The sequence below is a fragment of the Hermetia illucens genome, chromosome 2, assembly GCF_905115235.1.
Source record: "Hermetia illucens chromosome 2, iHerIll2.2.curated.20191125, whole genome shotgun sequence".
In the NCBI taxonomy this organism is placed as follows: domain Eukaryota; kingdom Metazoa; phylum Arthropoda; class Insecta; order Diptera; family Stratiomyidae; genus Hermetia; species Hermetia illucens.
The window spans coordinates 79,825,341-79,886,288 of record NC_051850.1 but is presented as its reverse complement, the minus strand read 5'-3'; the positions used below and the strand labels follow the sequence as shown (position 1 = coordinate 79,886,288).

At 42.0% G+C, this 60,948-nt stretch overlaps 1 protein-coding gene across 4 annotated transcripts; it reads right to left on the bottom strand.

Moving 5' to 3' along the window:
* Nucleotides 1-13,681: 13,681 nt before the first annotated feature.
* Nucleotides 13,682-46,952, bottom strand: LOC119648960 (uncharacterized protein YER152C). 4 transcript variants are annotated; one of them, XM_038050879.1, is made up of 6 exons: nt 46,714-46,952; nt 15,806-15,924; nt 15,584-15,738; nt 15,374-15,520; nt 14,181-14,427; nt 13,682-14,122 (listed from the first exon to the last, which is right to left on the bottom strand). In XM_038050879.1, the coding sequence occupies exons 1-6, from the start codon at nt 46,879-46,881 to the stop codon at nt 13,702-13,704; spliced, it is 1,257 nt and encodes a 418-aa protein (XP_037906807.1). In that variant the 5' UTR covers nt 46,882-46,952; the 3' UTR covers nt 13,682-13,701. The 4 variants fall into 4 exon arrangements, with proteins under 4 accessions (XP_037906807.1, XP_037906808.1, XP_037906809.1 ...); XM_038050880.1 differs by lacking the exon at nt 46,714-46,952 and adding an exon at nt 31,329-31,411; XM_038050881.1 differs by lacking the exon at nt 46,714-46,952 and adding an exon at nt 30,881-31,006.
* Nucleotides 46,953-60,948: the final 13,996 nt, after the last annotated feature.

The window sequence follows — 60,948 nt, the reverse complement described above, 5'->3', positions numbered from 1 at the left end:
CCGAGCAGCAATTTTGGCAGTTTAAGCCTACCTCTTTAGAATGTTCTTAATCGGCTTACTTCCTACTTCTGAGAATATTGCCTTACAGCTTTTACTGCTTGTTCTTTTAAAATTGCTCCTGCCGAGGCGACTAAACCTCTAAAGGAACTACCATATAGCTGGTTGACACACAGACAGTATATTTATACTTTATCAGCGTTTGAAATGCAGCATTAGGTAGGATGGAGCCTCGCTTGCACGGAATTCAATCAATTCGCCTTGCTGTTTACTTCCACAGAAATACTTTCAATAAAAGTTTTCTCGATCGGATGATATTCTGTATGCTCAAATCTTAACAATTTCCCACAGTCTTCCAGTGGTATTACACGTAGGCATCGTATGAATCTATCATCCACCATTGTCGGTCTTACAATGTCAGATGAAAGCGATTCCTCCATTACCATATTTGCTAGATACATATGCATAATTCGGCAAGTCCTCACAGGACCGGTGGAAACTGTCTTCTGACGGGCCAAGATTGTGTAGGGCCGGGCTGGGGAGTAGGCTCATCCAACTGACGAAGATCTGCTTGTCTGCTGGTCATGTGTCAGCGGCAAGTAGATCTGGCGGGGGATGGACCGAAGCAACAGCCCAGGGATCATCCTCCCTGCACAGAAGAAGGTGTTAATAGGACGCCAAGCCAAGGTGGAACAGCATACGCCGAGAGCTGTGTGGCCAATGGGGAGCTTGGTTTTTAGAATGCGAACTCTGAATATTGAAGAAGTTTCAAATAAGACCCTTACCCTGGTCGGGCCAGCCAGGGTGGACATTCTTCCCGGATTCGTGGGACCAAAACATGGCCTCAATTCCAAAAATACAAGGGGGTGATGCGAAGCGCATCATCGGAAGAAGAGCTGTTGGCATCCAGCCAGGAGACAGCAGAGCAGAGCAAAACACTGGGTGCCAGCCGTAGCACCGCTGTGCGCATTGCCGTCAAACTGGATATAGCGAGTACCAGACATAGCACTCCTAACCCGAAATCCTCGACGTTGGGGGATCCCTCGAAAGTGAAAGCCGACAAGAACGTCGGTAGCCGGAAACCGACTAAGAAGCGCGAGTCCGCTGGTGTCCAGCTCAAGAGCCAGTACCAGAAGGCCATGCATATTCTCAGCAAGATTGCTAAGAATAAGGAGGCCGGTACTGTCAACTTGCAGGATGAAAAAGACCTCGCTAAATACCAGGCGATTTTTGAAGAATACAATAGCAAACGCCTGGCAGACGAGAAGAAGGCGAAGCCCATCGCTCTGAAACGCAATCGATTTCAAGACGAGGTCGAATAAGATCACAAGCGGAGCAAAGTGGGCAAACTAGCGCTGGAGATGTAAACCAATTTTAAGGCCAGGCTTTTGGAGATGGCCACGGGAATAATCTCCTACTTTGATTGCTTTCAGATAGTCCGTGGGTTCCACGTTATAGCTGGCGCGGACCAATTCTCTAGGGACTGTCTCGGTTCATGCGTCGCTAAGATCAGCGACGCCTGGGAGGGAGTAAAGCTCAGTGTCATTCCCTACAATGAGATTCCCAAGAGACTGGTCGCTCGCATCTGGTTGCCGAAGATAAGCATGGATAAGGACCAACTGCGTCTTCAAAACTCCAGGATTCCAATGGACGACTGGGCTGTTATCCCCCCCGAACGTGTATATTTACATGGCTCACGACCGATCAGCTCCGCCAGAAAAACTACAACATTTGACGAACACGATAGCAACAAAGAAGGACAACCTGTTGATAGGCTGCGACGCCAATGCAAGGCACACGCTTTAGGACAGCTCGAAAATCAACGAGAGAGGTGAGTCATTCTTTGATTTTATTATTACTTTAAACCTATCGGTGTGTAACGGGGCAGTACACCAACCTTCTATTTCCGCAACTCAGAGAACTGTGACTGTGACTGTAACTGACAATGGGATTTTTAGGGTGGAGGACTGGAGACTGTCTGACCAGAGATCCTTCTCAGGTCACAGTTGAAGAAAGTGACAGTGAAGAAAGGTTAGTCAAGTAATTAAGAACGAACTCTCCGGTACGCAAATTGGTAAGATTGGCACGACAGACGAACTGGAGTCGAAGGTCGGGGCTCTGGAAAAGACATTCATTATCGCCTTTAAGGTCTCGTGCCCTACTAAATACAGCAAAAAGGCACTGCCACCGTGGTGGAATGAAGATTTCTCTAGCCTCAGGAAACTGACCAGAGAAATCTTCAACATCTATTACAGACATAATTATTGGCAGCCATACAAGGACTGCCTGAAGAAGTAAAAGTCGGCCATCAGGACCACCAAGAGGCGGTCTTAGTCGGACTATTGTCAGAATATCGAAAGCACCAGTAAATCCGCGAGGCTCAGAAAGATTCTGTCCAAGGAACATAAAAAAGTCGGAAAGCTCCTGAACGGAATCTTCTAGTGAAACTTTGGAGCCAGCGATAAGGACTGTGAGTCAGAACCTTGCTTGGAGGGTTTGCAGCCACCCCAGCTGTGCGAGACTATCAAATCGGTAATTACCGAGGATAAGATCGGCTGGGCTATAAACAGGTTCTTTGCATAGAAATCTCCAGGCCCAGTTGGCATGATGCTAATCATGCTACAGAAGCAGCAGGAAAGGGTTGTGCCGTGGCTTCTTGAAATTTAGCGGAGTTACATCTCTTTAGGATGCGTACAACAGTCCTGGAGACACGCACGAGTCGTTTTTTATACCGAAGGTGGGCAGGCGCGGTCATGAGTCCGCGAAGGACTTTCGACCAATCAGCCTAACCTCTTTCGTGCTGAAGACCCTAGATTGCATCCTGGACATCCACTTAAGGACGATTATGAAGAGAACGCCTTTCTCTAAGTCGCAGCATACCTATCTCAAAGGAAAATCCGCACAAACCACCCTCCACGAGGTAATTGGCACAGTTAAGCGGTCGCTGCAGTACAAGTAGTATACCCTAGCTGCCTTCTTGGATATAGAGGGAGTTTTCAATAACGTTAATACCAACGCCATGAAGGAGGCTTGACCAGTATTGGATTGGAGGGTTATCTTACGCATTGGATTATATCCATGCTAGGTACCAGGATAATGCAGTCGGATCTAGGAGGCAACAGGTTGACCAGAGCTGTGAACAGAGGCAGGCCCCAGGGTGGCGCCATCTCTCCTGTGCTCTGGTTAATAGTAATGGACGATGTGGCCGTCCATTATGAGCGATATCATGGAAGGAGCGTTGCAAAAGGTGTCCCTGTGGGCCGCAAGATGCGAACAAGGCTACGTGAATTTCACCTACCACGGCTGAATGAACAAAGATTGGTTCTTTCCTCTAATGTAAAGTATCTGGGTGTAATCCTGGAACCAAAGCTGAATTGGAGGTTAAACATAGAACTGCCTGCAAGGGAACCTTTGAAAAGAAATGGGGTCTCCGGTCGAGGATAGTTCTTTGGATGTACTCCCCTGTAGTGGGTCCGATGTTAACGTACGACTCTATTGTAAGGTTGCAGGCTTTGAGCCAAAAACACAATAGGATGAAACTCAATAGGATTCAAAGGACCGCGTGTAGGTGCTACTCAATGTACTTCTGTATCTACTCCCCCTAGACCTCTACATTAAATACTTTGCGGCGTGCAGTGCTGTCCGACTACGTGAGTCCGGATGCTGGGCAGCGAAGTCCTACAACCACAGCAAACTCCTAGACGAAGTACCGCGCGAGGCTCAGCATACTCTACAATTCGCATTGCCGAAGTTGCGGAGAAGGAAGAGAAACCCTCATGCACTCTCTCTGCGATTGCCTAGCTCTACCTAGAATCAGGCTACGGACATTGGGTAAACCATTCTTTGGGGACCTCATAGAGATTTCTAGCAGCAGGATGGGAGAGCTGCTTTCCTTTGTGAATGCTACGGGCTGGCTCTGAAGATTCGAGCCGGCTAGACTCTGCCTTCCTGCTCTCATAACAGCAGTCACGGTCTTAGCAGTTTGTGCCATCAAAATGGCGCACCACAGCGCTAATTGGGCTCCTCGGAGCGGCTACTGATGCCTAGCTACTTACTCTTATCCAAATATCGAATTTCATCCAGTATCATTTAAAGTTCTTTGCTGAAACTTGTACCAGAATCAAAGGTTTACTTATCAAGTTTACCACTAACTTCACCAATTAATTCATTAATACTGCTAATTTTATTCATTATTGAGGTGTATTCTCCATGAATCTTTTCAGATGATGCGGTTTTTTCATCCGGGAGCCTTTCCATCATACAATGAATATCTCTTTCCATTGTTTTAACCTTCTCTATTAATATTGCACTATCAGTGGTTGGAATCTTGCTAAGAGATTCAGTGGATGGTGGCGGCAAGTGGCACCTGAAACAATAATGGATTCTAAATTGTCATACATTCTTCGTTTCCTTGCGATTTGACTTATAATCACATCAATGAAGTGTTTAATAGAGGGATATGTATAAGTTTTCAAAATAACTTTCTCTACAGCAGTGTCGGATTGTTTTATGTTTTGTATAAATTCAGTCGGAAGAGCCCCGTAAGAAACTTCAGCTATGAGGTTATCTGTTAAATCAGCCTCGCCGGCAAATCTTTTCGTGCTAATTTTTTGTTTTGGCAATGCTTCTTCTGTAATTCCCACATACCAGGTATGGTTTAGTTTACACAATTTTGGTAACATATTTCGAAAACGTGCGTGTATGTTAAGATTAGTGAAAGCACTCCCCAGGCAAATATTATCCCAACCCCCGCTCAGAAACCAAAGAAGCAGAAGATACCGGTGATTACCAGATATTCATTAAATGTTCCTGTTCTGCTAAAGTCCCTTAAGGCAAAAGGGATAAAGGCAACGTTCAAGAACACGAGGGCGGATAAGACCCTCATTTTCGCCGAATCCATCGAGGATCACGGCAAAATCTTCGCTCTCATCAAAGAGCAAGGCTTAAACACCACAACTAGCACCCCTCAATCCCTGAGGACGCAGTCCCTCATTATTCGAGGATTACAACGGGAAACCGATGCTGTAGAAATTCTGGCGGAGCTCAAAGCTGAGCATCCGCAGCTTAAAATCCGGTCTGTAGCCAACTTCCTGACAAATCAGGACAAAGCTCTACATAAAGAGAATCCTTCTCTCCCAATGAAGTCTCAATCGGGACTTTTTATAGTGACCTTCGAGCCCTTTCAAGAGCTCAACGACGCCTTCAGGGTGAAATACATTCTACACCAGAAGGTTACCTTAGAAAAAATAAGACCGTTGGGACAGATTCAATGTTTCAATTGTCAAAATTTTGGGCACGTTGCTCAAAATTGTACAATTGTACATCGGTGCGTTAAATGCACCACAAAACATCCGCGTGGCGACTGCCCACGCCCCTCAACGGAGGTGCCGCAATGCTGCAACTGCGGCAAAGTCGGACATCCCGCCAGCTTCCGTGGTTGCCCAGCATATAAAGATATGCTGGCCCGAAAAGAAGCTGCCAAAGTCCGCAAATCCAAAGAAGCACAGCAGACCAAACAGGCAGTAGCACGTCGCAAAGTTTGGCCAAACCAGGCATATCTTACGCTGAAGCCATGAAACAATCACTGCCCCGCGTGGCCCCTGCACCTCCACCTCCAACAAAGTCTCTCCCAAACCAGCCGGCTGCATTCCGTGAATTGGTTGGAGCCCTCACCTCAGCCAGCACGAATGAACAACGGCAATTCGCTGCCATTAAACTTATTTTTAATTTATGGAGTTAAGCATCGTTACTTTTAACTCCGCGTCCCTTGTATCTCACGCCAAACGTGCCACTGCCCAAGTGTTGATCGACTCTCTGAAAGCAGACATTTATTGCGTTTCGGAGACCCATCTTAAAAGCAGGCATAACGTGAACTTCACCGGATATAATACCATCCGGGACGATAACAACACCGGCTCTGCCCTATTAATCAAAAAAGATTATGAATTCGAGGAAGTCGCCATAGACAACCTGCTAACCTGTTCCGCCGCGGCGGCTTTCATTAAAACGGCTGGCAATAAACGGATTCTCATTGTCTCCGTTTATATTAGGTGCCAATCTAGAAATGAGGAACTGGGCCATGACTTAAAAGTCTTGAGCGATCTCCAGTTGAAATCTAATTACCTTGTCTTTGGAGGCGACTTCAACTCCAGGCACACTTACTGGGGCGACGCGGCCATTAACTGTAATGGGAAAACCCTGCTCAAATGGATCCACGACCCTTTCTCGCCTACCAATCTCGTGATGATCTTGCCGAATTCTCCGTCAAGGCCCAGTAGTCAATCTATATTAGACTACTTCCTTCTGTCTATGGAAATGAAGCAAAGCTTTCAGGTAATATCATGTGATACCTTACCAGGCACCCTCACCTTTTTCTCTGAAAAAGAGAGTAATGACCACAATTAGGTCTTTCGCCCACACTGACTGGGATAAATTCAGGGCTGAGTTAGCACCAAAACTCAACTTGAAAAAGCTCTCAAATAATCGCAATCTGTCGGACAAAGAAATTGACGAGGCTATTAACTTGGCGTCTGACGTTATTGACACTGCTACACGCAGAAACTCTAAGCTGATAAAAGTCGATGAGTTTGAATTCAATACTCTTCCACATGAGATAATGCTCCACTTGAAAGTTAGGCAGATTTGGAGGCGTAATCTTAAGCGCACATTTCACGAGTACGGGAATAAAATAAATGCGGAATATAAAGCATTACTCTCCCGGATTAACTGTCTCAGTACGCTAATCCATGGTATGGTGGCGACCTTCCGTAGCAAGAAATTGACCCGCAAACTTGCAGACATTAAGCCTGGAGCTAATATGTTCCAAAATATCAACAGGCTAACCGGGAAATACAAAGCCCGCAACTTTGTTCTAACCCAAAACAAAGTGCGAGTCTGCAGTGATGCTGAGAAAGCAAAAACACTTGGGGAATTCTTCGAGCGACAACTCAACGCAACACCTCCGAGCAACAGAACGACTCTCACTAAGACTGTTGATTCAACAGTCAGAGATTTCACTTCTAGGAACTGCTACAGAATCACGTCTTTTTCTGCCCAGAACCCTTCCAACAAGCCTACTGATTCGAGCAAATTTCTGAGTTTATCACAACTCACTGCTATTACCCATAACCTTAACGGTAAAAAGTCAGCAGGCCCAGATGGAATTACGAATTTTGTCTTAAAAAATCTTCCAGTAGCCTCCATTAAGTTCCTGCTTGCGGTTTTTAATAACTGCATTAATAATGGCTACTTCCCATCCACCTGGAAAATAGCCAAAATTATAGCCATTCGCAAAGGAGGTGTCTCTTGTGAACCTGGTAACTTCAGACCCGTTTCACTTCTATCTAACCTGGGGAAGCTTTTTGAGAGAGCATGGACCGTAGGGCTGGTCCAACACTGCAATTTTAACAACATTATTCCAGACCATCAGTTCGGTTTCCGTGCTAAACACGGAACACAGCACGCCCTGAGCTACATCCACGATACTGTGGCCAGCAGACTTAGCGTCAATAACAAACCCACGGTAGCTTGCGCTCTGGATTTACAAAAGGTCTTTGATTCCGTCTGGATAAACGGGCTAATCTATAAACTGATCAAATACGAATTCCCAATCCCGACTATCAGACTTGCTATCAGTTTCTTCGAGGATAGACATTTTTACGTCAGTGTCGGAAATGAGATTTCCGATCTCTTGCCGGTTACTTCTGGGGTGCCGCAGAGATCCATTTCTGGTCCTATTTTATACAATATTTTCACTGCTGATGTTCCCTCCCCTGAGGTCGGTACAGAGCTTATTCAGTATGCCGACGACACACTCGTCTACTCCTCTAATTTTCGCCCAGACAAGGCAGTTAGCGATATAGAGGATTACTTGGTTGACCGCTGCTACTACTACCAGAGCTGGGGTATTAAAATTAACTCAACCAAAACACAAGTCTGTATCTTCAGGAGGAAATCTACATACTCGGGATCTAGATCTATCCACAGGAAGGCTAAACGCCTGAAACTGGAAATCGGGAATACAATAGTAAGAGGGTCGAAATCGATCAAATATCTAGGAATCAATTTCAACGAATTCCTAAGATTTAACGACCATGTTAAACTCGCCATTGGAAAAGCAAATGGTGCATTGCGCAAGATCTACTTTCTTCTTCGCAAAAAAGTGGGTCTAAGTACCAAAACTAAGCTGATCCTATATAAGACTCTCATCAGGCCCATCATATGCTACGGAGCCCCTTCGTGGATCACTTGCTCTTCGAAAGCCATGGATAAATGCATGTCTTTCGAACGCCGTGTATTAAGACATTGCACTGGATTGTCTTACAATTGGAAGACTAAGAAGTGCGGCAGGAACGCCATAGTATACCGGCGAGCAAATATAGACCCCATTAGAGAATATATTCTCAACATTACGGAGCGGTTTTTCAATAAACTTGAAAACCATCCAAACCCAAAAATTAGAAAACTGCATGAGCAGGGCAAAACAATCCCACTAGCGACTTTCCTTAGGCCGTGCCAGATACTGAACCCTGACCTAAAATCAATAATCCTGTCCCTCTTCGACACACCTTGCCTGGTAGGCGTGAAAAGAGGCTAAGCACTATATAAATATTAAGTGCTATTGTATATAGTAGAATTAAGTATTTATGTAAGTAGAAATAAGGTAGATGTAAGTAAGTAAAACAAAACCTTCTCGCGTCATTAGTGCGGACGCAGTTTTGAAAATAGGTTAAGTAATGTTTTAATTAAATACAAAGCCAAGGAACGTTGTAAATTACAGTTTGTTTTTACACAATAAAGTTAATTACAGAGAAGATGGGGTAGGCCAAACAATGTATAGTCACCCATTGTAATAATTCTAAGCTAGCTAAGCTAATTCTAAGCTACTTTTAAGCAAAATGTACCAGATGTAAGAAACTAATTAGAAATAAATAAAATGAAATGAAAAAATGCGTGTGTGTTATCAGGTAAAAGAGCAATAAACTGTTGCTTAGTCGGGAAATATAAAAGTTATTGCTTCCTTTCCCAATCAAAATCCGGTACACTAGCGGCTCGCTCCCTTCTATGTACCTTTCAAACGTTCACTTTGTCTTGCAGTTTTTTTCACTGGAAATGATGTTTCACATTGGCCAGGATCTAAACGTGAAGGTTTTAATATAGTCTTCTTGATAGCTCCTTTTTTGCTTCCTTTGATACTCTTCTTCTTCCCTCTCCTCTAACTTCCCCATAGCTCTGGCAACTTCGCCGGGACTCATGTCCATAGGAACTGTTTATTGAGTTATACCATCATCAGCTGTTATTATCCTATAATCATCCGTGCCTGATTTACTTTGTACTAGTTTTCTGCATTTTCGGTTGCTGAATGTTTTTTTGCAATACTACTTGCTGATAAATATCGTTTAGCTACAGGTGAAAGAGATTTTCTGGGTGGCGTTATTTCTTCAGCCTCTGCCTTAAAATATTTATCTTCCGTCACCGTCCCTATCTGGTGATGTCTGGGTTGACAAATTTTCTTTAAAAATCAATCTTGTCTGGGTCTGATTGTTTCGAAGACCTGCTTTTTTGCCCAAACCTCTACTAGCTGCTTGAAAATCGACTTTTAGTTCTGGAACATGTGTACCTTGTCGCTTGATTATCTCGCACAATATATTCTTGTTGTCCTTTCATCGTCTCACTTTCGACACCATATCGGTCGGAAATCTAAGGATTTCGTTTATACCTTGAATTAAATCCACCAGCAAATAACTATGTGATATCTTTATATATTTTCACTAGCTCTCTACTATTGTCTGGATAAATCTGTTTTACAAAAGAAAGTGACTTTTGTCAAGCCGGTTTTTGAAAAGTACTAAGTATTTGCAATTAAGCGATGTGTCACGATAAAATTTGCCTTGATGAAGCACATTTTGTGTGACTAAAACAACTGAAAACTTACGATGAATTGATGATTTTGTGAAAAGCTCACACACCTGCCTTTAAAAAGCATTCAAAATCATGTCGTCTAATACAACTAGTGTCCGCTCATTTTTGACGCTGGCAAACTCATCTGGAATAGAATCCAAGTATTCAATGTCTGCAAACGATAAGTTTGAAAGTTGTATTAGAGATGTGTCGATTAGAAGATTTTCTATAAATGTTGTCTGTCCGCATCCTGGAGGACCGGCAAGCACCATTGCAAACGGATGAATATACTTTAACATAGTTCTTATCTCACGTGCAAAAACACTGGTACAATCAACAGGAAAATGAAATCCAAGGCGATATTTAACTCATTATGAAAATGAGTAGGAATCAGGTTATCAACGAGTTACATAAAGCGGCTCGGAGAAATTTTAGACGCCAGGGTGACGTTATTAAAGGTGACTTATGACAGGCAAATTTGGTTGATATAAGTGCATTTTTGACTGATAACCAAGGATTCAAATTTCTCCTTTCAGTCATCGAAGTGGCAAGAGAGACAATTCTAAACCAAAAACGTGTACCAAGAAGCTTGTAGGCAGATGATGACAAATAATTTTGTAATAAAACGTTTAAACAGTTGATGAAAAAATTCGAGATCAAACACTACTCTACTTACAGCTCCTTGAAAGCGTCAATTCTAGAAAGATTTAATCGTACCCTAAAACATTTTATTTGGAAAGAATTCAGTATGAACAGGAACTACCGTTGGATCAATTTGTCGGCAGATTAATAGAGAAATATAATATGACCAAACATCGTACCATTAAAATGAAGCCGGTAGATGTTGGCCCATAAAACGAAATCAAGTTAAATTTTGACGATAGAAAGACGCCAAAATTGTCAAAAAAGTGTTTTTTTTTACACAAATTTATAAGACTATGTTATGTGCTATTTCTGCCTATGCCCACATTTTAGATGTACAGTAGAAAAGATATATCAATAAGTGTATCCATATTGTTCATTCTATAGAATATTGAATGATGTATGTGTAAATAAGTATAATAAAATAAATATTTGAAATTTTTCAGCGAACTTTTCCATTTAAATTTAATCCCATTACCTAAGTCAGCAATGATAACCGCAGAATCTTCATCGGCTAAACCAATCGCCTCAAGTCTGCAGCGAAGCCTACCATCTAAGACCCGCGTCATAGCTTCCCGCTGTAATCCCCACAAACCACACTTCAACAAGGCAATCACCACAAACACCAATACCTAGAAAAAGCACTCCAAAAAGATCGATAGCCCCTATACAGGCACCCGAAATAACTTGACTCTCCCCAAAAAGCACTCGGAAAGGATCGCTATCTCATATACGCACTAAACCAGCTTAATAACCCGCAAAAGGCTCGCTCCAGAGACGGAGCGAGCGAGACAGCATGGAAGCTTAAAAGCTTTATCATGCTATATCACTCTAACACACAGAACCTATTGGGAGGGTATCCCACTTACTACTTAGAGTATCCTCTTGTCTTAGACCATTGTTGATGTTGAATGGTCTTCAGAGTGATCCTGCTGCTTTTATCTGGGCTCGCACATTGGTCACAGTCAGCCGAGTCAGTGTTATCAATTTCGTCTCTCATAGCCATGTACAGTTTCGCCCTGGTTATACCATCATAGGCGGCTTTAAAATCGGGTTTTTACATTGCTTGCCGCTCAGAGAAAGTCTATTCTGATTTGCCTGGAGTGAAACCTCTTTGGTATGGGCAAAGATGATCCGGGCGTATGGAGCTGCCGGGCCTAGCAAGATAGAGAAGAATATTTTATAAATGGTATTCAGCAACATGATACCTTTATAATTGCTTCACTGCGTGATATCGCCCTTTTTATGTATGGGACAGATAATGCCTCGTTGCCAGTTGTCAGGTATTGATACACTATCCCGCCTTGAATATGAGTCAATGACCCGCTTGATGTAATTGGTCGCCTCCATATTTAATCAATTCGGCTTTAATTCCATCTGCTCCTGGCGACCGATGAATTGCACGGACTGTTTCTTCCATGCTTGGTAGTGGCAGCATTTGTCCGTCGTCTTCAGTTGGCGTGACCTTGCAACTCGCCGATAATTTGGTTGACCAGTTCATCGAAATACTCAACCTATCGCTCCAATGTTTCTATTCTAACGAAAATTAGATTTCCCCCTTTGTCTCGGCTGACTTGATGGTAAAACTTCTGCTCCTGGTGCGGTTGCTTCCTATATTTTTCGAGTTCACAGATCTGTTGGTTCTCCCAGGCTTCCTTTTTGCGTCTGTGAAGTTGCTTCTTCGCTCGACGGAGTTCGTGATAGGACTCTGCACGTGCCCGCTTCCTTTGAGAATGCAACATTACTCGGTATGAAATATTTTTCCGTTCCGTTGCTTGCTTAAATTCATCGTCGAACCAATCGTTCCGACTTTTCTTGCACCTGGGGCCGAGTAAGTTTGTGGCCCTTCAGGTGGTTGTCAAGATGATTTGTTCATGCTTCATCTCCAGGGTATCTGTTGACTGCGGTTATCGCGGCATCCATTTATATGTGTTACGGTGGGCTTTTTTGCGGATAGCTTCAGTATTCACTATCACCCGATGGTCAGTTTGGTTGAAAGTGGTCCCATCTAGAGAGGCCCACGCTTTCCGCGCAAATCAGGAACTTCCAACAACCATCTCGTGCGGTACTGCTAACTGTATAATCTGCAGCCTGGTATTCTCATATAAGTTATTGGAGCCAACGAATCGCCTGAATACGGACTGCGTCCCTGTTTGACTGTTAAAATCACCAAGTATGATTTTGATATCATACTTGGGACAGATTTCAAAGGTCCGCTCAGCTGCCTCATAGAAGGTATCGTTCTCCGACTCTGCAGTCTTCTCTGTAGAAGCGTGAACGTTAATGATGTTTATATTTCTAAATTTACCTCGCAAACGAAGAGAGCATAGCCTTTCGCGTATGTTTTCAAAGCCGACAACAGCAGGTTTCAGTTTCTGCCTGACTAAGAAACCTACTCGGAGCGCTCATCTCCAGAAAACCGGTCCCTGTCCAACGCATCTCTTGCAGCGCTGTTACATAAGCCTTATATTGGAACAGGGTATCGGCTAGCTGCTGAGCAGCAATCGGTCTGTAGAGGGAGTGCACGTTCCATAAGAAAATGAGCAAATCGTTATTCCTTTTTCGTTGCCGGGTTCATCGTTGTAAAATCCATCCTGTCCGAGGCTTTTTCGGCCCTCTATACATTGCCTCTCACGAGCTACAAAAGACGAATAATCCTATGCAGACCAGCTCCTCCGTTGCTTCAAAACGCTTCTTCGCTACCCACAGGACAGAATTTGAACTCTGATAGATTCTCTAAAACCACCCTAAATCGTTGTTCATTAGGAAACGCTGTTTCATTAGTCCTCTATATTGTCGTCGTGGGCCTAGAACGAGCTTCAACCAATAGATGTGATGAACCAAATTCCAACGAGTCTACGTTCCAAATCATAAGAAGAAAGATATTTTGCCAATACCCTTTCTATGGTCATGTATGTGGATGGTTCTGCAATAGAACTACAAAACTAATCTTGCCTAATTTTCGATTATTTAGAGGGGGAAGGGAATGAATGCATTTATGGAATATTGATTAATCACAATCAACTATTTTGATGTTCATTTACAATAATAACAAATTACAAAAAATTAAAAGGATTTTTACTTTTTATCAACTCCTCCCATTAGTTTGGCTTCCAAGTGAAATGAAAATTAAAACCATACATACACCTTCAAGAAAGTATTCTATTTACTTATACAACAAAATTCCTCCAGAGCTTTACACAGTTTCTCAATAGCATCGACTAAAACCTCTTTAGTATGAAAAGCAATAGAAATACGAAAACAGTTCCTAAATCTTCCGTGTACAGAAAATCTTTCGCCAGGAATAACGTAGACTTTATATTTTTCGACACAGAACTCATTGAATTCGACAGCATCAAGATGCTTTGGTAATTCAATCCAAATGAAATAGCCTCCAGCCGGTTCCATAAATGTACAATTTAATGGTAATTTACTGTGCAATACTGCACATACTGACAGCATTCGTTCTTTATATTTCGTTGACATATACGTAATATGTTCTTGAGCAAGTCCTAACTGAAGACTGCTAGCTACAACTCCAGCTACATAATTATTTGTGCAACCACCACTTTGCAAAATTCCACTGGAATCAATTTAAATTATTCTTCCTAATTTGTTACAAGCAAATTTTCAGAGCGTACCTAGCTTTAAGAATTTCAACACATCTTGGGGGACACTCCATCCACCCTAGACGAATGCCGGGGGCGATAATCTTCGAAAATGTTCCATTTGAAATAACGTTTCCTCTGTAATCTTCGGCAGTGAAACTATCAAAGGCGTAAAGTCGTTTTGGCGGACTATTTTTATAATATAGTAAATTGTAAACGTCGTCGCAAGCTACGAGTATATCAAATTCTTTTGCTAAGGTAATCAGCTCCTTACAGATTTCTGCAAGAAAAAATGAGAGTATAAATATCATAAAAGAAAAATATATAAATGGAAATGAAAAAATGCTAATAAAAAATTCCCTTCTCTCCGTGACTATGGTATAACCAATAAACTAGCACATCATTTTATGTTGACTAATATTTTTCTGATTGATACGTGTTTTATACTCTTCCGTTGTAGGACGAATTAAACAGGGTTGTTGATAATATTTCAAAATATAGTAATATCCCATTGTTAACTTTACTCGAGCAGATCTCGAGATTGGAAATTTACGAAAAATCATACCACTCGTACCATATATTTTCGAATTTGCAAATTGGGAGCAGACACATAAACGGTTGGATAGGCAGACGTTAGATGGATTTTAAGAACTTTTTTGCAAACACTTCACCGGCGGTGCAAACTACAGTGCCATAGGCCACATATTAAGAAGGTGGAGGAATTCTATTGCTAGTTATCCACGCAGTAGGAACCACTGCTCACAATGGTCGATAAGTGCATAGTGCGGGGTAGCGAGGTCGAGGAACTAACGATCAATCAATTCGCCCGTCATTCATTCTAGCTTTATTAATCTGATTTTTTCCTGTAAACACAAATAGTACGCAATTCTTGTTTCAAACGCTTATCAAAACTATAAAGTGGAAACTCAGAACAATGGTCAATGCGGTTTTTCTTTTTATCAATTTTCGAGTGGTACTGGAGACCATTTCATTCTCCCATGTCGTATTGAACAACATCGTTCACAAGGCAGATGGGATTTCGACCATGAGTAGAGGACACATGACATAACTGTACTATTGAAGGAATTTTTCCCGCAGCTTCTCGATCTGCATTCAGATTTCTTCATTTTTGACATGGTCGCAACGAGTTACACGGCTGATAAGTTCAGCTTGGTTTCCATAACCTTAGAAGTACTATTTTCGCAGCATGATTCATATATACTTACCGTCAGAAAAAAGGATACCAGTCGGATTATGGTATGTAGGAATGGCATAATACATTCCCCAGAACAATTTAGTATTCGATTTAAATTGATGTTGGGATAACAGTTTACGTAGTTCAAAGATATTTACCCCATTTTTGGTAAGTGATACTGTAATAGATAAATATAATTATTTTGTGAGCACGATGAAAAAAATGAATTTAAAATGTTTACCAGGAATTATTTTCATATTGGAAAATTGTCGGAATACATCTAAGGCAATCATGTAAGTGACCTCATCAACAAACACAAATCCCGCCATGTCGATTAGCGTTGACAGGATAATATGCATCCCATGGGAAGCACCACATGTCACAACTATGTCCTCACTATATTTTCAGAATGATTAAGATAAATTTCAAATTCAATTATAAACAGGGAAAAGAATTGATTTACCTATGGACCTTGTCACTATACGCATTACTCAAAAATGAAGCCAACTCCATTCGAACTTCATAGCTTCCTGGCGCAGGGCCATATTGGAATAAGAATGAATTTGTTTTTAACTCAATATCCTGAAAATAAATTTTCTTTACCATTACCAATACTTGCAATGATTTCTAACAGCATATTGTCTACTCAATTCCCTTTAGGATTAGCCACATATAAGATGCTAACTTAATTGCAAAGTTTCCGGAATTACTTGGGACGCTGCTCCTACTGAATCGGATTTTCCGGAAAAAATAATGGTGTATCACATAATCTCATAATTATCTTCGAATTAATCACCAAACCCGCAATGAATACCATCTAAATTCACCAAGTTCACTTGATGTGGTTTCCCGCGATTCTAAGTTGAAACACTGAAATTCTAGTGACTAAATTATTTTGCATAACGTCACAACTCGAGGCAAGAAACTTCAGTAGCCTGGCAACTGGCAGTTATTCATAAAAATATAAAACTGTCAATATTAATTTCCGCGTGAAATGCCAAGGACAATAAAATATTGTTTCGTGCCTTACTGCACAAATAACTCCGAAAGGAGATTTTTGGAAGAAGTGATTCGCCATCGTCCCACGGAATCCAGTTTTTTTCTTTTGTGTAAACACAAAACCTTATTAAAATCGGTTTACTGTCTGTTTGTCTGTCCGTCTGTCTGTCTGTCCGTCACAAACATTTTTCTCGGAGACGGTTATAGTGATTGACACCAAATTTGGTAGAAAGATGGAAACTGTGAACGCTTACACATACAGTGAGTTGCATCCTTTTACGTTGAATTTAAGGGGGGTCCCCATACATGCACAACGGGGGTGTAAAATTTCTTTTCATCAAATAAAGTCATGTGGGGTATCAAATTAAAGGTCTCGATTAGTGCTTTCCGAAGTCGGTCTTAGTTTTGGCATTTGTTGGAAAGGTGGGACGTACGGGAGGTTGAAAGTGATCATTCCTTTAAGGGGGTCATTCTCAGAAACTACCAAACCGAAAAATCTGAAAAAAATCAGGAGGCTGCCACTACATGGTGCCTGGCCTCCGAAATAATCTCCAAACCGATATCAGTTCAAATAAAGTTAATAATAGTATATTACTATAATTTTTTGTAATTGGCAGGAAACCCCCAACCCCTCACCCATGTGTTCCTTCAAGAAACCTAAGGTTTATGGACTAGGTATTGCAGATTAATGATCAGTTAAGTTTTTATGGGCAAAAATCGCATTCTATTTTTTCTCGAAACTGCGTATTGAAAATCTGCTACCACCATAGTCCAAAATCTATCCAGGGATGGTCTTTGGAATTTTCAGGACTTATTCAGAAAATATTTCTACGGTCTGCAAACTTGGATAATTCCGATTCATTCAGTAGGTTTTTTTATTCATTAAAGAAGCCTTAAAAATCACCAAAATTCACAAATAGGCATCAAAAATTTAGCTTTTAATATTTTTTAATAATCCTAGTTTGCGGACTGTAGTCATATCTGCACGTTAAAATGGCGTTTACTTTTTTCGTTAAGATGATCGCAGCGCCCCTAGGGCGCAGCAGAAAAACACCTTTTTTTGCTCTGTATTTCGATAATGATCTATAATTTTAGACCGGATGACCCCTTCAAGTTTCCAGTTCGATTCTTCTTCCGAAAATAATGTGCGGCGAACAATAGATACGATGATTTAAATAATGTTCATAAAATTGTTCAAAGGTGCCGGATAACACATCTGAACATTTGAGATTGGTTTTAGCTTTATCTAAACTGGGTTACGGTGTAAAAATTCAACATATGATTGATGCTCATTGCAGATCATCACTTATTGTTGGTATATTTGTATATATTCTATGAATGTTTTTGCATGCTATGTTGGTGTCTTTAAAATAATTTAAATTTCCTTTATTTACGCAGTTATTTATTTTTCACATGCAAAATATATATTTTATGGTTTTGCTTCCCAACCAAAGCCGCTACCCTACAATATACCGTAGGCCTATATTGTACCGCTGCGGTCTTGAATGAAGTGTTCTAACACCTTTCAAGACTCATATCCAATTGGATTGTCACGTCAGTGATTATTATTTCCGAGTTATCAGAATCTCGGCCTCTGGTTGTCGTGGCCGGTGGTCGCAACATCGAGCAAGTTTGTAGAATAGAATACTTTTACATGATTTGAACCAAACTGTGTAAGAGTTGCAGGACATAAATTAAAGTCGTGAAGGATTTAGGTACAATACCCGCGGCTGACAATATTATGGGAACAGCAACTACCCGCTCGAGGTGCCAAATTTTTTTGATTTTCCGATTTTCCGTTGCTATTATGGGGGATATCAATATCAATAATATACGCGGAGTGACCCGTCTTACAACTAACATCACGTCAGGATTGTTGAGCGATATGTGGCGATTAGTTATAACTTGCCGGTCCCAATACATGATGTAAACCCTCGAGTACTGCCTGCGGCTTATATGGGCAAACCGGATATATTCCCGTGACCAACTCATGTTCAAATGCAAAATTTTGATTGATCACTTTACATACAACTTATACCTGTCCGTGCATTGCATCGGCGATCATAACGTGCAGTCATAGTTGCAAGGGAGGTGTACATTTTTTTTCCACCGAATATAGTCACGTTGGGTATCAAATGAAAGCTCTCGATTAGTACTTTTCCAAGCCAGTCTTAGTTTTTACATTTATGAGAAAGGCGGGAAGTGATGATTTCTTTAACGGACCCATTCTCAGAAACTACCCAACCGAAAAATCTGAAAAAAAATCATGAAGCTGCTCTATATGGTGCCTAGACTTCAAAATACTTTCCATATCGATATCTGCTCAAATTAAGTTAATACTAGTATATTACCATATTACCAGTCAAAATCCCCCTCAAGTTTAACCCAGAGTTACAAAAGTTTGTTGTAGTATAGAATACAATAGGAACCATGTTATTCCCAAATTTTATCAAAATTATACTATTACTAGCAAGGTTACACTAGCCCAAAGTTGACTTTGCTGTGTAAATTTACTACAACTGAATATCAAAATCACACTTAAGTGAGTAGTATGACATGTTAAATGCATGTACATAATGGGGTACGTACAAATACTCACAGAAGAAGCAAACAAAACCTTTCATACCTGAAGCGCCAAGATTCCGATTTTCCGACTTGTTTAAGTTAAGTGCAGTCAGATCGACATTTACCTTACCTTAATTTACGATAGAAACAGCGCATGCCCGCATGAATTCACCTGCTCTTTACTGTAAAAATAAACATGTAACGAATCCACTTGGCGATGATGTTGTGCCGTGACGTTAACTGCGCCCCTGGCTCTGATATTACAATGCAGGTTCATCCGCTCCATGGCAGACTTTGGTCATAGTAGTCGATATTCCCTACTGAACGTTTTCTCGATCAGTCTTTGTCGAGGGCAATACTCCAAATGCATAAGCCAGTGAAGAGATAGCGAATATATTCAGTGCGCTTATTTTATTCTTCCCTGAGTAATACGACTTCAGTACCAGGTTCACACGTCGCAGTAATTCGGACATCAGCGGACACCAACTCGAGCAAAGGTTCCATGCATGCATGGGTTCGACCCGTGGTGGCCTTTATCTATATCAACTTTCATCCGAATATCACGGTTGAACAGATATACTACGCGCAAAAGACTTCGAAGATGGTCATCCGTGCCAATATATAACTTTATGTCATCTAAGTACACCAAGTGTGTCAGCTCGCACTTAACGCGTAGGCTATATTTGATTGCGTAATGATGTCCTCTAGCATCATTCAGCAGCCATGGAAGGGAGTCCAGTGTGAAACAAAGCCAAAAATGTGTCCCAGCCTCCCCACCATCAAAAGTCGACCCCAATATTCGTTTGCATCTGTTACCGAAAACTGTACTGTGTATTCTTTTCCATCCGTTACTGAAAACTGTATATCTGGACGCTCTGGTGGGATTCTTTGAATGATCTGAAAAAAACTTCGCCGGTTCTTCTTGGTCGTTTGATTTTGAGCACGTCTGGATTGACTTCCACGAAACCGTATTAACCACCTGCATAGGAGGGAAATTTTTTGTTTGAGTGTGTCCTGAATTTCAAATACAGTCGAGATGTGATCTACTTTTGATTTGGGACATAATTCTCGGAGTGTATAGAGAGGCATGAAGTCTGGGAATACCTGGTCTATGCAAAGAATTCAACAGGCTCTTTGGAATTCATTCCTAACCTCAGAGAAGATTTCAGCCGGACGGTGAAGAAGAGTACTTCGGAGGTCTACAGTACGGCGCGATGTGTGTACCTCCATCGACTCTTGGTCACCAGTTTCCGCGATGGCTTCAAGTCGAATACGCTCCTTGATGACGGTGAAACTGTGTAATGGAGCAATGCTTCATAATGATGCGCACGCATTGCGTGAAACGCTCAGGACGTCCTTGGGTCAATAAGGACCCATTAGATGTTATATCTGCTCCGTGCTGTTCATTATCCGCTTATCCGTGCTGGACTTTAGGATTCTTCTTCTCATTTAATAGATTTACATTTTATGCCTAATTGCCAGGTGCGGCGATAGCTTCAACAGTGAGTAATCTGCAATACTGCAAAGTCTATGCACTTTCCTCACTTACCCTTTGAGACGCGGCGGTTGCCCAGAGCCATCCATCCCTCTTCCTTTCACAATCGCACTTGAAAGCGGCTACTATAAGTTTATTAGCACGGAAAACTGTAGAACTCTTATTTTAACAATAACCAATATGTACTGGATGTCACAAATTTATGATGAAATGAAGTATTATAGTTGATATAAAATCTCAATTGACATTATATGTAGAAAGAAAGCAACGAAAAGGACAAATCGTTAAAAGGTAGGTGTAATCTTATCAACAGTAACCGAAACAAGTAAGGAGAGCTGCTACAATTGCAGAGCTCAAATTAAGTTATCATAATAATGTGTAGAGCTTGGGAATATGTTAAAAGGCCAATTCAACACTAAATTCACTAAGGTGCCAGTTAAACCCTTTTGAAATTTTTAAATAGTTTCATTTGACTTTATCCCTAGAAAAATGCATTAAATGCACTTTCCAATATTTACTCCTCTTTTGCTTGGCTTTTACTACAGAATACACATATTATCATCCATACAAATTCAAACTATTGAGTGTAAAAATTATTGGTTTTCGGAAATGTAAAAGCAATCGGAGACAGAAGGCCCGCCATTTCAAGTAAGAAAAGTTTTTGTGGATTTTATATAAAAGAATATTTCTTTAAACGACGATTCCAATTTTAATATACCAACTATTCGTTTCAATGTGTTACAGGCATTATATGCTGTCTTAGGTTACAGTACTTTCACATCGAATAGATAACTTTGACCTGCAATAACTTTATTGGTAATAGTACAATTTCCTTCAAATTTTTCAATATCATGCCTTAATTAAATAATATTATGCGTTACGTTCTTGTACTCCAATAAATTTAACTGATTGTGTAGTCCCATTTTCCTTGAAATTTGTGCTTTTTAACCCATGGCAAAGTAAGAAATACTTTGCAACCCATGTCAAATCCTGCTTGGTAAAGTATTTATCGAGAACGTTCGTTTGATACACATGTATATTCAGAATATTCAGAATATTCAATCCGTAATATCTGAAGAATATTGTGTTAAATTTTCAAGTCAATTGGAGCAAAATTGACCAAGTTATGAGTATTTTTATACCTGCCGGATTTTTGTACCTATACCCGAACCAACCCCAACGCCCCGACCCGAGCGCGCTATTGTTACCCGGCAGATGTTTCACTCTCTATTAATGTAGTACCTTACCTCCCAGTTCCATCTATCGAAATTTCAAGTGTATACTTTGTCAGTGTGGTGTACAAAATTCAGTTAGCAGAAAATATCCTATCGAGTAGACGTATCCACGTGTTCTTATTTTCGCATAATTTTACCTCCGTTTTCATTCATTTTTGTTGCTAAATTATTACAAAAATGCCCAAAAAAATTGGAAGATCTGATAGACAATCAACTGGTTCGAGATTATGTCGACCCAAAAAAATTTTACCTCCCCACAAACGGAAAAGCGAAGACATTACGACAAGAAGCGCGTCAGCTAAAAAAATAAAAATGACCGTTGAAGATCAAATTAGGGAGGATCTTGAACGACATTATAGGGTAATTGATTTTTGATTGGTCTTTGCAACAATTGCTACGCTAGTGAAGTGTGTGAAGTGTGATGGAAAAGTAAATTTTCATTCGACTAAGAAAGAAGGTCTTGGATTTCACATCAAAGTGTCGTGCGAAAGTTGTAAACAAATTACAAACGTTCCGTCTAGTGCTCGAATAAACTCTGGTATGTACGAAGTGAATTATCGGTTTGTCTTCGTGATGAGGATATTAGGCCTTGGATTAGTTGGCTGTGATAAGTTCTGCGGCTTGATGGATTTGTCTAGTTCATTTTTATCAAGACCGACTTACAATAATTACATGACGAAAATGTGCTCGACTATAAGAGAAGTAGCGGTTTTTTTTCAACTGCTACAAAAGAAGAAAGAGCAGCAAGAGCCGAAGAAAAAAAAACTGAAGATGCCGACGAACTCAGTGTATCAGGCGACGGAACATGGAAAAAAAGAGGCTACTCATCTTTATTCGGCGTCACCTCGCTAATCGGTTACTTTACTGGTAAAGTGGTTGACATTCTCGTCAAAAGTTCATACTGCCACGAATGTAAAATTTGGGAACACAAATTGAACTCTGCCGAATACGAAGAATGGCATGAAGCTCATGTAGATACTGGAAACTGCCAGGCAAATCATACTGGTGCATCTGGAAATATGGAGGTCGAAGCGATAAAAACAATGTTTCAACGCTCGGTAAATAATGGTGTACGATATCGCAACTATATCGGCGACGGTGACTCCAAAGCTTACTCCGAGTTAGTGAATTCTAAACCTTATGGTGATGATTTTTCAATAGTAAAAAAAGAATGTGTAGGGCATGTTCAAAAAAGAATGGACACTCGTCTACGTGAAATAGTCAAAAAGACCGTTGTAGATACCGAAACTAAGGCTGGAAAGAAAATCAAAAGAGTCTGTCTGGTAAAGGGAAGCTTACGGCCAAAATTATCGATAAATTGACGGTATACTACGGATTGGCTATCAGACGTCACTCTGATTCCGTAGAAAATATGAAGAACGCTATCTGGGCAACGTTCTTTAACTACAGTTCGACGGACGAGAATCCACAGCACGAAAAACGCCCGAGCGGCGCGGACTCCTGGTGCGAATGGCAAAAAGCTGCAGCTGCTAATGCATTGGATTCGTTCAAACACACGTATTGTGCTCTTCCCAAGGATGTTTTGGATGCAATCAAGCCTATCTACGAAGATCTGAGCAAAGATGCCCTCCTGGAACGATGTGTCGGAGGCTTCACGCAGAACAACAATGAGAGTTTGAACCAACTTATTTGGAAAATCTCACCGAAGCACTTGAGTGGAACCTCTGTCGTCGTTGAAATTGCAGCTTATGTGGCAGCCAGAGTCTTCAATGAAGGTTCGATTGCTTTACTCACCTTCATGCAAGACATGGAAATCAGTTGTGGATCAAGCGCTCATGACTGGGCGCGATCCACTGACTCCATACGCATAAGCCGAGCAGAGCAGGAAGCTGAACGACAAACCAAAAAAGGCAGGATTCTTCGTAGGCAGGAGCAAAAAGATGCATTAGACATCATCGATGATAGCAACATCCTCTATGGACCTGGCATTGATGACTCAGTGTGAGGTATGTCGATAAAATTCGCTTATAAACGTTTTAACTAGATTTTTTTGTGATTAAAACTTTAAAGCGTTTTTCCCACAACTCACGTTTTCAAAGTCGGTGCCCCTGATAACTCCAAAACTACTGCACCGATCCTTTTGAAATTTTCAACACTATTTCTGTACATCATTTACGAGGTAACGCTGTCGAGTTTTTTTTTTTTTATTCATAATTTTGATTTTGCAATAACAAATTAGCCGATTTTTTTCCACAAAATTGTGTTTTTCACTTTAAAGTCTTCGAAAAAATGAAAAAAATTTAGGGAAAAAAAAAACTCGACAGCGTTACCTGGGGAAAACTATTATCTAACGAATGAACTTTGATTTTTTGATTTCAGATGATCCAGCACCAAGTTATGAGGGGCACCGCAATTCAACTTTTTTTCGAGACACGTCCGAACAATTGCTGCCATTGCCGTATTTTTTAATATTTCTTTGTAAAAATTTGATGAAACATTCTTCGAATGTCATACTTTAATGTACCATTGGTTGAGTAAATAAATTTTAACTGTGTCGTTAGAAAAAAAATCACAAAAAAATTTTTTGTACGATTTGACCTTACCCCCCCCCCCCTTCCCCCCCCCCCCCCCCCCCCCCTTAAGGAAAAAGGACTATACGTGCAAAAAACATTGACGTTCAAATGTATAAGGAAAGAAAATGAAATGACGGCGCTATAGAAACTGAAACTTGGGTCTGCCTAGCTTCTTGTAGTCAACTGTAATCAACTAATCAAATGGTTTTCATTGAAATACATTATTCCGCTTTTGACAAAATAAAAATTAAAAATGAAAATTTTAAGATAAAAATAATTAACATAAACTTCAATATTAAGGCTAATACGTTAAAGAATATCTGAGCAAAATTTTAAATTGATAGCGTAAGGGGGAAACCACATTTAGTGATTTTCAGAATCGACTTTTTTTATTCCACAGATTGTTAACTTAGTTATCCCAGAAGATTCTGTAAAAATTTCAAAGTGAAATTCGTCTTCCTTCAGACTTTATGAGCGTGGAACCAAGCGCTTATCGCTCGAGCGCCCAGGGTGTAGTCACTTTATGTCCTTACGTAATCTTACAGCGCAATGTAAATAGCATATGTATAAATACTTGGTGTCAGTCCTTTGTACGAGTGCATTGGATTTATTGCCACTGTTTTTGTTACTAATTAAAAATGAAAAATGTCTTCATTTCCCAAAAGCAACTTTTCAAGTTTTTTTTGGCGGAAATTCTAGCTCAAAAAGTAATATACCGATAATTACGAAATTTGGAGGTATGATGATTTATAAAATTGCAAAGAATATGAACCAACATTTAGGATATCATTTTTTAAAGGGTATTGTTCTAGTATATGTTATTTGTCTTGGTTGCAATAAAATGTCGCAAATCAAAGCACGACAAATAACGGGCTGCCCTGTGTTTGGTTTGCTGGAGAAGTTACCAGCAACTCAGTTACCAACTTATAACAACATATGGAAAATTATCTGTTGATCAAAGATGAATTAAAGCCTGACAAAACAACAAAAAAACCGATAGTTCGTGATATATCTGAAAGCCTGGCTCGCGAAGTTTTAGAAATATGGCAAAAAGCGGCGCTGCTAACTGTGAGTATAAACAGAATTCTACAATTTATTCGTTCCTACGAAACTAAAGCGACGACTTAATAAAGCCGTATCAAGGCCGTCAATCTAAAAAAAGTACCAAGAAAAGATTAATACACTCATAGCAGAGTCCCACAGACTGTTTGATATTTGCAGCTGTAAATGCCAATTTATCTTGTGCAAAAGGAAGTCGTGTTTCTAAAGAGAAAATAAATTGTTTTATCAATCAAAGAACAACAAGCAAAATGATGATAGGTTATATGGATGTGGTTGCAACCATAGAGAATAAGAAACAAGTCGGGAAACCGGAAGCTGGACGCTTCAGGTATAAAAGGTTTTGTGTTTCCCTATGTGAGGAGCATAATGTAGTTATCCATTGGCTTATGGCCCGAGATATTAAAATCGCTCAGTTCTGGGCAGGTTACTGCCATTGCCAGAACTCAGCGATTTAAACATCTCGAGTCAATGCTATCAGCCAATGGAGAACTACATAATGAAATTGTTTCAGGCATTAATGCAACCTGGATGAAGTAGCATTCCCCAACTGGTGTTCTTTGTGATCGACGTATCAGCGCACGTCCCAAATCTAAAATTTACTGCAATGTCGTTCGTCTGTCGCTCTCTATAGTTCTGAGTTTTGGCCGACTATAAAGGACAATGAACGGCGTCTTGCGATAATGGGGACGAATATGTTGCATTGCACTTGTGGCGTGACACATTTTGACTACATCTGAAATGAGAATATCCGCGATCGATATGGGTTTGCACCGATCGTGGGAAAACTGCAAGAGAGACGTTTTCGATGGTGTGGTCACGTAATTCACACTAACGAGAATTCAACAAGCAGTATTGGCCAGCACATCGAGAGCAATGGTAAGCAACCAAAAAGCCGGCCAAAACAATGGTGGCTTGATATGCTGGATGGGGATTTAAAGGTCTCGAGATTACATCCTGATCAGGCATTTGATAAAATAAAATGACGAAACCGATCACGACGAGTCGACCCCGCTTGTGAACTGAAGGCTGAAGAAAAAGAAAAAGATGTGAGTAGCGACAAATGCACGACAGCTTCGTATAATATAGCTAGAAATTCCACTGCCCTCTATTTTCTAGAAAGGGATTTAAATAAATCATTTGATGGAAAGCCCTGTATTGATAATGGTCAACCTCATACGCTTCACACTCTGAGTTTAATATTATTAGCAAATGCCAACAATTTAACCAACATCAAATATAAAAAAGGGCTAGGAGGAATTAGATTCTTCTTGAATGGAATTTTAATATTTCACTCGAATTTCAATTATTCTCGTTAATTATGACGTCAGCATCTTATTTGTATGGCTTATGATGCTGTTAATTAGCACGGAATTGATAAGTTTGAACTTCTATAACTTGGACACTAATAGTTGGATTTTCATGGAGCTTGGCATGTGTATGCACGAGACTGTCCTCTATGCCGGTGCTAAATTTAGTACACCTAGGATGCACTTAAGGGGAGTTTTTTAGTCAATTTCTAAAAATTGATAATATACTATTAGTAAATTTATTTGAGCAGATACTGGAATGGAACACCTCTCGAAGATTAGATTTTACACAAAACCTTAAAAAGGGTTGTAGATATATAGATTCTTCATAAATGCGACTTTAATATTCCACGCGAATGTCATTTATTCCGGGTAATTATGACGTCAGCATCTGATTTGCATGGCTTTGGAAGCAGTAAACTCACGTGAAATTGTTAAGTTTGAACTGCTATAACTTTGGCGTTAATTGCCTGATTTCCATGAAATTTAGCACATATATACGGAATATTGTCCCCTATGCTAGTACAAAACTTGGAAGTCCTAGGATGAATTTAAGGGGTTTTTTCAGCAAATTTCTAAAAGGTAGTAATATACTATTAGTAAGTTTATTTGAGCAGATATCGGAATGGGACATATTTTGAGGCCTAGATTTCATCTAGGCGCACCACCCTGATTTTTTTTCGGGTTTTTAGGTTGGATAGTTTCCGAAAATGAGTCCTGTCTCTCTTCAAGTGCGTACATTTTGACCCGTTACTCACGCACTTTGCAATTTATGCCAAAACTAATATCAGTTTCGAAAAGTACGAGACCTTTCATTTGATACCCTACACAGCTATATTCGGTGAAAAAAATTTTGAATCCCCTCTTTGCATGTATGGAGAGCCCCCCTTTAAACTCCACCTAAGTTTATGCCACTCACTGTATGCGTGGGATTTCATAGTTCCCATCTGTTCACCAAATTTCGTTCGGATCGGTTTAGCCGTTTTGGAGAAAAATGCGTGTGACAGACAGACAGACAGACTGACATTGAATCGATTTTAATAAGGTTTTGTTTTACACAAAACCTTAAAAACAAGAAAAAAACAAAAAGTTTATCGCGTAACAGAGATTTGAATTATTTGGCGAACTTTGTTGTTCTCGTTCTTTAACTGATGACTTGCCAATCGAAAGCTCATGCGATACCTTAATTGTGCCTACTTCTAGTTCTGATCATGAAAAGCCAGAAAAGCCAGTAGAAACAAATAGCTTCGCAGCCTAAAAAAAAGGAAATTAAATTTACCTGCGAGTCTCGGGCAGAGCCACTGCCATTATAGTTTCTTTTTTTCTAAAAGATGTTGGTATTATTTCATCTAATGATTCAAAGTTGCACCGATGGAGAACTAAAATGAGATAAACTTTACAACAAACGGCAAATAATAAAATTGTTTTGATGGAAGATAGGACAAAACTTTGGTTCGCATTCAGAAAGAAGGTAAATTTTATAGGAAACGGCTGATGGAAGAGCATTCTGTGATTTTATCGGAACCAGGAATGCCCGAGAACTTGCCAAATATTACGTGGCGAGACTGTGAGATAAGGGAGCTACCTCTTACTTTGAATGTGTCTGATGAAGCCTTGATAGTCATTATCAAGAACAGTCTCGGCACATGTAATGCCACACACAAGCCGTAGAGCGTTGCATCAGGTAGGTGACCGAACCTGCAAGTGCAGTTTACGGGGAAAATAAACGAAGCGGTTTCATTAGGGCAAGACTACTATCGCCTCAACGAATGTCTAATTGCAATACAAAATAAGTTGAAATACAGGACATTACCTATTACGAATATGCATGTATATAAATTGATCATGCACCTATTTTCTATTTACTTCGTGCATAAAAGTATACATTTGTACATATAAAGTATGTATACAAATATATCTATCTGAACTGGGTAATACCCAAAAGCTGCATTTACATGAACATATAAATACACACATGTCTGTCTCGAATAATTCATATTGATATATAAATGATTAAAAAACTAAAACGAAATGTCTCGCTGCGACCTCCCATTCGTGTGAGCTCGTTTTGTTGTGGTATTGACGAATTGATATGTTATGATGGCGTCATACACGTTTTAGAATAAACGAAATTCACACAAAATGTAAAAATTTCACCTTCTATAACTTTGTTAATAATCGTCGGATTTCTTTGTTATGGCTTATGTTACTAATATACTATTATTAACTTTATTTGTGTAGATATCGGAACAGGATGTATTTTGAGGCCTAGATTTCGTTTAGATACACCACTTTGATTTTTTGATTTATCAGTTGGTTAGGTTCTGAGAACGAGACCTGTTACACTTTTTCGGGATCATTTTCATATCAAATATGAGACCAGTTTCAAAAGGTACTAATTGAGCCCTCTTATTTGATACCCCACATGACTACACTCTGTGAAAAAAAGTGTTGTACCCTCCAGTCACACGTAAGGAGAGCCCCCTTAATCTTAACACAAAATGGTGCCACTTACTGTATGTAAAGTGAACAACAGACCACACGCTCTCTCCAATCTTCCTGACAATCAGCCTAATCTAGCCGTTTCCCAATAAATCGGGTGTGACCGATAGACAGATGCACGGACAGACAGACATCGACTCGATTCTAATAAGGTTTTTTCACAGAAAACCTTAAAAAGTGAAATCGGTGAGCTTTGCTGGAATGGAGAAATATATTCTGAAAGCCAAAAAAGATCGCTAATTTCCCGGAGGCTTGATTTTTCCAAGGAATATTGTTTTTTCATTGATGGTGAAGTATTTGCTTGTAAAATGAATATTGTGTCATTGAAGTTGCATGTATAGAATTATATATTGTTATACGGTCTATACACCTTCAGAACTTTGACAACCGCCACTCTTAAAAAACAGCTTTAATTCTAATTTTCAAGTGAATGTCATCGGAAGTGCTAACATTCGAAAGGATTTTCGTTTTCTGTCAAGCTAGTTGGCTAATCGATCAAAGTGTTTTGAGATGCTTTTAGCAACAGAGCAATTGACCTCACAAGGAATTGACAAACTGAAATTGTTTCCTAGTGGAAAATAAAAGAATGAGTAAATTGCTGGAATTTCGACATTGAAATTGTTGTGCCTCTGATTGAAAAGATCCGTCAAAGTTAATGAGAAAACTTGTCTACTGGGGACAGGGATAAGCTTAAAACAATAGATAAAACAGAAATACTGCAAAACCCTGCACTTTGAAGGATCTGGGCACTGTTTATTAAATTGTTTTAGATAAGGTGCATGGGCAAAACTGACTTAAACTGATCTGTCATCGCTTCTTTTTAGAGTTGTTGATCCCTTTAGTCTTTAGTTAACTTGGTCCAATTTGAAATTTTCTGTAGGGCAGACTTTTTTGAAGTAAGATTATGAATGAATGAATCGCAAGTTGAACCCTATTGTAATACAGAACAGGTTTTCTTTTGTATGGTGCCTTCCCAATAAAAGATTTTAGGTAGTCTCGATAATTAACGCACCCTCGAAGCCGTAGAACTATAACCAGTAAGAGGAATAATAAAGCATTATGGTGGTTTTGTGGAAAATTTTGTATCTTAATGATTCATAAGAAGAGATTTAAATTTCACTCGGGGCTCAATATGCTCTCTGATTCCAAAAATAGAAAAACTTTAAAAAATTATATTTCTTATAAATGTGGTGTCCTTACTCCACAAAGAAATGACCATGAAATAAACAAATATATGGTTAGGAGTGCAGGTGACGTTGGACTTGCTAGTTATCAATTCGAAAAGATTTCAAATATTCCAATGTCTTCTTTTTTTTTGCTGTTGATTATTTTAGATGTGAAGTGCAGGTCTTTGCTTGGGAGCAATATTTAATCGATTACACAGAGAATGGTTTCTCAACTACATTCGTAATAAAAGCTTTTCAACTATGTAAAGGGAATTATTAACATTTAAGTTAGGTAAAATAAGGCATTTTGAGAGCGATGGTATTTGATTAAAATTACCATTCTGTGACTTGTTGCTTCTTCAAATAATTCGCAGCATTTGTGTAACAAATCTGGACCTGGCGCCCCAACACTCAAATTCACAACTTTCTTGTCGTAAACATTCCAATTACTTTTGTCGAAAAGATGGCGGAGCGCGAGCTCTTTCCTTGTTACAAATCCTGAATTTGTCGTCATCTTTCAACTATATAGCACTGCACGCTCACAAAACCCCGACTACCCAAAATAATCAGGCCATTAACGATTTGAATTGACAACTTTTATCAAGTAACGAAACGCCTACACTCTCTAAAACTGGGTAACTGACTCGTTTAATGATTATATGATTATATTTACGACATTAGCTTTCTTATCAGTTGGCTCTGCGATTAGCGATCCGTCAACTACGCTTCTCTACATTGAGATACAATTAGAGGCAGTCACAGCGTGATAAGAATAGACATCATACTTTCCGCGTGTTATTCTACAGTTTGCACGGTAGGGGATGTGTGGATGCCAAATGGATGGGATTAGATCGGTGCAATTCTGGTAGTAGAACCAACCTGTTGAACAACTCACAAAACAAGAATGGGAGCCTCAGGTATGAAAGGATTTGTGTATTCCTTATGTAGGAATATTTCGGTGCACAATCAAGTCCATTCTTTTTACTTATATGATCGTAGTGAGTTTTTATTGAGTATCTTAGACTTTTCACGTTAATTTGATGCTAATATTCTACATATGTATTATATATCTTAGGGAGCAGTAAATTTACGTGAAAGGGAAAATTTTGACTATGACTTACTATAATTTCGTTAATAATGATAGGATCTTCCGAGTTATGCACCATGTTATGAACTGCTATATTAAATCTACTTTCCTGGGTGAATTTGAACGACTGAAAACTGAGGTGTTCAGAAAAAATAAGATTAGGGCAATCAATATTTTCCTCATTCCCATCCTTCTATATACGTTCGATGTGATACAGTGGAGCGATACGCATTTGCAATTTGTCAACAGACGGGTAAGAGTAGTTCTTGCAAGCAACAATATACAAAATAGGAAGGAAGGAAGAAGCATGCCAAAAAGAAAGTGTACTTAAGGTCGTTGCTTTGCTGGAATACAAGCGGCTGTTGTATGCCTAAGGTGGCGTTTTGTAACCAATTAAGGCACAACACCTCAAAGCATAGTCAAGCATAGAAATACCAACCCCTTTTCGCTTCGAAGCTCCAGGTTAACTAATTGCACACGAAGTGATGACAGCCAGCATAATGTTAATTCCATTGTTTACCTGTGGAGGCGCTGCAGTGTAGAGCATTCAATCGAGCCCATACATGCAAAAAGGGAGTGTGCATTTTTTTTTCATCAAATATAGTCATGTGGGGTATCAAATTAAAAGTTAGTACTTTTCGAAGCCGGTCTTACTTTTGACAATTGTTGAAAAGGTGGGGAGTGCGGGGGGTTGAAAGTGATCATTTATTTAACGAACCCATTCTCAGAAACTATCCAACCAGAAAATCTGAAAAAAAATCAGGGGGCTGCCACTATATGGTGCCTAGGCTCCGAAGTACCCTTCATACCGATATCTGTTCAAATAAAGTTAATAATAGTACATTACTGTAATTTTTAGTAATTGACAGGGAAACCCCCCTTAGGTTCACCCTAGAATTACAAAATTTTGCAGCAATGTAGGCTACGGCATAGAGCATGATCCTGCCATTTGGTGAAAATCCCACTATTACTAACAAAGTTATGCTAGGTCAAAACTGGCGCTCCTTTGCAAATTCAAGACTATGAAGGTCAATATCACTTGAAAGTGGAAATTTTCACATAATATATGCATATTTTACGTGCTACATGCTAATGGGACAAATGCACACTCAAATATCTTTATAAAAGAAATACACAAAACCTTTCATACCTGAAGCATCCAGCTTCCGGTTTCCCGACTTGTCTGTTCTGCTACGGTGAATTTTCACGTCACGTTAGATAAAATTTTAGAATCTACAATAATTACTTCCGTATTTAATATTGTAATTGTGTGTACACGATTCATTTCACGAAACGTTTGAATGGATTAGAATCCGTCAATAAAATGATCTATTATCTATCCAAATAATATTGAATAATAATAAACTCCGCCGAAGCCGGTCCCAAGCCCGGTTGTGAAAGTAGGAGGGATGGATAGCTTCAGTCTGAATGGCTGTACGCCACCGCAGCGTCTCAGGGGGTAGGCGAGGAAAGTGCAGGAACTTTGCAGTCTTGCAGATTACTCACTAAGAAGAAGGAGAAATTTGAGGTCCGGTACGGATAACCGGCGGGAGTCGTCTGACTTGGTGACTGGGTCGAGCTCTCGTAATGGACAGCACGGCGTCGAAACCGCTAGTCGTGGGGCGGTTCGACGTTTAGGCGCCACGACGACCAGAAGCACAGCTCCGCCTGCTGCAGTTGTTTCGCCACAATCTGTGCCGACCACTTCAGCAGGTTCGCGTAGGAAGCGGATGAAATGGACTGAAGAAATGAACCTCTTCATCATCCGCTCCTACTACGAAATAACGGCGGGGGCAGGTACAACATCTTACCGCCCCTTGTTGCACCAGAGATTCGTCAAGCGTTTCCCGCAATTCGCGCACGTGACTGTGCAGCGAGTCGCAGACCAGTACCGCTTCATTACTCGCAGCGACACAATCCCGGCCACCATCAGGGAACGTGTTCGACTTGAAGTCATCGGGGAAACTGGTGACCGAGAGTCGATGGGGGCAGAGGCGGCGGCATCAACAACACCACACCGCACTGCAGGCAACAGGTTCAGTACTCGCCGAAGCACTCTTCTCCACCGTCCAGCTGAGGTTTCCGCTGAGGTTCGGGACGAATTCCAAAGAGCGTGTATAGAATTCTCGGATCTGGATCCTTTGCATAGACCAGGTATTCCCAGGCTCTATGCATCTCCGGCAACTCCGGGAATTCTATCTCAAATCAATGATGAGATTGCATCTCGACTGTGTGCTGATATGTCGCTGCTGCAACACAATCACTTGTGTATTGTGGTGCAGTTGCGGCTATTAGATTGCACGGTCAGAAGATTCGCTTTCGTGTTATTGGTTTGAGTGACAAAAGGGATCCATCATGGAAAATTCGTCTGGAACGTCGGCGGGACTCACTAAGGCAGGACATTGCTAGACTGATTCAGATCAGCACTGGCAGTGCCAGCCGACGGGTGAGAAATAAAGTGCAGAGGGTTTACCGGAACTATGCCATCCCCTGTGAGACACCCGTTGTTGGAATTCTGGACACACTAAAACAGAAACTTTCTGTCATATGCAGTCGGTTACGACGGTATGGCGAAAGTTATTCCAGACGTGTCCAGAATGCAACATACGCGCCCAGACAATACAGTTCTCGGCGACGGAAGCGAAAGAGTATTGGGGTGAACTTTGGGGGTTACCTGCCCAGCATGATGAGTGGATCACCGCCGAAGGCACCCGCCATGCCAATACATCTGGCATGAATTTTGCGGATGTTACCGAAGAGGAAGTTCGACGAGCCATAAACATCTCGAAGAACTGGAGGGACCCAGGTCTGGATCGGGTGCAGAATTACTGGTATAAGAAATTTACCAGCGTACACAGTCGGTTGGCACGCAGTATAAATGAGATCATGAGCCGGCCGGAGGAATTTCCACCTTTCCTCACTGCGGGGATTACCTACCTTATCCCTAAGAAGGACACGGTGCAGGACCCCGCAGACACAAGACCGATCACTTGCTTACCAACCCTCTACAAATTCATCACGTCCATTATTAGTGGAAGGATCAATGCGCACCTCGAGACCAACAACATTCTGTCCGAGGAGCAGAAGGGCTGCCGAGTTGGGTCAAGGGGTTGCCAAGAGCAACTCATTATCGACTCGGTAGTTGTAGGACAAGCAACTAGAGGCCAGAAAAACCTCTTCAGGTACTATATCGATTATGCCAAGGCTTTCCACAGCGTTCCGCATACCTGGCTAATCGATATCCTACATCTGTATCGCATTGATCCGAAACTAATAAAGTTTTTGGCGACAGTCATGGAAGGGTGGCATACCACCTTATCAGTCCGTATATCTGAGGGTGCTAATATCTCAGAGCCCATCCGTATACTGAGAGGCATCTTCCAGGGGGATTCATTGAGTCCCCTCTGGTTTTGTATGGCACTGAACCCCCTTTCATGGTAATGAATGATGCTAGAGGGCATGGTTTTGCAATAAATTATGGCCTACGTGCTAAGTGCGAACTGACACACTTGATGTACTTAGATGACATCAAGCTGTATGCTGGTACTGACGACCATCTTAGAAGTCTGTTGCGAATAATAGATATGTTCAGCCGTGATATTCGGATGGAGTTTGGATTAGACAAATGTCGAATCCAAGCCATCCGCAAAGGTCATCACGAGCCACATGCCGGACATAGCATTGGTGACCTCCACATCGAAGCTATGACCGAGACAGACTTCTACAAGTACCTAGGAATTCTGCAAGGAACCCATGCTCTAGTTGGTGATCTGAAAGAAGCTCTGCTGTCCGAATTCCTGCGACGTGTAAAGCTGGTGCTGAAATCGCATCTCTCGGGGAAGAATAAAATAAGCGCGTTGAATGTATTCGCTATCCCTTCACTGGCTTATGCATTCGGAATATTGCGGTGGACGAAGACCGATCTGGAAAACGTAAAGCGGCGGATACGGACAACTATGATGAACCTGCCTCGTGACATCGGAGGTAGGGGCGTGGTTGACGTGGCGGCACAACATCATCGCTAAGTCGACTCGCTGCGCGCTTATTTTTACAGCAAAGAGCAGGCGAGTCCCTTGCATGCGGCTGTCTGTAAGGCAGACTGTGGACTGACTCCACTTAACTTGAAGGATCGATCTTCCAATGCCCTGAGTGGGGTGAAGTCGGACCAAGAGCGGATCGATGAATGGAAGTCGAAGGCAATGCACGGTAAACACGTGAATTGTCTTTGGCAGCCATTTGTCGAACAGACGGCTGTGTGCTAGGGAGCTCTTTGCTGAGACGGAGGGGTGCATGTGTGCAATTCAGGATGGCGTGGTCGCCACTCGAGCTTATAAAAAGCTCATCATGAAAGAACGGGTGGAGAACGACCAGTGCAGAATGTGTGGTTCGGCGTTAGAGACATTGGACCATCTCATTTCTGGCTGTACTGTTATGGCACCGGTGCAATACATTACCAGGCATAATGCTGTATGTAAGGTTATCCATCAAAACCTTGCATATAAGCATGGGCTGATCACGGGAACATGTCCGGTTTACCGATATGAGCCGCAAGCAGTACTTGATAGTTCTGCTTACAGCATGTATTGGGACCGGCAAGTTCTGACTGTTCGTCATACCGCACACAACAAGCCTGACGTACTGCTAGTTGACAAGGCGGGTCGCTCCGCGTATATTATTGATGTTGCTATCCCTCATAATAGCAACATTGAACGGAAATACGTGGAGAAGAAGGTGAACTATGGGCCATTGGCTCGGGAAATCAAAGAAATTTGGCGTCTCGAGCGGGTGCTTGTAGTTCCCATAGTATTGTCAGCTACAGGTATTGTACCTAAATCCCTCACGGCTTCCCTTGATGTCCTGGGACTTTCGCACAGTCTGGTTCAAACCATGCAGAAGTACACCATTCTGCATACGTGCTCGATGTTGCGGGGAGTACTGGACGGATTCTCCCACTGACCTACCACCGGCCACCACCACCAGCGCCCCTTTAGTTTTTAAGTAGGTAGGATCGTCCGAGTTAGTGCTAGTATTAGGTAAAATCCGGCATCTGCCGAGATTGTGATAACTCGGAGACAAAAATAATTATTTATAATTGGTGACCCCGAAGAGCATTAGAGTGAAGATTGGAGCATTAGGTGGTTGTTGTTGTTGTGTTTTTAGTTGTCCCACGATGTCCCGGTAAACTACATGAGAGGGAGCTAAGTTCCCTGGTCCGGCTTACGATGACCATACGTTAAGACAAAAAGTGGCTAGGCTCTGCGCCTATGTATATCAGCTGTTACTCGGTCGTATAGGTAATTTACTCTTTATAGCTGAGACTCCTTGTATCCATATGTAGTAGTTTTGTGTTTGGCAAAGGTGGCATTATCGTGGTAATGTATGTAATTTTCAGTTATTTGTTTCGAGCATTATGTTGTGCAGTCCAATTCACTATTTTTTCGTTTGGATATGAGTAGTGGGATGTTGGTAGGGTGAAAAAATCATACAAGTAGATTGGTATTTGTGTGGTCAGAGGGTTTATGACGGGATGGATGTGCAGTGTGGATTATATTGCTGGTCACTACTGAGATGTGGAAGGTGCATATATAATAAAGTATGTATAGTAATGTAAACGTTAAAGCAATGAGAATATAATAAGTTTTTACAGTTTGGCTCTGGCTGAGACTGATTTCTTAATAAAGTCCATTAAATCCTCAATCTGATTCTTGCTTCCATTTCTAAGCAACATGTTTACCTCCGCAGGTGTGAGATAAGTCATTGCTTAGTTTACCAATTCTAAAGAGAAGTATACATGACCCGAATAGAGTTTGTTGAGGGTCTTGATTAGGAGGAGCTGTTTGCGAATCAATGAATTCTGGTAGTTTCACAGGCAGTGTGGTGAAGAGGCTAGCAAAAACCCTGCTCTTTCGTCTGAAGATTTCTTGGTACTCTAACTGTCAGTCCTCGTTGATCCTGTTTTGAACGTGCCATATTATATCATTCTCAGCAAGTGTAGTTGTCAGTTGAGACCCACTATATATGGCCCCTTTAGCGGCATAGTGCAGCATTCTGTTTAGGTGGATTTTACTTTTTGCCGGAACCAAAATTGACTTTTATCTCTTGGATGTTCGAATGCTTAATTTCGCAGACGATTTCCCATATGATTGGATGGTTGGTCTTTTGGTTTTTGAGCAGGGTGCAGGCTTCTTAGGGGTCCGCTATAATGTATACTTTCTCCTGAGCTCTATTTTTGGCCAGCAGTGTAACCTGCTTGATACTCATGTGTTCCGCAGAGAGGACTGGGATCGCTCTCATTCTCTAACCTACCTTTATACGGGGAGATGCTGACACCACAGCGCAACTCGTGGCTTCTTTTGATGTTGCTGCATGGCTGCATCGCGAAACCATTCCTTCCGGACCAGTTTAGTTTATTTTTGACTTTTTCTATCCATCCTTATTAGGTTTCCCCATCTTTTCTGCCCGGCCCATTCCAGAATTTCAGGCTTTTAGTTGAGCAATGACCCTCGTAATTTATTTTTCTAACCAATAGGTCGAAAACTTCCCTGAAATATTTATATACTTTCGAGAGGCCATTATTGGCAGACGGGTTTTCTGTCACTAGTGCATAAGAGGATGGTGAAGTTGTTTTAAGGCTAATCAACTCTTTGGTGGTAGGTGGTTTTTCTAAAGTTGTGTGGGGATTCATTAGCAAGGGCATGGGCCACGTGGAAGGGTGCTGATTTGGTTAGCCCCAGGCACCTTTTGAGCTGGGTAGACACTGCAGAATCTACTTGTCTATATATTTGAGTGATCCAACAGTAGAAGCGGCAGCGTAATCGAAACCCGGTCTAACAGCTGCTTGAAACAGTTTAACCGGATGTTAGATATTGTCTTCTATTTGTAGTTAAGTCTAAAATTGATAGACCAGTAGCTTACTCCAATTGTAGTTTGGAGTATATATATATATAAAATTGTAGTTTGGAGTAAGCTACTGGTCTATCAATTTTACAGTTTAACCGCTTTTATTTTGTTTGAGACCCCAGGAGAAGCCCGTAGAAAATTTGACAATTCTTGCCGCTCTTATTCCCTTTCTGATCATAGAGATATGGCGCGGCAGGATCCGCAGCATTCGAAATTTATTTCGAATGTTGCAAATGCGGACAAGTAGATGGCGCGGAACTCTCCACTTGTTTTTTAAAACTCGCCACGGGAGTGGAGGATTAGCGGTGAGAAAGTGCCGTTGGTGGGGACAGGAAAAGACCGCATGGAAATAAGCCGGTCTCTTCTGTCTCCAACCGTGGCATGTAACACTCGCGAGTAGTTTTGGACATTTTAAGCCGCCTTAGCCCGACTAAAATACTATTATTAACTTGGCATCGTACATCAACTACGAAAGTAGTGTAGCCGGTTAACAATCCAGATTGATTATTGCGTGTTTTTAAACAAAGGAAGTTAAGTGATTGCTAAATTGGTGACCCCGAAGAAAACACGGCAACCATCGCTACCGCCGCAGCACAAGCCCTAGACGCCATCACCGCAGCCCCAGCCACCATCACCACAGCTGTCGCCACCAACACCACAGCGCCGCCGCCACAGTCATCGCCACCATCACCAGCGATGGCCGCTCGCATTCACGCCAGCCCGAGCCGGAACTCAACCGAGCGCAACACAGCAGCAGCAGCGAGCGCAACAGCAGTCAAGACAACACCTGCTTAACTTATATTTATTTGTATGTATAAAGAAAAATCAATTTAATAATTTGTGTTAGAACGAAAACTTGAACTTTATCAATTCCGTTTATTAGTAATTTATACATTTAACCTACCAAAGTTAGAAGTTAATTTCCAAATATAAAAGAAAATAATAATTAAAATAATCGCTGCAAGAGACGGCGTCGAAGCATTTACATTCACCGCGGGTTCTCCATTCTTTTGGCGAGTTCCTCTTTAATTTCGGTCTGCGCTTGAGAGCGTCCGCTTCGGGTTGTTGTTATCTACTCTGTTCGTGCGGTTATTTGTGGGTGCGCCCTGCCGTGTTGGAACAAATTCACCGCGTTATCATTACAAACTCACCGGGTTTTTAGTGCAAACTCCTACTTTTTGTTATTCAAGATGTCGTTCGACGATAAAGACGCGGCAGGCCCATTGGACCCGCAAGTGACCGCCCTCGCCGTACGCGTTCCTCCGTTTTGGCGACGGAACCCGGAGCTGTGGTTCGCACATTTGGAAGCGCAGTTCCAGATGTCCGGAATCACACCGGACGCGACCCGCTTCAACTATGCGGTGGTCGGCCTGGATGAAGAATCGATTCTTCTGGTGTCCGACGTAGTCAAGTCGGCATCATACTTGCAGCTGAAGAGCGAGTTGATCAGGCGCCTGTCGGCAAGCGAGTCGGCAAAATTAGACCACTTGCTGGCGGGTTTAACGTTGGGTGGGAGCAAGATCGGCGATGACCTGGTCAAGTCGCTCTGGCTGCGACGGCTCCCGGAGGGCACCCAGGCGATCTTAGCTTGCGTCTCCCGTTCCTAGGAGGAACTAGCAGCGACGGCCGACCAGGTGAAGGAGGTATACGTACGCCCAACCATAGCGGCCGTTCAACCACCGTCGGATGAGGTGAGCGACTTAAGGCGTGAGATAGCCGCTTTAACAGTCAGCATGGCCGAGATGCGGGTGACGTTGGACGCTCAGCTTTCGAGTGCCAGATCGCGTGCTCGCTCACGGTCTGCCACACGAAAAGGGCGTTCGGGTAGCAGGTCGTCAAGACAGCCTGCGGACAAAGGTATTTGCTGGTACCATCGTAACTTCGGAGATAAAGCGACAAGATGTACGCTACCTTGTAAATTCGCGCCTACCGCAAAAAACTAGGTCCGCGGGGGGTCTTGGCGACGGCCACCCAGAGCGCAGCGCCACGTCGCCTAACTATTTTCGACCCTCTCAGCAGGCGCAACTACCTCGTCGACACTGGTGCGGAGGTTTCGGTTCTTCCCGTACCCCGGCATCATCGACGTTATTCACAGCCGCTCAATCTAGCGGCAGCAAATTCCTCTCGCAAGCGTGTACTCAAGGTAGGTTTGCTAAGACCTGGCATCGTCTAAAAAGCGTGCAATTTTTATGTTCAATGTTCAACAAGTAAAGTCATATATGAATAGTTGTACTACTTACAAGACCATGAAGGCGCCCAATCAAACACTTCGTTTTCCTATCTTTTCCACTCCGCTCCCCAATAACCCGTTTCAGAAGCTGTCGGGAAACGTCGGAACTATCGTCGTGTTTGATCATTTCACAAATTCATTTTTGTGATGCCGATCCGGAGCTTCGTGACTGAGGTTGTAATCCGATTTCTAGTGAATTGGATCGTTATTCTCTTTCGTACTCCTGAATGGATGTGGACGGACAAGGGGATACAATTCCGTTCCACTCAGTTCGGTCGGGTGACGAAACAAACGAGGATTAATCGATACTTAATAGCTGCCATCCAAGCTTAAATCTCTCCTAATCTGCGCAACTGGGACCGAAAGATACATGACATCTGCTGCACACTGAGATCATCCGTTCACTCAGTCACTGGATACGCCCCACACTATTTGACCTTCGGTCAGAACGTGATCACTCATGGAGGGTCCTAGCCTCTGTTGCGCCAATTGAACCTCCTTCAGGTTCCTTCCTCGGTCATCTTTGATGGTGCCAAGACAGAACTCCTAAAACAGAGGTACAAGAGAAGCTGCGATTGAGGTCACGAAAATCTACCTTTGAGGTGAGTGTCAGGGTGTTCTGGAGGAACTTCCGGTAGAGCGATTTTAACAAACAGTATTACACTAAGTTACATCTAACGTTCCCGCCTAATGTGGTCAAGGAGCGACTGGGCGCCCACCTGTGGTTTATTATATCGATGTATTTTTCTTGCTCGCATTCGAGGTTTTGAAAATTCAAATGTCTCCGAACTTCGACTGCAGCAAAGGAATGGGCGTGAGATTTTTTAGTTTTGCAGATACAAAGAAGAAACAAGTCGGGAAGCTGGAAGCTTGAAGCTTCAGATATAAAAAGTTTTGTGTTTCCCTATGTGAAGAGTGATGAATGCATAACAGTTCCGTGTGTACATAGTTAAACATCCCATTACCCTCTATTTTTTAGAAAGCCATTTAAATAAATAATTTGATGGAAACATTGTATTGATAATAGTCAACATTATACGTTTCACACTCGGATTTTATTATTATTAGCAAATGTGAACTTAACTTGTAACAGATATTTGAGCAGACATCGGAATAGGACATCTTTCGAGACTCAGATTTCAACGTAAGTGTTTTACACAAACCCTTGAAAAGGGCTGGGGAGAATTACATTCTTCATAAAAGCGACTTTAATATTTCACGCGAATGTCAATTATTCCCGTTAATCATGACGTCAGCATCTTATTTATATGGCTTTAGGAGCAGTAAATTCTCGCGAAACTGCTAAATTTGAACTGCTATAACTTTGGGGTTAATGGCCACACTTCCATAAAATTTGGCACGCATGAAAATGCGAAATTTGGTAGTCCTTGGGTAAACGTAAGGGAGGTTTTAAGTCAATTTCTAAAAGTTGGTAATATACTATTAGTAAGTTTATTTGAGCAGGTATCGGAATGGGACATATTTTGAGGCCTTGGTTTCATCTAAGGGCACCTTCCTGATTTTCGGATTTTTCGGTTGGGTAGTTTCCGAAAATGATTCCTGTCTCACTTTAAGTGTGTACGTTTTGATCTTCCACTCGCGCAATTTAAGTCAAAACTAATATCATAATTAATTCCGAAAGTTCTAATCGAGACCTTCCATTTCATTCCCACGCGATTATATTCCACGCGTGCGGTCGTCAAGCCATACAATATAGCATGGGTCAGGCGGCTAGAGGCTTCGTGTGAGCAAAAATAAGCGGTATATTCGTATATAGCTGTTACGCCCCACCGAGTCTCACACTGCCTGAGTTTGAAGACCTGCTAGACGATCTTGTTCACGACGCAAGTGGACGAAGTCCAAAGATGATAGCCAGTGACTTTAATGCGTGGTCTATCGAGTGGAGCAGCAAAGAGACTAACGCAAGGGGGCGGTGGTTATTAGAAGCATTCGCCCAGTTGGATGTGGTTCTGACCAACGAAGGCGATATAAACACTTATCGGAAAGGGGGAACTGGTTCAATTGTAGATCTGACTTTTGTCAGCTCTGCTTTAGCACGTGACATGTCCTGGCAAGGTAGCGAGGACTTCACGTACAGCGACCACTAGGCAATCACCTTTGAACTAAGGACGGAGCCACAAGAAGAACACCAGGATGGTCTGCCAAAGCGATGGATGAGCAGATATTCGTACAGGTGTGGCTAGACTTGCCTAGCAAAGCAGGCATCTCCACGGGTAGAACTCTTCATGTCACACAGAACATCTCTAAAACATGTGACGCGTCGATGCCTAGGAGATGCTCATTCCCCACTAGAAGACCCAATTATTGGTGGAATAGTGAACTTCGATCGATTTGCCAGACAAACGGCTCAGAGGGCAATAGTGAAGATCGATCAGGGGCAAAAGGAGCATGCCTATAGAGAAGCTCGCAAGAACCTCAAGCTCGCCATCCAGCGGAGTAAGAGGGAATGTTTTAAGGAGCTCTGTTCGGAAGCGGACATAAATCCGTGAGGTGGCGCCTATAAAATCGTGACAGGACGATTCAGAGGCTGATCGTCTCCCCAGATCACGTGCCCTATACTCTTGTTGAAAATTATCCTGGGATTATTTCCTCAGCAAGAGGGGGGTACTGACGCCTTCCAGCGCCCCTTGAATGTGACGCCGATTTCACCAGTCACCAGGGACGAGCTGATGGAGATCTGCAGTCGAATAGGCGACAGTAAAGCCCCGGGTCTTTACGGCATACCCAATAAGGCCCTCAAACTTGCCGTCAAATGTAGACCAGATATGTTCGCAGAGCTTTTCGAAATGGGCATGTCCGAGGGTATCTTTCCTGCACCATGGAAACGGCAGAAGCTGGTGCTGTTGCCTAAGGCTGGCAAATCCCCAGGGGAACCGTCCTCCAATAGACCCATATGTCTTCTAGACACTATGGGGAAAATGTTGGAGCGGGTCATTTATAATAGATTACTTCCAGTCGTCGAGAGCCAAGGGGGCCTTTCAAATAGGCAGTAAAGGTTCCGTAAAGCCAGATCAACCATTGATGCCATCAAAATGGTTGCTGGCTTGGCCGAAAATGCAATTCACAGAAGGGGTTGTACCAGTAAATATTGTGTGGTGGTGACCCTGGATGTGAGGAATGCATTTAACTCGGCCAATTGGAATCTTATACGAAAGTCTCTGGCGACGATTGGTGTTCCCACCTACTTCGCCGCTATTATCGATAGCTACTTGAAACAGCGGACACTCTGATATGATACCGATGATGGACCCAAAGAGTACGTTGTTTCCGCGGGTGTCCCACAGGGCTCTGTACTGGGCCCACTACTGTAGAACATCATGTATAATGATGTACTCAACCTTCCGGTTCCAGAGGAGGCCACGGTGGTGGGTTACGCCGATGATATAGCACTGGTTGTGGTCGCAAACATCTCGAGGATGCTGAGTTGTACTCACGCGAAGCAATCAGTGTTGTTAAAGCTTGGTTAGAGAGTGCTGTACTAGCACTCGCGGAGGAAAAGACGGAAACGGTCCTCATCACTAAGCGCCGCAAAAGAAATAACGCCTGCATTAGAATCGGGAACCGGGAATCGTATCATCACTTCCAAGCCGGCCATCAAGTACTTGGGGGTGATGATAGACGGAGGACTTAATTTTAAGCAGCACATAGAGTATACTTGTAAAGAGCATCCACCACGAGTATGGCTCTGGCAAGGATGATACCGAACGTAGGAGGGCCGCGGCATACTTGCAGGCTGCTCATAGAGAGGCTAGTGAGCTCTATCATGCTGCATGCAGTTCCAGTTTGGGAAAAGCACTGCAGGTTTTAGGCAATGCATATAAAGTGAATACGCTTTACAGAAGAACATCCTTAAGGATGTGTTGTGCCTTCAGGACCGTCTCAGACGATGCAGGGCTCGTCATCTCGGGAATGGTGCCGATTGACATCCTGGCAACCGAAATGATGAACATTTATAACACCAATACCTAAAGGTGGTTCCACGGGGTAGAGGGGGAGTCGGGGGTAGTTTTAGTGGATAAAAATCCCAGACTGGCGTACCCAGGCCAGAGTCTTTTGAAGATTTTCACCTCCTCAAAAAAAAAAGACAGGCAGGCAGACAGACAGACAGACAGTAAACCGATTTTAATAAGGTTTTGTGCGTTTGCCAATCGCCTCAGCATTCAAGGATTTACTCAAGTTCGTAGAGAACTGAAGCAATAGACTTCGGTCAACAGTGAAATAAAAAGGTCGAGCAATTTTCAACAAAAAGATCGCGAGCGGTCGACCTGATGCAAGATACCCATTAAAAAATTCATTGTCACTTTATCGCTGAGTGGGAAAAATTATTATTAAGTATTAAGTTTCACCACTGTTCGCTTTAACCGGGGCATCGTGGCTGGCTTGGTCACTTGATTCTTCGCCCTACTTCGCCCTCTTGTTGGGAAACTGTTTGATCACCAATAAAGGACCTGTGTAAGCGCAACAATAACGGTGGTGGTGGTAACATAGGCGGGGGCAGCAGCACCGGAAGTTACGGCAAACAGCAAAACGTAATGAACAAAGTACGAAACAAACAAAAAAAGAATAGGCATTAAAGAGAGATATATAAATATAGCAGTGAATGAATCAAGTGAATTTTGTGCAGGAAAACATTGAATAATAAAAAAACCTCAAGAAAAATTAAGAAGCAGGCAAAGCAGAGCCAGACAACACTAAAACTGGAAAAATATCTTTATATGAAACCAGGACATCCTCAGAATATATAGAGAAAAATTAATGGTAAATATCGATATATATTAAGGTTTTTTAAAATATAGTCCCTAGATTATTGCTATCATTTTTCTCTTTGTTTGACAATTCTTAACTATTTTTCTAAATTTAGTACCACCCTTATTAAGATAACTTTTTCTACTACTGTTTGTTATGAAACACTTACGTACATACACGTACACTGTTTTTAAACGAAAAGGAAGAAAATATCTTACTAAAAGAAAAAGCCTCCAATGTGAAGAGAATTTTGTGGAGATTATACTATATTTGATTGTATTCAATGAAAATTCTGAAGTAAACTCACAAAAGAGTATCTCGCCGAACCGCTAGCATTCGGGTTAACTCCAGCACGTGCCACCCGGTTCCACATATTATCTCGCTTAGTCGGTGTTCACAACTGGCAAACTTGTTAGGGGAGTTTGGTTGGTTAACAGTCTTGATGACCATGTTGGTTTCACAATCAATTATCAAATTATAGTAATGTAATATTATTAATTTTGTTTGAGCAGATATCGGTGTGGCAGTTATTTCGGAGGCTAGGAATCGTATAGTGGCAGCTTCGCAATTTTTTTTCAGATTTTTCGGTGGGGTAGGTTCTGAGAATGGGTTCGTGAAAGGAATGACCACTTTTCATATTCGCTCTCCCTTCTTTTGCATTATTTCACAAATGAGCCAGCATTGACAAGTAGTAATCGAGCCCGCATGACTATATTTGGTGAAAAAACATTTTACAACCTCTTTTACATGTATGGAGACCTTTTCCCTTAAGTTCCACATAAAATGATGTAACTCACTGTATTCGTGAGCGTTCACAGTTCCCACTTCCCTACCAAATTTGATGTCAATCATTGCAACCGTTCCTGAGAAAAGTGCGTGTCACAGTTAGATAGGCAGACAGACTGTAGACTAATTTTAATAAGGTTCTGTTTTACACAAAACCTTAACAAGTGTACGAATTGAAGAGCAAGCACATCCATCAATAATGGAAATAAGGTTATGTACGTGTGTAAGAAAGGAATGAGTCGGCGAATGATTACCAGGAGAGGTTGCCAGTAGAATAGTTTTTCTAGAGTTTAAGAAGGATTTATGATGTTGGTTTGTTAAGGAGGAGAGATCATCATCATTTCATTTCCGTAAATTGTATAATTAAATAGCCGAATATAACCATACATTGGCTGTGAATTATTTATTTGTGATAATGAACAATTTAGGAAGCAGAAGGAACACGACACTACAATTTACGATTAAAGTATATCCAGTGAAGAGTCACTTTTCTCTAATGAAAAGGATTTGTGTGCCTCAAAAATCAACAGCAACAAGAAAGAAAGAAAATTTATCTGGAACTTAAGGTCAATGTTAAGGAGTAGTCATGGAAAATTTTTAAAAGTTACAATAGGTTAGTTTTTGCACACTAGAATAATGAAACTGTCTTTTCGGACACAGCACTATTCATTTCAAACAGATTCTTTTATGTGCTTTTATAATCGACATCCATCATTGCAGATGATTTTGAACTTACCATCCGATGATCAGTTGCACACTTAAAAAGCTCACAACATCTTTTCAGAATATCGGGTCCTGGCGCGCCTATACTCAAATTCGTTAGATTTGTATCCAGAATATCAATCCCATCTTCTTCGTAGAAATGGCTGTGGGGGGTCTCCTTTCTTATTATCAATTCTTTCATGTTTAAAGGAATAACGTTTTAAAGTATGACGGACTTGAACAATAACTCTCACTGGGTGAAACACGGAATGATTTTTTCATAGGAGTCTGGGCGATTTATATAAACATTTAAATACTCCCCCTTTTTGTATATTTGCAAGAAATATAGGCAGTACATGTACTTTCCCTCAGTAGGTGAAGTTTTCATAGAAAATTTCCTGATTCAACGTGAATTTCAAGGTTACTTCATCATTGTTTGTTCATTTGGTTTAATACTTCTTATCTCATTCCTAAGTGGGAAATCACTACTCGGAACAATTTATTGAAAACCATATCTTAAGTCAACGGTTGCGCGTTACTAGAAGCAATGATGATATTTACATTATCATTGCGAGGAAGCAGTTCCATATTATTAATTAAATCCAGCAAATATTGGATTTCCACTACATTAATCATCGAAATGCACCATATAGAAAATATTTACGGTATACTTCTAAAATGCACCTGCTTTGCAGTCATGAGTTATCCGTTTTTAAGTGCTTTTGGTACTTAGTTACTTTTGCATATGTTTTATTTACGTAGACGTTTTGCATGTCTTAAAAATATTTTCAACTTAACGTGGTACGAAAAATTATCGCTATAATAATTGAAAAATTGACCTATCAAATTCCGTCAGATAAATCGTCTTCGGAAATATTGCTTTCTAGTATTTTCGACACATCTTTGATAAGATTTATACTGCTTTGATTCTAATCATAATTCGCAATACACCACACTTGTTTTGCCAATTATGGCCTAGATACAGTAAAATCCTTATAATGGCAGTTCTAAATTGGTATGGATGGTATTTATTAATTTTCAGTTGATAGGTATAGAGAGTGTGAGAGGTGGCCAAAGGGTAGCATAAGTCGACGAAACGTGGATTGTTACCCACGATGGAGCATAAAACCTGGGAAACGCCTGTTGAACCAACACCAACAGTTCTACTACCAGACTCCATCTCCACCTCCACGTAGGTCACTACATTGCGAGCTCTTTCCTAACGAAAAGCTGCAGACGGAGAAGTATGGAGGCAAGTCTCCTGCGCATAAAAACGGGACAAATTGTATCAACTGGTTCTCCAGGTTGGGGGTTGGGTAGGAAGATGCATTGGACAGGGACCGATTTCCTGGAGAAGAGTCGCTACATTACATATGCCGGCCATGCAGCAAACCATGTGTTCGGAGTAGGTTCCTTAGTCAGCCGAAAAATGAAACCTGCTGTTATCGGCTTTACAAATATAAGCGAACGGCTATGCACTCTGCGTTTGCGAGGCAAATTTAGAAATATAAGCCTCATTAACATTCACGCGCCTACAGAGGAGACTGCATAGTCGGAGAAGGATATCTTCTACGAGGCAGTAGAACGAACCCTCGAAGCCTATCCCAGATATGATATCAAAATCATACTTAAGGATTTTAACAGCCAAGTAGGGACGGAGCCCGTATTCAGGCGATACGTTGGCTGCCATACAACATTCGAATCCTGCCGCGCCACATCACTTCGCCCCCAGATGAAACCTAGGGGTTTCGGCGACTGATTCCGAAATTTCGTTCACGGTCAATCCACAAAGCGGACACGATGCTGCTTCGGAGCGGACACGGGTTTCAGCCTGGACAGAGAGACCGCCTTTTTGTGTCCACCGATCTCGAGCTGGAAGAAATGTTCTCCCCGCTCGAGAACGCGGTACGGGCCCTCATATGGAGGCTGCAGCGGCTTCCGGACGGCATCCATCCTGACCAGAACGTGCGTGCACGTGTCCAGTTCCTTGGGCGAACAGGCATGTGTGGACGAGTGTCGGGTGGGTGGTGTGGCTTTTATGCGTCGGAGATTGTCCCTCAGCAGACGCATCAACCTCGACTCTGTGAGACCCGATTTCTTGTCGAAGACCGGATCGCTTAGGAATCTCGGGTTCTCCCCTTATACCAGCTCCGCGGGGCTGGCAGCAAATTCCTCTTGTAGGGTTGTACGTAGGCCGAGTAGGACCAGAGGCAAGACTTGGGACCAGGACGGATCGTCGGGTGCCATAATGGCGGCTTTCAGCGTCCGGTGCCAACGTGCTAGCATCCCATTGGATTGCGGGTGGTATGCAGCAGTCCGCTGGCGTTTAAAACCAAGGAGTTTGCCTAACTCGGAGAAAAGGGTGGACTCAAATTGCATTCTCTGGTCAGTGATGACCACTGCAGGGACGCCAAAGCGAGGTATCCACTCTCGACAGAGGGCTTCGGCACATGATTGCGCCGTAATGTCTTTCAGAGATATTGCCTCAGGCCACCGCGTAAACCTGTCGATGATTCTGAGACAATACCTATAACCGTGCGAGTCTCGCAAAGGCCCTACTATGTCGAGGTATATTTTGTGGAAACGCTTGGTAGTGCGGGGAAATGAGCCCACTTCTTTCCTTACATGCCTGGAGACTTTACACTTCTGGCATGCGATGCACTCTCTGGCCCAGGAATTGATATCCTTGTTCATGGAGGGCCAGAAGTATTTTCCGGTGACTAGCCGATTTGTTGTCCTGATGCCTGGATGCGCTAAGTCGTGAATTGCGTGGAACACTTCCTTGCGAAAGGTGGCCGGAATGTATGGCCGAGGTCCCTTTTCCGAGTCTTCGCAGCAGAGAGAGAGGTTCGAGCCGAAGATGGGCAACTCCCGAAATTTGTATTTGGGGTTGGATTTGAGGCTCTGAAGTGCTGCGTCATCCTCCTGCGCCTTGGCAATAGCCGAAAAATCGAGTGAGGCGGGGATGTTAACCTCGGAGACACGAGACAAAGCGTCAGCAACTATGTTGTCCTTGCCGGACACGTGCTGGATGTCTGACGTAAACTGGCTTATAAAGCTCAGGTGTCGAAACTGACGAGGGGACGCTTTGTCGGGCTTCTGTTTCAAAGCATATGTGAGAGGCTTATGGTCCGTGAACACTGTGAACGGCCTGCCTTCTAGGGAGAAACGGAAGTATTTGATGCTCAAGTACGCGGCGAGCAGTTCGCGATCATAGGTACTGTAGTTCCGTTGAGCGGAATTTAACTGCTTCGAGAAGAAGCTCAACGGCTGCCAAACTTGATCGACCTTCTGGTGAAGGGCAGCACCTACTGCGATGTCAGAGGCATCAACGAAAACGGCTAGGGGTGCATCTTGCAGAGGGAATGTCAAGAGTGTAGCGTCGGCCAATTGTTGACGGGATTTGTCAAACGCGCGGATAGCCTCTTCAGACACCACGATCTCTCGTGTGTCCTTAGTTTTGGGGCCAGACAAGTACGCGTTCAAAATGGACTGGTGATGGGCGGCCTTGGCAGGAAACGACGGTAGAAGTTTAGCATGCCCAAGAACCTCCTCAACTCCCTCACTGTCTTCGGAAGCGGAAAGCTTGTTATCGCTTGCACCTTGTCTGGGTCGGGCTGTATTCCTTCGGGGGAAATGAAATGGCCGAGGAATCTCACCTGTTTTTAGAGAAATTTGCATTTCTCAACGTTTAGGACTAAACCGGCCTCAAGGAGACGTTGAAAAATGCACTCGAGATGGGCTAAGTGCTCAGACTCGGTGGAAGAAGCGACCAAAACCTCATCCAAATATACGAAACAGAACTCGAGGTTTCGCAGGACTGAGTGAATGAACCCGCATTGCACAATCCGAAAGTCATTCGGGTGAACTCGAAGAGTCCATAGGGTGTACATATTGCCGCCTTTGGAATGTCTTCAGGAGCTACTGGGATTTGGTGATAAGCCTTGGTTAAGTCCAAGGTCGAAAAGATGCGGCAATTCGCGAGGTGATGCGCAAAGTCGTGGATGAGTGGAATTGGATATTGGTCAGGAACAATCTGTTCATTTAGCCTTCTATAGTCCCCACATGGGCGCCATTCGCCGTTTGACTTAGGGACCATATGCAATGGGGAAGACCAACAGCTGTTTGAGGGCCTGCAGATACCCTGTTGAACGAGTTGTTCGAACTCTTTCCGTGCAATAGCCAGTTTCTGGGATGGTAGAGGACGCACCTTCGAGAAGATGGGGGAACCAGTAGTGATAATGTGGTGCTGCACATTGTGCTTCACTGGTTTGGAGAGACTACACTCGGTAGTAATCTGGCTGAACTTTTGGAGAAGTGTCCGAACACGAGAGTCGGTAATGTCTTCTAAAAGAACGGAAAGATTATTGCCTGGGTGAGAGACCATTTGTCCCGACGAATTAAGGTTGGTCATGGGGTCTATAAGGGACTTATTTTGCAAGTCCACCAGCAACCCATAGTGACACAAGAAGTCTGCGCCTAATATGGGGAAGCTGACATCCGCCAGGATGAAACGCCACGTAAACGTCCTACGCAAGCCAACACTCACGTCCACTTGCCTATACCCGTAAGTATTTATGCGACAGGAATTTGCTGCCGCCAGTTTGAGCGGTTGTGGAAATAGTTAACGTTGCCGAGGTACGGGAAGAACCGAAACCTCCGCACCAGTATCGATGAGGTACTTGCGCCTGCTGAGAGGGTCGTAAATTGTTATGCGACGTGGCGCTGCGTTCTGGGTGGCCGTCGCCAGGACCCCCCGCGGACCTAGTTTTTTGCGGCAGGCGTGAATTTACAAAGGATTGTACACTTTTGGCTTTATCGCCGAATCTGCGGTGGTAGCAGCAAATCCCTCGGTCCGGGGACTGTCCTGACGACCTGCTACCTGATCGCCCTTTTCGGGTGGCAGACCGTGAGCGAGCTCGCGATCTGGCGCCCGAACGCTGAGCGTCCAACGTTGCCCGCATCTCGGTCACACTGGCTGTTAAAGCGGCTATCTCGCGCCTCAAGTCGTTCACCTCATCCGACGGTGGTTGAACGTACACCTCCTGCACCTGGTCAGCCGTCGCTGCCAGTTCCTTCAAGGAACCGGAAACGCAAGCGAGGATCGCCTGGGTGCCCTCCGGGAGCCATCGCAGCCAGAGCGACTTGATCAGGTCATCGCCGATCTTGCTCCCACCCAATTGCCTCATTTCGCGAAGCAATTGGCTGGGAGTTCGATCACCCAACGTTAAACCCGCCAGCAAGTGGTCTAATTTTGCCGACTCGCTTGCCGACAGGCGCCTGATCAACTCGCTCTTGAACTGCGTATATGATGTCGACTACATCGGACACCAGAAGAATCGACTCTTCATCCAGGCCGACCACCGCATAGTTGAAGCGGGTCGCGTCCGATGTGATTCCGAACATTTGGAACTGCGCTTCCAAATCTATGAACCACAGCTCCGGGTTCCGCCGCCAAAATGGAGGAACATTATTAAGACCCAGATTGGATGGAGCAGGAGTTCAATGGACGATGTCATCTTTCCTCAAATACCTCGACTACATTCATAACATTTGCTTACGCTCTCAGCGAATCAACGCTTGGAGAAAGCCATCAGAATCGGACTGAATATAAACACCAGGGTTCGTAGTCTGATTGATCATCCTATTCCTCCTATTTCCATTAATGATCAGAACATCGAAGACGTCGAACAATTTAAATATCTTGGAAACGTTGTTCCTGCCACTTTTGCTGTTTTGTCCAAAATCTGAAAATGTAACTATCTCAACATCATCATCAAGTTATGGTTGTTCTGCATCAATATTCTCTCTGGGCTACTATATTATATGTATGCAGATCGATTTCCTCCCCGAGTTGATAAGTATTGTTGATTTGGTCATTTATGCAAACGTTTTCTTGAATGTAGTTTGTGAATACTGCCCATGTTGTTTGTATATTAGTCAGCCTGGGAGGATAGTCTTTTCTCCTTACTTTTTCGCTGAACAGCATCATAACAGGCGAATGATCGGACATTATGTTTTTATTATGGAACATGGTTCTATTCGTTCGCGATCCCCTTAGTTACGAAGAAATCGGGGTCCACTGAAGTGAAAATTGCATTTTTGTGCTCTTCCAGCTTCAAATAATTCTGTGTCTCTGGATGTTGTTAACCTAGATCTCCAAAACCAATTCTTTGCGGTACAGTCTCATCCTAAAATGAACTGGAAGAGTTTTCTGGAGATCTTCACAACTTTGTTAAATAGTTAATAGTTAGTAGCACACCAGTAATCCCAAGCTGCATTTTTTCATCTCTAATTTACTGTTCTTCATGGTGTCTGATATCCTACTTAACGAAGATTGTAGTTTCCCCGTGAAGCATGGTATGAATAAAAGCCAAGGATTTTAACATTCTGAGATAATGCATATGACTATCTCTTGTAGGTGCTGTTGTCAGTCCACTTGCATTCCACGTTATGATTTTCAGAATATTTGTCATTTAGTTTTCTTGTTATATTTTTGTGTCCTTGCGTTATGCTACTTAAGTTTGCAAACAAAGTTTTTTGTTTACTGTTTGTTGTACGTCAAGTCTTCTATTTAAAATGTCAAGCTATCTAAAATAATTTTCAGTATTTGGTTACTATAGTAATTTTTAAGGTTTTGTGTAAAACAAACATACAGTGAGTGACATAAATTTACGTGGAATTTAAAGAGGAGCTCCCCATACATGAAAAAGGGGGATGTAAAAATTGTTTCACCAGATATAGTCATGTCGGGTATCAAATGAAAAGTATCGATTAGTACTTTCCGAAGCTGACTACCGACCCAAAATCTGTAAAAAATTAAGGTGATGCGCCTATATAAAATCTGGGCCTCAAAATATATCCCATTCCGGTATGTGCTCATACAAACTTACTTATAATATATGACCAACTTACATCTTAAACCATGCAAATTAGACGCTAACGTCATAATTAAGGAGAATTACCCACATTCGACTAAAATATTAAAATTCCATTTATAAAACATTTACTTCTCCCCAGTCACCCCTCCCCTTGTTTTAAACAAAACCTTCCTAAAATCGGTTTGCTATCTGTCTGTCAGTCCGTTTGTCCATCTGTCTGTTTGCCTCTCGGCCACACGCATTTTTCTCGGAAATGGTTAAAACGATTGAATGCTCACCCATACAGTGAAGTACATAATTCTACGTCGAATTTAACGGGAGGTTCCCATACATGCAAAAGGGAGTTGTAAATTTGTTTTCACTAGCACTTTCCGAGGTCGGTGTTAGTTTTAACATTTGTTGGAAAGGTGGGGAGTGCCGGGAGACCAAAGTGATAATTTCTTTCATTGACCCATTCTCAGAAACTACCCAACCAACAAATCTGAAACAATCAAGAGGCTGCCCATATATTGTATGGTACCGAGACTTCGAAATACCCTCCATATCGATATCTGTTCAAATAAATGTAATAATAGTATATTACTATAAGTTTTAGTATTTGACTTCAAAACCCAAGTGCAAATTCATTCTAGAATTTATCAGCAATGTGGGCTTACCATAGGGCACGACCTTACCAAGTTTGGTGGAAATCGCAATATTACTAACAAAACCCAAGTGCAAATTCATCCTAGAAAATTGCAGCAAGTAGGCTATAACATAGGGCACGATCCCAAGTTTGGTGGAAATCTCATTATTACTAACAAAGTTATAATAGGTCCAAGTTGTCGTTTCTGTACAAATTGAAGACTCGTATGAATGTAGATATTCTTACATAATATATGCATGTTATTATCTGCTAGGTAGTAATGAGACAAATGTCCATCAAATGTTTTTATAAAAGAAATACTGAAAACTTTTTATACTTGAAGCGTCCAACTTCCGGTTTTCCGAGTTGTTTATGGTTACTGCACCTTGCGTTAACATCTGCGGATATTCTATTTTCTCGGATCTAACAACAGCCGGTGGGTTGTTACTGCGTGACTTAGATTATCGTTTTGTGGGAGAAGCCAGCAATGGCGGCAGCGGTCCTTTCCTACAACCCGTTGAAAGTAAAATCGTCTGTTGTTCCAAGCTGAAATTTTATGTGTGCCAAACTTTAAATCGTTCTTTTGAAATTTATTTTTTAAGTCCGTGTTCGTCATTACTCTAAATCTTCTATAGCAATCGTTTTGCAATTTTGCATAGTACTTCTTACATAATTCATCAGGTATTGCTAAGAGCTGTTTTGTTTTTTTTTATAATTATTATATTTAACTCTTTTCAAGTCTTAGCAAAAACGGGTTTTTTGTCTTCCAAGCACTAAAAGTGAAAAATCGGCAGAGAAAAAGTCTTTCCAGGATTACCTCGAGAAGCACCTCCTTTAACAAATGCGTTTTGACTATTTCCCAAAGTGTCTCCGGAGATTCACTGCCACTCGTTCAATTTTATTTTTTTGTTTTACAATAGAAATTTCGGGAAATGTTTCATTGTTATATGGAAATCGACTAAATAAATTGACACTATCTGTATCTGCAAAGAAAATCCTAAACACATGCCATTTTTCCGCCGAATTAGCCCTAAGTAACGAGTGATATGACAGTGAGACTTCATCGAGCACCTGACAGTGTCTAATCAAATCAGCTTTGAAGTGCAGATTGTTAGATCAATTACTTCACCTCTTCTTGGTTCCACGTATGTACGTTTTTACTCCTACGTTCTCGGTCATCAGAAGAGCTAAAGTGATAAAATTAAACTTTCCTCTATGATTGCATTTGCTACTGCCAAAACAAATATCCTGAGCGTTCCTATCGAAACCTATTAAGAATTCAAGGCCATTTGATTCTGCATACATTACCAGATATCTTATTTCTTCTCTCGGCGGAAAACACAAAGAATCATACGGTAAGAAAGTAGAGGTAACTATAACGCTTCTCCTCTTGCTATTAACCTGGTACTATATGTTAACCGCAACTAGCTCTTGGGAACAGAATTATCCCAGCGTGCTTGCTTCCGATAATTTTGACGGGGATTTCTCGTCGAAAAAGAACCTAGTCCCATTTACTGATCCAATAACATAAATTTTATTAAAACGAAACCATGGACCTTGCACCAGAAATATATAAGGGAAATCTTGAAACTTTGCTAGCCTTGCTGTCAGTAGATAGCAAGAGGTTCCAGCATACTAAAGGTTAATTTGACTAACCTCTATGTTTGTAGACATAACTGTAGTCTAATATGAAAACCGATACTAACTTAAGGGGGTCATCCCGTGTGAAGACCGTATTTTTTGGATTTTTTTACAATTTTTTTGTGAAGAACTGGATAAAGATACAAATACGAATTTTTCACCATAGATTTATTAATATCTTGAGCGTGGATAGTAATTTTTCCACCCCGATCGCATAATTGGTTATTGAAATACAGAGCAATTTATACACCCATCTCCAAAAAAGGTGTTTTTCTGTTGCCACGCTAGAGGACGCTGTGATCATCTTAAAGAAAAACAGTAAACGGAATTTGAGCGTACAGACTTAATTACAGTCCGCAAACTAGGATTATAAAAAAATATTAAAAGCTAAATTTTTGATGACGTGTTAAACTTTTTTTTGTGAATTTAGGTGTTTTTTCACGGCTTCTTCAGTGAATAAAAAAAACCACTGAACGAATCGCAATTATCCTAGTTTGGGGACTGTAAAAATATGTTCTAAATAAGTCGTGAAAATTTCAAAGAATTTCGTTGGATAGATTTTGGGATATGGTGGCAGCCGATTTTCAACATGCAGTTTCGAGAAAAAAGGCATTTTAAAAAGGAGAATGCGATTTTTAGCCATAAAACCTTAACTCACCATTAATCTACTATACCTAATCCATAAACCTTAGGTTTCTTGAAAAAACACATCCACAGCCTTGGCTTCAATTTTTGTCCTTTTAGCGAAGTCATTCGAACGTCATTCGGATCGATAAATACGAGCCTTATTACCGCGATCGACATAAATCTGGCATGTGACATATCACGTGTTTAACAGTACAATTTTCGAACGACTCCGCATATCAAAAAATCACTTTGCCCATATATTCTACACTATATCTAGATACAATTGATGCCAAAAAAAATTCGATTCTGCGAATCCGACATCCCGGCGTCCGGTGTGAATCTCACCGGGGTTACCAGCCTGTCCCCACTTTCTGCTGAAAATTCCGCTTTCTTATATCTGATATCTCTGGATATTGCACCATTTGGTGGTGTAGTAACATCAATGTCCTCGCTCCCAGCATACTTCGCCTTCTATCGCAGTACCTTCCATTGTCGTGGGCTGGGAGTGCGGAGCATGTGTTCCACCGGAGATTCAGACTCAAAAATCCATTAGTGCAATAGTAAACTACTATAAGCTACCCTTATATGGCAAAGTGGTACCCGAGGTGTGTCCGTTGTTGATAATTCTTAATCTTAGTCGGATTTGATCACAAGTATTATGAATTTACCTCCATAGATAAATACTACGTCGCCAGTTTATATAATACTCTGCACCTTTATTCCAACATCTGTTAGCTTTTCTAGAAGCTCGTCTAAAAGTTCCTTAACATTCGATTATAATCGTGACTATAGGGTTAATCTCTGTTTGTACTTCCACTAACATATTCTACAGTTTCTTCCCCATTCAAAAATGGAACAACATGATCCCGTTACGGATATGGGCATTTTGTATTTCCGCATACATGTATGATCTGGATGTTTTTGTAACACCCTCAATGTCCTCACAAAATTTCATGAAGATTTCTCGTTCTGATTTTCTAATTGCCTTGTTGTACATTTTTAAAATAATTTTATACCTTAGCCAGTGCCGGGTATATTTTGCCCGGTAGTACTACTACTATACTACGGGTGTCCAAAATATTAATTTGGATACGAAGGATTTAAACTCTCCAAGTGCTAAGAAGTCATAGACTTCGAATCTACCCGCGACCATGAGCAATCATGTCGCGGCCGAGGCGCGGATTCTGGTGGACCCACCACATTCATACCCACCGATAGATCTGTAGAAGGCATGCTTCCCGATTCAGATTCAGTAGAAAACTTGCATTTAGTGCCTACGGCGAAGTTAGCCAGAAAGGAAAGTACGGTAACTCTCAACTTGGGATAAACTGGAAATCTTCTGCCAGCTGTAATGCGCGCAAGAAGCGTAAGATCAACACATCTGTTGTGGCCAACGCTTTAATGTGTTCCGCACCCGGGCTTACATCTACGCGTCCCGCGACGATTAGGACAAGTGCACCGGGAGGTGATCAAATCAGTGAGAGAGATCTCAATGGAGCTGGTCCCTCCCATAGGAATACGGACACGAAGGCCTCTGTTCAGACTGCTGCCGTGGGATTTTCCTCGAAGGATGCCAAAATGTCAGAGGGACAATTTACCATCCTCCGGGAATACCTGTGGAAAAAAATCCTGTAGACTGGAACGAAGCCACGACTTAACAATCAATGTTTTCGCGATCGGCTTCTCCATTTGGAGTGCACTGACGAAGCTGCCTTAAAGTGGCTCCAGCAGGCAATCCCGGCTTTGAGTTCCGGCGGTCGGCCCAAGTTCACTATTGTGAATACTGAGCTACGCAGGACAGAACATGTCGGATATTGGTTACCGGGCCCTCGAAGGAAGACAGAGGACATCACCCGCATGGTGGATGAACAGACCGGGACCTGGACTTTAGACAATGAAGAGTAAAATTCATGAATGCCAGCAAGGACAAGTTTACAAATGTGGAAGGTTTCAACTTGGTATTCGAACTTTACTAAAAGAGTCTGAATGTGCTCAGGGGAAGTCACCATATGGTGCTTCACTTTTTCCTAGATAGACTGAAATTCAGTCATAACACGAAACTGTAGAACATCATCCCCATTTTAAAAGCGAAGAACAATGATGGTCTTCGACTCACACAGTATAGAGCAAATTGGAGCATCTTCGGTGTGCTCTTCCACAATGGAGCTGCGCGCGGAGGATAGTGCATACAGTGGCGGAATCCCCGTATGGGGGTTTGCACTGGTGAAGGGACTGAAGGGACTACAGAGTGAATCCTACCTGCTAGTAACTTCTCCTATATCTTCCAAAGAACAGACCGAAGAAAGGGAAGTCTGAGACCTGAACGGAACCGACTTAACGCCAGTTCGCCAACCAATTAAGGGAATAAGGGAATAAGTAGAAAACAGACGAATGCTCTGCGGGATGAGATGATATTTTTCATGGATGAGGACATGGAAAACACGGTACCTCCAAATGCGGCTTTTCCCAGAGAAATCAAACACGAGGAGATGGAGTCTCTGGCGGCATGGTGTGGGGTAACCCCGTCACACGCGGACCGTGGCTTACGCTTCTAACTGTTTTCCATAACACATTAGACTAAGTTCATGGCGAAAAAATAAAGATTAGTCAAATCAACCTGCAGCATTTCAAAGCCTCATAGGATCTTCTACGATGAAAGATCCATAAGACCGAGAACTTGTGTCCTGATGTCAAGACGGTTAGAGGTAACCATGCTGAGACAGTTCTGTTCCCAGGACTTAGTTACGGTCATCGTACAATATCAGATAAATGGCAAGATCATAGTTGCCTCCGCTTATTTACCCTATGGTTCTTTGTATTCCCCACCGACGTTACAGCTTAGGGATCTGGTAGCGTCTGCAGAATAAAGTGGTCTCGAACTCTTAATAGGCTGCGATGCGAATGCTCAACCTATTTGTTGAGGCAGTAGCAAATGCAATCCAAGAAGAGAGAAGCTATTTGATTTCATCACTTCAGCTGGTCGCATGACTGCAAACGTAGTGTGCGCCCTATGCTGATGGAACCGAGAAGAAGCGAAGTAATTGACCTAATAATCTGGTTAAATTTCAGGAACTCACAGTGTGAATACAAGAGGCTCGTTAGGTATTCGAAAGAAGACTCCTTTAGAGCGTACTGTAAAGAACTGGAAGACTGTGCAGAGTCCTTAAAAGGAATGAGACGGCCAAGTTGGACTCTCTTAGAAAACCCGACGGTACTTTCACGAGCTCCAGACTGGAATCAGTACAAACCTTCCTGGAAGTACACCACCCGGGAGAACGGGTGAGAGAAATGGAAGGGGGATAGGTGACGGTTCTTGCAACACCTTCAACATGCATGTGCTTCAGAACACTGCGAAAGCAGTTGTTACCTATGAAAAGGTGATAGTCTTTTGAACAGTTCAGAGCATCTAGCATGGATGGCATCTATCCAGCACACATTCGTGAAAAGGCACTTAGGTCGCACCCACTTACCAGGGTGGGAAGTCCTGTGAGTCTGCTCTTCATTCGTTGCTTAAAAAGATAGAGGATGCGACTCTGAATGGTAAGTTCGCAATGAGGGTGTTCGTGGACATTGAAGAGATGTGGGTCTGTGCGTCTTTTCAAAGATTTGTAATGCCGCCAGAGCGCATGGTGTTGATTATGCTTTAATTAAGTGGATCCATGCTGTGGGTGTCGATCGCTACCTAACAACAAAAGCAACGAAAGCCTGCCCCTAAGGGGGTGTACTGTCGCCACTTCTGTGGAGTTTTCTGATCGACTCACTACTATGCGAACTGCAAAATTTCCCAATATACGCTCAAGCTTATGCTGATAACGTAGCTGTGCTTGCTGTTAATCGGGATTTTGGAACGGTGTGTAGAAATATTCAACGTGCCGTTCATTTGATAGACAGTTGGTGCCTCAGACATGGTCTTTTAGTTAATCCAAATAAAACCACAATGGTATTATTCACAAAAAGGAGAAAGCTGGATGGACTTTACCTCTCTGAGATGAGGTGTACTACCCTTCAACTCTACGAAGAAGTGAAATATCTAGGAGTCACTGTAGATAACAACTTCTTTGGAACCGACATGTAGAGGTAAAGATGAAACGAGCTCTCACAGCTTATGGGCTGGGCAGACGGACCCCTGCCTCGGCATGTGCGCGCAACTCTAAATGCATTACTCAATTTGCAGCTCCTGGATATATTTATTCAAAGCACTGCAATGAGAGCAACTCGTAGACTAATTCGATTAAATCTATAGGGAAACAACGGATGTGGGCGCACAGAGCTTTGGAAAAGTTACTGGGAGTAATGAATTCGCTTCTTACAATAGCTTCCGATTCGCGTGTCCCTATACATCTGTTTTATAGAAGATATGAAGCTACCCTGAAGCGTAAAGAGGGCTGGGAAGTACCAGAGGAATGCATGGCGGGATATACGGAAGCCTTCTATACCGGTGGCTCAAAATCAGAACAGGATTCTGGAGCCGGAGTCTACCCTACTTCTCGAATAA

Coding starts and splice junctions, on each gene's coding strand:
- LOC119648960 (XM_038050878.1), bottom strand. CDS start 30,721: ATGACGACAAATTCAGGATTTGTAACAAGGAAAGAGCTCGCGCTCCGC. Junction 15,925..30,544: donor AAGCAACAAGTCACAGAATG/GTAATTTTAATC, acceptor ATTTATTTTCAG/GATATTGAGTTAAAAACAAA. Junction 15,521..15,583: donor CAATATGAAAATAATTCCTG/GTAAACATTTTA, acceptor TATCTATTACAG/TATCACTTACCAAAAATGGG.